Here is a 72,089-nt window from a genome sequence, read left to right on the forward strand (position 1 = left end):
ATGAATTATGAAGAAAAAAAAAAGACTTTTAAAACACCCGGAAAAAATACTTCAGATGCAACAAAACTATTCCGGCAACATTTAAGTGCCAAAGGTCAGTCTGCATGCCGACTTAAAAAACTTAAGTCAACATGATTTGGACAGGTGTCTTTGGATTTTTTTATTCGTTTGTTTTAGTTAACCATATTACAAAACAATTACAGCCTTTTGTGTTCGGTATACACGAGACTATACGGGTCCGGTGTATTTTTCACAAAGGTCAAACAATTTTTTACAATGGACGGTGCATTTTTATTAAGGTCCAACCATTCTGTACAATGCAAGGTGTATTTTTTTCGCAAAGGTCAAAACATTTAGTAAAAGTGGGCGGTGTGTTTCTCAAAATGGACAGTGTATTTTGTACAATAGGCGGTGCATTTTGTACAATGGAGAGTGTATTTTGTACAATAGGCAGTGTATTTTGTACAATAGACGGTGTCTTTTGAACGATTGGTAGTGTATTTTAAACAATAGGCAGTGTATTTTGTACGATTGGTAGTGTATTTTGTACGATTGGCAGTGTATTTTGTACAATTTGCAGTGTATTTTGTACGATTGGTAGTGTATTTTGTAAAAAAGGCAGTGTATTTTGTACAATATACAGTGTATTTTGTACAATAGGCAGTGTATTTTGTACAATAGGCAGTGTATTTTGTACAATAGGTAGTGTAAGTGTACTTTGTACAATAGGCAGTGTATTTTGTACAATGGAGAGTGTATTTTGTACAACAGGCAGTGTATTTTGTACAATAGACGGTGTATTTTGAACGATTAGAAGTGTATTTTAAACAATAGCCAGCGATTTTGTAAGATGGGTAGTGTATTTTGTACAATATGCAGTGTATTTTGTACGATTGGTAGTGTATTTTGTACAATAGGCAGTGTATTTTGTACAATATACAGTGTATTTTGTACAATAGGCAGTGTATTTTGTACAATAGGCAGTTTGTTTTGTACAATAGGTAGTGTAAGTGTACTTTGTACAAAAGGCAGTGTATTTTGTACAATAGGCAGTATATTTTGTACAATATACGGTGTATTTTGTACAATATGCAGTGTATTTTGTACAATATGCAGTGTATTTTGTACGACTGGTAGTGTATTTTGTACGATTGGTAGTGTATTTTGTACGATTGGTAGTGTATTTTGTACAATAGGCAGTGTATTTTGTACAATAGGCAGTGTATTTTGTACAATAAGCAGTGTATTTTGTACAAAAGGCAGTGTATTTTTTACAATAGGCAGTGTATTTTGTACGATTGGTTATGTGTTTTGTACGATTGGCAGTGTATTTTGTACAATATGCAGTGTATTTTGTACGATTGGTAGTGTATTTTGTACAATAGGCAGTCTATTTTGTACAATATACAGTGTATTTTGTACAATAGGCAGTGTATTTTGTACGATAGGCAGTGTGTTTTGTACAATAGGCAGTGTATTTTGTACAATAGGCAGTGTATTTTGTACAATAGTCAGTGTATTTTGTACAATAGGCAGTTTATTTTGTACAATAAGCATTGTATTTTGTACAATAGGCAGTGTATTTTTTACAATAGGCAGTGTATTTTGTACGATTGGTTGTGTATTTTGTACGATTTGTAGTGTATTTTGTACGATTGGCAGTGTATTTTGTACAATAGGTTGTGTAAGTTTATTTTGTACAATAGGCAGTGTATTTTATACAATAGGCAGTGTATTTTGTACGATTGGTAGTGAATTTTGTACGATTGGTAGTGTATTTTGTACAATAGGCAGTGTATTTTGTACTATTGGTAGTGTATTTTGTACAATAGGCTGTGTATTTTGTACAATATACAGTGTATTTTGTACAATAGGCAGTGTATTAGGTACAATAGGCAGTGTATTTTGTACAATAGGCAGCATATTTTGTACAATATACAGTGTATTTTGTACAATAGGCAGTGTATTTTGTACAATAGGCAGTGTATTTTGTACAATAGGCAGTGTATTTTGTACAATAGGCAGTGTATTTTGTACAATAGGTAGTGTAAGTGTACTTTGTACAATAGGCAGTGTATTTTGTACAATGGAGAGTGTATGTTGTCCAATAGGCAGTGTATTTTGTACAATAGGCAGTGTATTTTGTACAATAGGCAGTGTATTTTGTACGATTGGTAGTGTATTTTGTACAATAGGCAGTGTATTTTGTATAATATGCAGTGTATTTTGTACAATAAGCAGTGTATTAGGTACAATAGGCAGTGTATTTTGTACAATAGGCAGTATATTTTGTACAATATGCAGTGTATTTTGTGCAATATGCAGTGTATTTTCTACGATTGGTAGTGTATTTTGTACGATTGGCAGTGTATTTTGTACAATAGGCAGTGTATTTTGTACAATAGGCAGTTTATTTTGTACAATAAGCATTGTATTTTGTACAATAGGCAGTGTATTTTTTACAATAGGCAGTGTATTTTGTACGATTGGTTGTGTATTTTGTACGATTTGTAGTGTATTTTGTACGATTGGCAGTGTATTTTGTACAATAGGTTGTGTAAGTTTATTTTGTACAATAGGCAGTGTATTTTATACAATAGGCAGTGTATTTTGTACGATTGGTAGTGAATTTTGTACGATTGGTAGTGTATTTTGTACAATAGGCAGTGTATTTTGTACTATTGGTAGTGTATTTTGTACAATAGGCTGTGTATTTTGTACAATATACAGTGTATTTTGTACAATAGGCAGTGTATTAGGTACAATAGGCAGTGTATTTTGTACAATAGGCAGCATATTTTGTACAATATACAGTGTATTTTGTACAATATGCAGTGTATTTTGTACAATAAGCAGTGTATTTTGTACAATATACAGTGTATTTTGTACAATAGGCAGTGTATTTTGTACGATTGGTAGTGTATTTTGTACGATAGGCAGTGTGTTTTGTACAATAGGCAGTGTATTTTGTACAATAGGCAGTGTATTTTGTACAATAGTCAGTGTATTTTGTACAATAGGCAGTTTATTTTGTACAATAAGCATTGTATTTTGTACAATAGGCAGTGTATTTTTTACAATAGGCAGTGTATTTTGTACGATTGGTTGTGTATTTTGTACGATTTGTAGTGTATTTTGTACGATTGGCAGTGTATTTTGTACAATAGGTTGTGTAAGTTTATTTTGTACAATAGGCAGTGTATTTTATACAATAGGCAGTGTATTTTGTACGATTGGTAGTGAATTTTGTACGATTGGTAGTGTATTTTGTACAATAGGCAGTGTATTTTGTACTATTGGTAGTGTATTTTGTACAATAGGCTGTGTATTTTGTACAATATACAGTGTATTTTGTACAATAGGCAGTGTATTAGGTACAATAGGCAGTGTATTTTGTACAATAGGCAGCATATTTTGTACAATATACAGTGTATTTTGTACAATATGCAGTGTATTTTGTACAATAGGCAGTGTATTTTGTACAATAGGCAGTGTATTTTGTACAATAGGCAGTGTATTTTGTACAATAGGTAGTGTAAGTGTACTTTGTACAATAGGCAGTGTATTTTGTACAATGGAGAGTGTATGTTGTCCAATAGGCAGTGTATTTTGTACAATAGGCAGTGTATTTTGTACAATAGGCAGTGTATTTTGTACGATTGGTAGTGTATTTTGTACAATAGGCAGTGTATTTTGTATAATATGCAGTGTATTTTGTACAATAAGCAGTGTATTAGGTACAATAGGCAGTGTATTTTGTACAATAGGCAGTATATTTTGTACAATATGCAGTGTATTTTGTGCAATATGCAGTGTATTTTCTACGATTGGTAGTGTATTTTGTACGATTGGCAGTGTATTTTGTACAATAGGCAGTGTATTTTGTACAATAGGCAGTTTATTTTGTACAATAAGCATTGTATTTTGTACAATAGGCAGTGTATTTTTTACAATAGGCAGTGTATTTTGTACGATTGGTTGTGTATTTTGTACGATTTGTAGTGTATTTTGTACGATTGGCAGTGTATTTTGTACAATAGGTTGTGTAAGTTTATTTTGTACAATAGGCAGTGTATTTTATACAATAGGCAGTGTATTTTGTACGATTGGTAGTGAATTTTGTACGATTGGTAGTGTATTTTGTACAATAGGCAGTGTATTTTGTACTATTGGTAGTGTATTTTGTACAATAGGCTGTGTATTTTGTACAATATACAGTGTATTTTGTACAATAGGCAGTGTATTAGGTACAATAGGCAGTGTATTTTGTACAATAGGCAGCATATTTTGTACAATATACAGTGTATTTTGTACAATATGCAGTGTATTTTGTACAATAAGCAGTGTATTTTGTACAATATACAGTGTATTTTGTACGATAGGCAGTGTATTTTGTACGATTGGTAGTGTATTTTGTACAATAGGCTGTGTATTTTGTACAATATACAGTGTATTTTGTACAATAGGCAATGTATTTTGTACAATATACAATGTATTTTGTACAATAGGCAGTGTATTTTGTACAATCGGCGGTGTATTTTGTACAATATGCAGTGTATTTTGTACAATCGGCGGTGTATTTTGTTCAATAGGCAGTGTATTTTGTACAATAGGCAGTGTATTTAGTACAATAGGCAGTGTATTTAGTACAATAGGCAGTGTATTTAGTACAATAGGCAGTGTATTTTGTATAATAGGTAGAGTAAGTTTATTTTGTACAATAGGCAGTGTATTTTGTACTATAGCCAGTGTATTTTGTACAATAGGCAGTGTATTTTGTACAATAGGCAGTGTATTTTGTACAATAAGCAGTGTATTTTGTACAATAGGCAGTGTATTTTGAACGATTGGTAGTTTATTTTGTACGATTGGCAGTGTATTTTGTACAATAGGCTGTGTATTTTGTACAATATACAGTGTATTTTGTACAATAGGCAGTGTATTTTGTACAATAGGCAGTTTATTTTGTACAATAGGCAGTGTAAGTGTACTTTGTACAAAAGGCAGTGTATTTTGTACAATAGGCAGTATATTTTGTACAATAGACAGTGTATTTTGTACAATATACAGTGTATTTTGTATAATAGGCAATGTATTTTGTACAATATACAATGTATTTTGTACAATAGGCAGTGTATTTTGTACAATCGGCGGTGTATTTTGTACAATATGCAGTGTATTTTGTACAATCGGCGGTGTATTTTGTTCAATAGGCAGTGTATTTTGTACAATAGGCAGTGTATTTAGTACAATAGGCAGTGTATTTAGTACAATAGGCAGTGTATTTTGTATAATAGGTAGAGTAAGTTTATTTTGTACAATAGGCAGTGTATTTTGTACTATAGGCAGTGTATTTTGTACAATAGGCAGTGTATTTTGTATAATAGGCAGTGTATTTTGTACAATAAGCAGTGTATTTTGTACAATAGGCAGTGTATTTTGAACGATTGGTAGTTTATTTTGTACGATTGGCAGTGTATTTTGTACAATAGGCTGTGTATTTTGTACAATATACAGTGTATTTTGTACAATAGGCAGTGTATTTTGTACAATAGGCAGTTTATTTTGTACAATAGGCAGTGTAAGTGTACTTTGTACAAAAGGCAGTGTATTTTGTACAATAGGCAGTATATTTTGTACAATAGATAGTGTATTTTGTACAATATACAGTGTATTTTGTATAATAGGCAATGTATTTTGTACAATATACAGTGTATTTTGTACAATAGGCAATGTATTTTGTACAATATGTAGTGTAAGTGTATTTTGTACAATAGGTAGTGTATTTTGTACAATAGGCAGTGCATTTTGTACAATGGACGGAGTATTTTGTACAATAGGCAGTGTATTTTGTACAATAGGCAGTGTATTTTGTACAAGAGGCAGTGTATTTTGTACGATTGGTAGCGTATTTTGTACAATAGGCAGTGTATTTTGTACTATTGGCAGTGTATTTTGTACGATTGGCAGTGTATTTTGTACAATAGGCAGTGTATTTTGTACAGTAGGCAGTGTATTTTGTACAATATGCAGTGTATTTTGTACGATTGGTAGTGTATTTTCTACTATTGGCAGTGTATTTTGTACAATAGGCAGTGTATTTTGTACAATAGGCAGTGTATTTTGTACGATTGGCAGTGTATTTTGTACGTTTGGTAGTGTATTTTTACAATTGACGATTGCTGTATGCAACTGACGATGTGTCAATTATAATAGCCGGTGCATTTTATACGAAATGCTGTAAAAAAATTAAAAGATATGCCAGGATACAAAATTTGTTTGTTTTACCCCCCAAAATATATAATAATAATAAAAAAAAACTGAAGTATTTTCGAAAATTTAACTCATATTAATTATATGCCGGATTTATAACTTAAAAAGAAAACAAAAAAATATCTCATGCTTTCTGTGCGCGTGATCATTTTTCATTTGAACGTCCTGAAATAAATTAATGAATTGCTGAGAGAGTAGTAATATATACTGTCAAAATCATTAATTACTTTGTCCTTTAGACAATAAACGTGTAGGCTTGTGACGAGGAAACACGTTCTGCTCTTAACTTCTTAACTGTGACACGGAGATACACCTAGTTTAACTAGGGTTCTACGGATTTATATCTCCTGATCGTATCTTAGAATAAAAAAAATACTAGAAAAAGTCACCATTATGACAAGATAGCCTTGAAGTTTCCGCTAAATAAATGGTTTTGAATTGTTGTTATATCTTTAAATGGCGACAAAAATTGAATCGCGGTAATTCTACTTAAAAAATAAAAACAAAAACCTAAAAAAGGATAAAAAAAAAAACAAGAAAAAAAACAACAAACAAACAAAAAAACAAACAAACAAACTTGCAAAATTCTTTTAAGTTGTTGCATATTCTAAACATGTGTCCTTAACGAACCGGAAATTAAAAGGAAATTTGGAATAAAACAGCTTCTTTTTATCTCATAAATACCACAGGATCATTTACAAATGACAAAATCTACATCTTAAATAATGGCTCAAGTTGTAAAGAGTAAGTGTTTTGTCAAATGTGGACCTTTCTTCGTCAACAGTTTAACCCGCATAATTACAACAACATTTTTAGAATTTACACGATCTTAATGGGTGGGTAATTAGTAAGCAAGCCATTTTCATTGTTTGTTGCCAGATTATAAGTTATAAGTATGACAATGCAGCTTTATGATGTTTAAGAAAAGTATTGTGACATGTTTCTATGGTTTCGTACTGGGAAAGTAATTGTTTTTGGCGGAATAGCGGTCAGTTATGTTCCGTCGTTTATAACGTACATGACTGACCTCAGTATGAGACAGTTATATGGAAACTCCTGATCCCGTCTATTGGGTTTATTTACAGGAAACAACAGTAACGTATTAAATAGCTTACACTCGACTTGGTCAGCACGTTTTATTTGTACTAAGAATCCTTGCTTTCTTAGGCCAAGCTGATATTTAATGTTGTTTTTTTTTTTTTTTTAATATTCGTTCCAACAAATTCAGGTTTATTAACCCAAACGAATTGTGTTTATCATTCGTTTTGATTGGTTACAATCATGGAAGGTTCTGTTAACGATACATTTTATTAATCGTTCTCCAAGTGTCCCAATAATTAGATATCGCACATGTATTTGAAAAAAAATATCCAAATTTATGCAGCAATATATGACTCAGGACGCCATAGAAATGTAATCTCATTTACATAATTTAAAGAGGATCTGGGCTGAAGCAATTTTTTATTTTTTTTTTTTTTCAAAATAATTGAACAGTTTACAAAAAGAATGTCTATATCCATAACTAAATTCCGTATTACCGTTAGTTTTGAAAATAGCAATTACAAAAGTGTTTATGGAAATCCGTCTCCGAGCGAACTCGGCCGGTTGACAAATTAAAATGCAAATCAAGCCTCCATATTTGATTCCTGAATCCCATAATACAGTGCGAAATCGTGTTCCGATGTAAACAGCATGACCGAACGAAAGCGTGTTCGAAAGAAAGCAAAACAAATTATGGAACACCGAGCATTCGATGATATCTGGATAAAGCAGAAGCCCTCTACTGTTCGCCTAATGTTTGTCGTCTCGCTTTCGATATTCAACGTCATTCTGCCAAATGAAATTTTGTAGACCACCCAATTTTCTGGCATGTAGCTTCCCAGACAAGTTGAACACTAGGTTCATTGAATTCAGATAGTCGGGATGGACATGTGGAATCAGTCTTACAATTGAAATGAAATACGGAAATATCGCTTATAAAACGTACACAATTCTACCGCTAGTCTTTATAATGTTTCTCACCTATCGACTATAAAATCATTGTGCGGACAGATCCGGCATGTTTCATTAACATTATTCAGATTTCGAAATATAAATAGGACATCAGTAACTACTGAGCCATTTTCCTGTATTATAATCAGGGACTTAATGATCCCTTATCTCTGCGTATGTTAGACACGCCCATTACCGACTACACAGATATTACGGGTAATATCATTTAAACAGACTGTGAGATATACAACACGACTTTATGGATTATGTCAAAGAAAATTCCCGCAACAATATTACAGCATTTAGTAAACTTCTAACGACTACTTACTACATGAAGCCTGAGTGGGGTTCCGGAAGGGTCATCACGGATATTGAATGAAACAAAGCTCGAGAACGTTAATGGTTTCAACGCTATGTTTATTGCACTATATTGTCATAACACTGTGGTTTCCTTGTTCTGAGTAACAGACAAAAATTTTTATTTTCTATGAAATCCCTTTGGTGCCTCTCAAGTGACCGTTGACGGTCACACAAATTATTGCTGTGAGATAACGGTAGTTTCGTATCATTTAACAGGAAGTCCATCCTTGTGATGGGAATGTTGTCCGTTTTATTATTATGATTTAATTGATACTAGTAGGTGTAATAATGACCCTATTTACGATACCACTAGACACTTCTACCTTTGAACTCAGAGGATATTACTAATTAATGACCAAACCTTATCGGCAAACAATGAAATAACCTCATCTATTATAGTATACAGACTGACCGACGTGCTTGTCTGAAATTCGGAATGCGCCTTCTGGGGAAACAGAACTCTTCACTCAAAGAGGTGCGTAATGAGCCGTGACGTCAGCTGTCTTAAGAAATTATTATTTCAAAACGATTTGTTGGCAAACATGTCTCTTTTAGCAGAGATGGATTGTGATTGGTTATTGTAAAACTTTCTATTTATTCCCGTGAGAAACTAACGAACGATATTTTATCTCGCCCATACATGTACTGATTCCATCCGTTCGTTGATCATATTTTTAAAGTTATTATGAAATCCATTATGGTAGGACGGCGAAAAATAATATATAAGGTTATTTAAGCATTAGCGCATTATGAAATGATTGTCTGCAAAGCTCTGGCAGCTATATAGACCATATAATCCATAAAAAGACAGTTTAATGCTTATATTTACGTTTTCTATATTAGTTTCTTTTCGATTTCAACTTTAATTTTCATTATAATTTGAAATCTGACTTTTACCGACGTTTCCATTGTCAGAGGTCAACAAATTGAACAGCCTATTGTGATTCACGTGCTGATTGGCAAAAAAAATAAAAAAAATAGTGCATGGAAATAATTTAAAAAAAATACTGAAAACATCATCAGATATTTTAATAACAATATCAATAATATTGGTAGTCAGTATTTCAGAATATACGGATGAATTATTCAGTTTGTTAACAATTTCGGAATTTTTTTTTTTTAATTTACCATCCGGAACAATTATGCGGATGGAAATTTCACCCGTCACCACGCGCACGCAACGGCTGACAGCATTGACAGAGTTTAGCTATGAAAGTTAAATGTGCAGTGGGAGAAAGTGGAATTCGCCAAAAAAACAGATGTAAACATGTTCTTTGATTGCATGGAAACCTGATTACAGTTTATAGTAGCTACAACAGCACCGGTGTCAGGGATACGACCAATGAGAGAAGTGACAGTGGCCGAGGGAGTTAGACGAGCTTCAGCGACAACGTTGCTTGTGACGGGTATGGCTGTTTCTAGAACGAATATTCATGCCCTGTCTACACTGCTCTCCGGCAGGGTATGAAGTCCCTCCCATTGCCGATAGTGTAGCAAGCCTCGATGTGATTCACATCGGGCAGTATTAGCAGTGGTAAATTTTTTCTCGGATAAAAAAACCCATGTAAATTGATGATTCTGGTATCTATTATGAATATTCAAGCAACAAACCTGCACATTACTTCAAATGTTTGACAATAAATAGTAAAATCCAAAACGAGCAAGACACACGGAGATATCAGTTCAAACATACCGCCATCTTTGATACAAGTGTAAAGGTCAATTTCCTTATAAGGAAATCAAAATAAATTGATGCTAATGAGGTTTCCCGCGAGATTTCAACAGAAAAACAGATTCGGAGTAATATATCTCGGTAAGGAAGGTCAATTCATTCTGAAATTATTTAATTACGCAAAGTAAGATTCGCTTTCTTCACAAGAGTTACAAAAGAGTGGTTAAATATCTCTGATTATGTATTTATTTATCGTAGTAGCTTCATCCATATATGGATCACGGGTTCCATATTTGGGTTAGAATCCTCGCGAGAGTTCTTCGAGAAGTATCATGGCGGACACGGAGACAACTCCGAGCAGTATGATATCAGAATATGCGAACTAAAGATTTCTAGATTAGACGGTAGGCTAATACACTGCAAAATTGAATTAGAAATGTTAAATTATACGAACTATTACTCCAAAGTTAAACGATATCCGCTATTTGTAGTATTTTCGAGGTTCACGGTTTTGCTACATTACGAGCAATGGGAGGGAATCGTAGCTCTGACGACGACCATCTGTCAAAAATTGTCCGTCCGTCGTCCAGAGCTACGTTATCGCAGCTAGGCTGTTTCAAGTTTAGGATGCGTTAGACACGATAATGCACCACTTGATGCTTTCTTTTGTGAAGAAGAAACTGTTCTATTGTACGACCGGAGAGAAGCCTCGATCTTATGATTTGATATAAACATGATGTGTCGGGTTTCAAATTTTTTTGTCATTCAAACACTGGATGGCGGTGGCGCGCAAACAATGTGGTGTGTAATGATTTTCCACTCTGGCCCCGGAACAAATATCTGTCAACATATGTGTTTATTAAATCTTGTTTTATTTCCATTTTCGTGATTGTTAACGATTCTTACCTTTATTTTCGTTTTACATTTTAAGATTTGTTTTCTGGTCTCGTACTCTATCCGATAGCATGATGAGCAATGATAAGATGCCATTTGTTTACATTGGTTGCAAGTACATTTTGTAGTTCCGGGGGATCCCGTCCGTACATCCGGTCGCGTATGAATAACACCCGAATGCACGATTTGGGTGTCAGTTATGCATAGAATGGTGTCACGCTTTGGGTGTCAGTTATACTCTCATAGACTGCAAATTTGTTTAGTTTGTTTATATCCTGGCTTTGCCATCCAAATGTAAATATATAAACTTAGTTCAGAACTAATGCCTCTTAAAAATCAGGAAACCAAAGGTGAATATCTGGTAATAATAATAATAATAAAACTTTCCTCTCTACAATACAGAAGCGTTAAAACTAGATAAGAAAATGATGTTAATGTTTTCTGTAATATTTCTGCTGGTTAGGAACTATGAACTGTCTGGTCCTGTTATAACAAACATCCTAGTGGCATGTAGCAAGAGGATCGCAATTACATGTTTGAACGTAACTGTTATATATCACAGGGGTTAGGGGCTTGGGTAAGGTCCCTGTGGTTGGAATAGTAAAGACTGTATGTAAAGACTGTATGTAAAGACTGTATGTAAAGACTGTATGTAAAGACTGTATGTAAAGACGATATGAGTTTTCGGATACTGAAATTTGTTATTCAGGTAAAATTCAGGACACTTCCAGCATCTAAGTAGGGTTTTTTTTATTATCTTTTTTAATCGCTAATTTTACCTTATTATGACACTTTTAACAAATTTAAAATACTTTACATAGGTTTTGTTTTACTACTTCATACGTTATAAAAGTTCATAAATATCATACGATTAAAATTTTTTTTCAAATTGAATCTGGGATCAACGTACTTTCGCAGAAAGCTGTATGATTCAATCCATCATTCTTTCGTGGTGCATTAAAGAAATATCCTTATGAATATGAATGAAATCAATTTGAATAATTCATTGTATTTGAGCAATTACAGCTCAATGAAGAGAACAAATATCTACTTATTATCTATAATTATCAATAAGTCCTATGTAAGTATATCCTTCTGTGGCATCGTTATATCTATATTAGGTAGCAGGCCACAGTAGGATAACTCCTATTTTATGATATGCATAAAAATGAAAATACAATGTAAATATATAAATAAATGTTACTATAATTGGTACAAATGTATATGCATTATAAAGTAGTATAAACTGGGGTCACATTTGGTAGTAAAATAAAAAACACAAACAAATACAAAAACAAAAACATGGGTGCGAGATTATAAATTTCCGGATTTTCCGAAAGTATGTTTACACTGGAAATTTAGTTTTGCTTACAAAAAAAGGGGAGGGGATGGTAGCATGGTAGCAGCCGATGTATAGGATAGCAGAAAAATCTTAATGATGAACATATGTCAAAACAAGATTGATTCTGTTTTTGGGATAGAGATATTTATTTTTGAATATAATTATTTTGGGAATCGTGTCATTTTGGGTCAAAAATCATGATATTTTGCTATTTTTAAGGTTTTGTTAAGTGGTTACCATTGTTTTTACAAGTCTGACGATTACAGAAAAAAACCCTATCCTCCACAGCTGTATCACGATGACAAATGTTGTATAGATTAGAAATATATATAATCTAGTATAGGTGATAATGTAGGGTTAACTGGCTATGTTAACATATCTAAAACAAGGCCTTAATTTACAGAATTAGACATTTTACACAGCCACCAAAGATAGACCACGTTACAGTGATGAGATCAACACGAATTTTAAGGATAGAGTGTTCGTATGGGATGTTGTTATAATGTACATTTCTGATTTATATTGTAAAACATTTGATTTATATCCGAACTATTCTTATTTATATTATATCATCTAATTTATATTATATCATCTTATTTATATTATATCATCTTATTTATATTATATCTCCTAATTTATATTATATCATCTTATTTATATTATATTATATTATATTATCTTATTTATATTATATTATCTTATTTATATTATATCTCCTTATTTATATTATATCATCTAATTTATATTATATCATCTAATTTATATTATATCATCTAATTTATATTATATCATCTAATTTATATTATATCATCTTATTTATATTATATTATCTTATTTATATTCGGAATATGATATGTGCAAAAATTGTTTTTTGGAATTCAAAATAATATGTTTCGCATTTGAAAAATCGTGATATACATTAAAACGTGTGGTGTATATAGTTGAAAACATAAAATAATGTCACTACATGTATTCATATGTGTATATAGATCTTCTATCGACTACAGACTTATACATTTCTGTCATCGGAAAATGCAGAAAACGTATTTGAAGAGAATACACAAAATCGGACGAACAGTTGCCACGACGACTGACATCAAAGCCTGCCTCATATTAAATTGTGTGGGTTTTTTTAAAGATAAATATATATAATATCAAATCATAGAAACAGAAGTACAAAAAATAAGATCAGATCTCTTATCTTTCAACTAATGCAATGGAGGAACCAGATACACGTGAAAGGTGAGTGGGGTATGAGATATTAGTGGGGTATGAGAGATTAGTGGGGTATGAGAAATAAGTGGGGTATGAGAGATAAGTGGGGTATGAGATATTAGTGGGGTATGAGAGATAAGTGGGGTATGAGAGATTAGTGGGGTATGAGAGATAAGTGGGGTATCGGAGATAAGTTGGGTATGAGAGATTAGTGGGGTATGAGAGATAAGTGGGGTATCGGAGATAAGTTGGGTATGAGAGATTAGTGGGGTATGAGATATTAGTGGGGTATCGGAGATAAGTGGGGTATGAGAGATTAGTGGAATATGAGAGACTAGTGGGGTATGAGAGATAAGTTGGGTATGAGAGATTAGTGGGGTATGAGAGATAAGTGGGGTATCGGAGATAAGTTGGGTATGAGAGATTAGTGGGGTATGAGAGATAAGTGGGGTATCGGAGATAAGTTGGGTATGAGAGATTAGTGGGGTATGAGAGATAAGTGGGGTATGAGAGATTAGTGGGGTATCAAAGATAAGTGGGGTATGAGAGATAAGTGGGGTATGAGAGATTAGTGGGGTATGAGAGAATAGTGGGGTATGAGAGATTAGTGGGGTATGAGAGATAAGTGGGGTATGAGAGATAAGTGGGGTATGAGAGATAAGTGGGGTATCAGAGGTAAGTGGGGTATGAGACATTAGTGGGGTATCGGAGATAAGTGGGGTATGAGAGATTAGTGGGGTATGAGAGATAAGTGGAGTATGAGACATTAGTGGGGTATCGGAGATAAGTGGGGTATGAGAGATTAGTGGGGTATCAGAGATAAGTGGGGTATGAGACATTAGTGGGGTATCAGAGATTAGTGGGGTATGAGAGATAAGTGGGGTATCGGAGATAAGTGGGGTATGAGAGATTAGTGGGGTATGAGAGATAAGTGGGGTATGAGACATTAGTGGGGTATCGGAGATAAGTGGGGTATGAGAGATTAGTGGGGTATCAGAGATAAGTGGGGTATGAGACATTAGTGGGGTATCAGAGATAAGTGGGGTATCAGAGATTAGTGGGGTATGAGAGATAAGTGGGGTATCGGAGATAAGTGGAGTATGAGAGATTAGTGGGGTATGAGAGATTAGTGGGGTATGAGAGATTAGTGGGGTATCAGAGATAAGTGGGGTATCAGAGATAAGTGGGGTATGAGAGATAAGTGGGGTATCAGAGGTAAGTGGGGTATGAGACATTAGTGGGGTATGAGATATTAGTGGGGTATGAGAGATTAGTGGGGTATGAGAGATTAGTGGGGTATGAGAGATTAGTGGGGTATGATAGATTAGTGGGGTATGAGATATTAGTGGGGTATGAGAGATAAGTGGGGTATCGGAGATAAGTGGGGTATGAGAGATAAGTGGGGTATCGGAGATAAGTGGGGTATGAGAGATTAGTGGGGTATGAGATATTAGTGGGGTATGAGAGATTAGTGGGGTATGAGAGACTAGTGGGGTATGAGAGATTAGTGGGGTATGACAGATAAGTGGGGAATTAGAGATAAGTTTTGTATGAGAGATAAGTTGGGTATGAGAGATAAGTGGGATATGAGAGATGAGTGGGGTATGAGAGATTAGTGGGGTATGAGAGATTAGTGGGGTATGAGAGATTAGTGGGGTATGAGAGATTAGTGGGGTATGAGAGATTAGTGGGGTATGAGAGATTAGTGGGGTATGAGAGATTAGTGGGGTATGAGAGAGAAATGGGGTATGAGAGATGTACAGCAAGCAAAATATGTGATACATCATTTTATCATTGTATCATAATTTTGCAACAATTAATATATAGAGTTCTCAGCTTTGTTTTTAAATAAGAGTATCATTTATTTTCCTCTTCGCATTAGCATGCTTCGGTACAATAAAGTAATTTTCCTGGTGTTGATATTTAGCCCGCTGTACCCCGTGGATGGGGAATTAAGGGTACTGTCGATGTAAATTGGATCAGTATGTAGAGACAGTTAAATAAATACTTTGATGACAATAAAGTGAATCTTTAGTTTAACATTACCTAACGGTCTGTCTTTTCTCACGCTTCAATGGGGTTCATAAAAAGTCGGAATGACCACCAAGGCAGTTAGGTGACCATGAATTCGGACAAATTGACCACGTCAGTGACACAATAGTTGGAATTTTTATGATTCTGCCTAAAGTCAAATTCACTTGAACCTTACAGGTAGGAGATAACAAGCTAGGTACCATCTAATTAGCGGTGTCTTTCATGTCTACCTGTAACGGTAATGTTCGAAGGGAGACAACCCGTAGGCTTAAACGATAACCACGCACAATGGGTATTATATAGAATCGAGATTTAACACGTGTTAAATTAGTAGATTGTTGATAAATTAAACAAATATTTTCTCTTTTGATAACTACCAGTTAAAGTGTTATAGTTCCAGGCAGATTGAGATTACTGGTAGCAATAATAACACTGTAATAGGCGTATCCATTGGGATCTTTTATATCCATCCTTATTGCGGTCATCTAGTTTGACCAATTAAACTGACCATCAAAATAAACGTGTATTAACGTTTAAACTACAAAAGAAAGCCTACATAGTGTGACCCTTGAACTCACTCCGGCTGTTAAGTTGTAAACAATTATGACCGAGCCGGTTAGACCATTTGATTTAGTTTCGGGCATTTATTAGCCATTTGCTGAGAATACAATACACAAATTACTTAATTATGAGACTCTTTAAATTGAAGTACGGTAAATGTCGTAAAATCTTTAGAATTCTACCCCAGAGGTGAATGGAGCCACGGTGTAATACGAACACGTTCTATACAGGCTGGAAGTAATTGCTTTTGACAGTTACGTCATATGCTTGCGTAATTTCTAAACAGTATTTTAGTTGTTTACGTACGAAAGTATTTGTATCATGATAAATAGTATGTTTATATTCAGTATAAATAAACATTTTAAACAAACGTGTTTATTCTTGAATATTTCTAAAACTTCTACAGTTTTATTTTTATTTCATTCTCTATATACATACATAGAGATCAACATTACAATACATATATACACGAAATAATTGTGTTAAAAGTTGATGAACTCGACACATTTATAAACCTTTTTTATGCAGGAAAACAGTGGAAATATAAATCGGATATATTTACACAATTTTAAAATCATGCAAATCGCTGCACTTGAAACGGAGATATCTTTTTTGATAAATCCGTATCCTTTAAGCACATGTTGTCGTTTTGATCGTCGTCATCGACATTGCCGTCGTCGTCATCGTCGTCGTTGAATACAATGACAAATCAATGCAGCAATAATTACAGATCTAACGAACGTCATTTTATCTGTCACTCAGACTATATTTAAGAACAATTCACATTAAGATAGCAAGTCTGTTACTTTCCTGTGTGTAAAACTTCAATTTTCACATTCATATAAAAAGCTTAGAATCTTATCAGTAAATATATAGATATAATGGATTGCTTGGTTGTGTAGTCTGCCTATCTATACAATGCCAGACCTTTTTATGATAACCAGTTTAAACATTGCTCATCACTGCGACTGGATAGCGTTCCCTAATACGAAAGACCGCTGAATCAATTCGTCTCCTCGTGAAATGGTATTTCTGTCGTTCACATGGTCTTTTTAACGTAGAAAAAATAATAATTAAAAAATATGGTCTAACCATATCAAACCAGCTAATGCAAGAAGAAGCTTTTCTGCTCCATTAGTGATGCTGTTCGAATGTATTGTTTTCTTTGTGTGTTAATTTTGATATTGTCAATATTGTGGATAATGTATAGACGCACATTCAATAAAGAGCTCGAAATTAAAAACAGTATTGCATTGTTACTGGAAACAGACCATTTTGGCAACATTTGTTACAATTTCTCGATTGCAAGTGGTTAATTAATGGCTAATTAACTGGCTACACACGGAAAGGTGTCATATAAAACATGGAGTTGGTGTACCGTTATAAAATTTAGCTCCAGTACAGCTCTGTTCTGACGTAGGTCAAATTCTTCATATTATGAAAATGATCATTCACACGTTTACAGCTTAGTACTATTTATTAGGATGACAATGGACAGGTGATCCCGGCCAAGGTGTTTATCATTGTATCCCTAGTTGGCTTTGAAGTCCGCTAACGTATAGGACAAGAGCTTGACCGCCTAGCTGGTTTACGACCGATAGCTTCCCTCGTAAATATCACCGAACATCATCTTCACACGTCTTCCTACCGCCATAATATTGTCTTCATATGTCGGCAGTCTTCGTACCTTTAATATGTCGACAGTCATCGTAACTTCTCAGACTTCTTACCTCGCCATTCTTCCTGTATATCGACAGTCTTCATGTATCTCAATCATCATAACTCGAGAGTCTTCATAGATTGGCAGTTTAATATGTCGACAGTCATCGTAACTCGGCAGTCTTCGTACCTCGACATTCTTCGTGTATATCGACAGTCTTCATGTACATGTATCTCAGTCATCGTAAAACGGGAGTCTTCATATCTCGGCAGTCTCCGTAGCTCGGAAGTCTTCGTAGATTGGCAGTCTTCATATCTCGGAAGTCTTCGTAACTCGGGAGTCTTTATATATTGGCAGTCTTCATATCTCGGAAGAACTCGTAACTCGGGAGTCTTTATAGATTGGCAGTCTTTATATCTCGGCAGTCTCCGTAACTCGGGAGTCTTCATAGATTGACAGTCTTCATTTCTCGATAGTCTTCGTAACTCGGGAGTCTTCATAGATTGACAGTCTTCATATCTCGGCAGTCTCCGTAACTCGGGAGTCTTTATAGATTGACAGTCTTCATATCTCGGAAGTCTTCGTAACTCGGGAGTCTTCATAGATTGACAGTCTTCATATCTCGGCAGTCTCCGTAACTCGGGAGTCTTCATAGATTGACAGTCTTCATATCTCGATAGTCTTCGTAACTCGCAGTCTTCTACCTCGGCAGGCTTCATGTATCTCGGCAGTCATCGTAGCTCGAGAGTCTTCATAAATTGGTAGTCTTCATATTTCGACAGTCTTCATACCTCGGGAGTTTTCATAGATTGGCAGTCTTCATGACTCGGTATATAATAACGCGTTAGTTTCGCGTAATAACGCGAACATTTTTTTTTCTTCTACGAAAATGGTTCCAACCGGATTTCGTAGAATATGGAACAAGGGATAGAAAGAAGACATTTATACGTATTTGTCAAATGATAATGAGACTACATCATATGCACGCATCTCTTTCGCCTTTAAGGACTCGTTAGTGTTGTCTTTAACATAGGGGTCAAAGCGTGACCATCTAGGGGAGATATTATGTCTGTTTTGTCTGTAATATAGGGACCAAAACGTGGCCACCCGGAGGAGATACTATGTCCGTGTTGTCTGTAATATAGGGGCAAAGCATGGCCATCCGGAGGAATTCATATTTTGTATTTTCATAATGTTAATTTACATTAAATATTTCTATTATATTGACGATTTTTGTCTGGTTTTCTATTATCTTTAACGCACTATTTTTTCACGGATCAACATGGTAATGCTGTTAACATGCTCACAACCGAGAATGATGGGGAAAACTTGAATTCCGTTAATTCAAGTGATTTTTTAATCGCAAATGGTAAATATAAGCATCGAATGGTTTTCAGTTGGCAGTAAAGGCTGATAATGGCAACTGGACAAAGATAAATTCAACATGAAGCGCTAGCGATCTTCATTAAATTTACCTTTGTCGAGTTGGCATTATCAGCCCATAACTGATAACTGAGAGCAGTTCTATGCTTAACTGAATGCGTAGTGATGTGATTACAGGGTTAATTAGCAGGACTTACTTTGATACGTAACATATTATAGAACACATGCATATTTTAGTGATATGTTCATAGAACCTAACAAGAAATCAATCAATTATCCTTTGTACGCAATACTAGGAAATAAAGAGAAATAACTTTATGAACCGATTTTCCAGTCGGATTATCCGCTTCTAGTTTTACTTTTGCACAAGTGAGGATATGTATTTTCACATCCCGTTCAAAAATGACAACATCAATATCTTAATTATTTTCCAACAGTGGATTTTTATTCAATAGCACGTTGAATACATAATAAGTCTAAAGGTGATATTAGACAAGGTGATTATATATACATCTACAAATTGTCCCGTTCTGCGAGCTATCCTTGAACTGGCATATCACCTTGGCCAGATTGACCCTCTACATAATATCAAATACGTTTCTGTCGCTGGAGACTATTTGACACATCAATAGGATTTTTGCCGAGCATATGTTCTACAGTCAGCCAGTATTGCTGTTCTTTGTTTGAAATCTACCGCTTTTGATACAGTAAATTATTATAATTGGAGGAGAAAAGAATCTAAATGTTCAGAAAAGTCCTCGTAAGTGTTATAAATCATGTAGAGGCACCTCTGCATCCCTTCTGGGCAGATATATGACCTTAGACCTGTTGGTCAGGCAAAGGTGTCTGTAATGACCATCTGTGTCCAGTCGAATCAGGCGGGCAAGTCTGATACCTGAAAAGATAAAAGACGAAAACCATGATGACTTCAACTACAGCAAAATCTAATGAAACATTTGGTTCCATTTGTTGTATTTTCATATATCATGCATTTTGATACATAAATCTAGGTACGTATGTTGTTCCACTCATAATTATCTTGTTCTGTTATCACTCGTAACAAATGAAATTGTCGCTAGGTTGAGAAAAAAACCGAGAAATAGAGGGATAATGGAAACGAAATGATTGAAGGATCATAAAGAGCTCCAATGCGAGATTACCTTTCTTGTTTGAGAGATTATCCTAACCCTGACATTTCTCAAATGATGCCGGCGAAATCAAGGTATCTTTCTTCCATCACTTTAGACGTGAAGTGATGTAACGCTGTTATATTGTCCGCTACAGATATGTACACTGTACAAACTGACGGTAACAAGTCAATACCAACCTCGAGTTTCTGAAATGTGTCTTCCATAATTACCGACTCGACATATAATGTCCTTTGGTTTGGTATCTCTTGTTTATTTACTCTTCTGCAGGATGCAAAGGTGTGTTGAACGAGGTTTATATTTCTAAGGAGGTAACTGTGTTATCATATCGCCTAGACTATAGTTATAGAGTTAGTAATGAGTTATAACGTTAAAATAATGTAATACTAGTATCTGATATTACAAACAAGCAATTAACATTGCAATGTTATTGTCTAAAAAGGGGTGTGATCGATTTGTTTATTGTTCACAGGCAGTATATATACCTTATACCATATACCTACACATGTTTAGATAACTAATTGGTATGTCTAATTGGCCAACAGTTTGTGTCAGAAACATGATATAATATCAACATTAGAAAAGGTCAAGCAGACAATAAGAACGAACCTATTTGTCGGTATACCCGGAACAAAGATATAACAGGGCGCGTGAACCACTCCTACATGGTGATTCGGCCATCTGTAAGGTGTCTTTGAATCTAGTGGTCAGTCTGGCTATATCCACTGGTCAGCAGTCAGGACGAGTGGGATCGTAATGTGATAATTGGAGTCGGAGACGTTAGACAATTGGTAAGAGGATGTGATGAGATATTAAATACTCGCCAAAGGCTGGTTAACGTCGTCGTCACTTACAGCTCGTTAGGGGTACCATCTGGAGGACGTCCTGTAAATATATACAGTTTACTGTGGATTCAGAGCGGTTGATGTGAGGTTCAAAAATATGTTATATACATGGATGCTTTATAGTCTTGTATCTCTCTTTCTGTCTCGGATTTTGTCTTTACCCGTTTTTATTCTGAAAAAATGCAAGCATGCATGGTAGCTATGCCACACTATTAACACTTCATAATTATTTGGCCATTAAATAAAACAAACGGAATTTTTCCTGAAGTTTCCGCTAGCTCTTAGGGCCGTAAATCCACTTTATTGACTTCGGAACACAAGCTGTGAACTTTGGGTCCAAAATTTCAAAACTATATCATATAGAAGTTATTAATTCTTTATGACAATGACATGTCATTAAACGAAACAAAATTAATTAAAGTGTGGCCACTGCGAAAGTTGAGATGACATAAAAGAAGTAAATTGCTATTATTTCTGGAAGTGGTAATATATACAATGTATCAGACACCAAATGAAAATTTAGACATTTTGGTATGGTCTTTTTAACTACAAGTTATAAATGATTTTAGAACAAAAGGCTTTTGTGCTCTAATCCTTCAAATCCACATGGTCAAGCGTTTGGAGCCATTGTGTGATATCCGGAGTCGGGATGCCCCCAGTTTTGTAAAATGATGGACATTTATAGTTTCACTTAAACGTTAATGGACAACGTGTCGCCCCTTAGAACCATTTGTACGGAGTTTAAGAGGAGCTCGTTCACACCAACACATCACAACCTGTCTACGATCACTGAAACAAAACAGCAAACCTTACTTCGTCATTTAATTTAATTTCTTCAAGGAAAAGTAAGAAAACGCTAAATGTAATATGAAATTATGATAACTTGATAAGACACATTTCGTGTTTTTTTTATGAACGTATTATAAGAAAAGTGGGCGTTTTCATGTTGAGCGCTCATATATCATAATGTGCACACATTTATTAGATTCTACAATATATAGGATTTCATTTAGAATCGTAATATCATTTGACACGTTTTTGTCAAATAAGATTTAAATACAGTCTATTATATAAAGATACTGTTTGAAAACGTATAAACCGTTTTGACTTTAGGTATTTAGTTTGAGAAGGGCATATGACGGACATCCAGGACCTATTTATTATTTAAGGAGTTAAGTACTGAACATGATAATGTGGCCTTGATTTCCTTGGGGACGGACAACCATGTGAAAAGGCTCCTCACCTTGCGGAGTAATGATGTATTATTACGCGGCGTAGATCACGAAAACGGACAATTTGTATCGAGTGGTTTATATTACATAGTGCTAATTGATGTCTAGTGTGTGTGGTCATTTAGACTGGTCAGTTTACGGGCAAATGACTGGTGCATAATATAAACATAAAATCTAATGATTTATTTAAACACTTAGATGACTAAACGAATTTGCGCACCTGTCATTATCCAATTTGGGCAAATTATCATCAATGTGGCAAAAATTGGCAAATGATTGAACAGGCCGTGTTACATAGGTAATTCTACTTAGCTACCAACCGTGTGTCTGCCAGTCCACTTAGCGGGTATGGGGTCGTAAACTGTTTACAACAACAGCTAGAGGATGGTATATATTTACTCATGTGATTATAAATTGTGACATTAAGACACACACACCTATAATGAATAATTTGATGAACTCACGTATTTTTAAATCGTCTCTGTTTCATCAACATTCCTTGATTTAATGATCAACTTTCCAAATGAAAGCATTATTATAGATTTAAGGGAGATCTAAGTTAAGGAACTTTATTTTGATTCTGTAATGCTTTCCTTTATACCATTTTAAGTTAAGAAATATTGATTGATGAAGCTGAGGTACATATATGCGTTCAATTACAAATATGATTCGAGTTTCATGTATAAATTGGTTTCTTTCGGGCTTTTTTTTATAAATAGATGTATTGCAAAATTTCTGTCAGACAAATTATTATGTAACGAAGGAGTTCTTCTAATTCCTCTGTTCATTTACTTTTTTTATGTCGATTTCCTTGTATTTAAAATCTCCAACCGGTGGAAATAAAGTATGATGATGATGATGAATCCTGTCCATACAATTATAATTGCTGTTCTATAATTTCTCAAAAATAGAAAAATATAGATATACCGTACCTTGTAGGAGTATGTAACTTTGTGATAAATTCTTTGTAGCTTAACCGACACCAATGAGGTCTGAAATATTCGTCATGTTAGATCAGATTTTGTTTCAATCATTTAAATGAATTCCTATTAGCAGAATTACCTGTTTAGGCTTTATATCTTATACAAAAACCCACCACTATGTAAAATCCTTTTATTTATCGCTCGGATCATGATAGCATAGCAACGCTTCTCTCGGGGGAATCCCCGCCATCTTTCTCCGACAAAATCTTCCTTACCTTGCATAACTTATTAATACTTCAAATTACCCTTCAAACGCAGAAGAGTTCCCCGAGGGAAATTAACAGCAGATAATCACAAATGATTGTAGAAATAAACAGGTCTTCAGACCAGACTTGATAGGTCGACTGGGTATTGTATAACGATTTCTTGATTACGGTGTGAAATCTTCGGCAGACACCATTGCCAACCTCGGAACAGAATTAACTCTGTTATGACAGAAAAGAGATCTTGGTAGTTTATCTATGATAAGGTTTTATCAAAAGCAGAAAAAAGAATACAGATAAATCTCAACAAAATTAAGCTTTATTTTTAATTAAGGGTTAACTGTAATATTTTTTTACGTTATTGAGCAATAACACAAAAAACTGGGGTGTACTCTGAATAAACCGCGAAGTGGTTGATGAAAAGAGTAAAAAAAATATTACAGTTAACCCTTATAATTTAATTAACAACGATAAGAAACATTTTCATTAAGTTTAACATGTTTATTTTGCTCCAGATATTTAAAAACACATCGATAAATACAAAATCCCATGAACAACGATTACTCCGCTGACGTCACAGTCAACCGAATTTTATGTTATGAGATGATAACATAATTTTTTGAGCCAATGAAAATGCTTGTTACAAGCAAAATTAAATTATTTCAAAGTAATGCTTGGAGAATGACAGTACCAAAGATAAAAGCATGGCACATTAACTATAATAAGGTATAAGGTTGTGGTTCTATGGTCAAATGATACGCAGTGATAATGTTAAATAAAGTATAACAAAGGACCGGAATATATATAGACTAGAATTATCATGAATAAGGACTTGTATAATTATGTTTAGAGTCAGGTGAACGTGTTTAGTCCCACTCCTCATACAGTTACATTTTATCCATTGTTTGGACCCATGTTGATTTCCTGACCTCCACTTTGGTATTCTACACCTTTGGCACCCAGCATCACCGAATTGTTCAGACATAACCGCAATTGTCTTTTTATATTGATGTCAATCAACTTTATTGCATTATTTCATCCGAACAAAAGGATCGACAGCAACTAATTAAATGACAAATCATATTTTTATAATTCGTCGGCTAGTTTGTTTTTGGCACGATTCACAATTGGATTCTTCTGCTGTACAACCCTTATCGACAAATAACGGATAAAAACATCAAAGAAAATAAAGCATGAATATTTCTGAACGAACATTTTTAAAGACAAACCATATACAAGAAACATCGACGGACATTATCTGGGGAAAAGATTGGGTAGGGAGGTATTTACAAACATAGCTTGCTTCTTATGAAGAAGGTACCTCGATAGTTCTTATGATTCTGAGTTTTCTTCAACTAAAATAGACGCTCGGTAGCGGATAATAGTCAAACTTTCTTGCTGTGTCGAAACACGAAATTGGGCGCACCTGGAATGGAACATATCAAATCGAAAGAGGAGATAGGAATCAGATCTGTCGAGATTATCATTAAAACATGTAGCTAAACCTTCGTGTGAATTCGTCAATTACTTTTGTCATGGGATTTTCGCATTCCCGCCGTCGAGTTTTCGCATTCTCGCATTTTCGCTCCCTCGCCGTCGCGTTTTCGCATTGTAGCATTTTCGACCTTATGTCGAGAGAGCGAGAATGCGAGATTTGATATGTTGTCCTAAAGAACCACCATGCACATATAAGGCAGAGTACCACTATTGTTATTTATGATTGATGTGTGTTATCGATACACTTGTCAGGTCTGAACAGTGTATGTTCGCCACTCCGGGTGCCCTCACATTTCGCGTTTTCACATAGTAACGAATTCTGACAAATATCATCAATCTACGCTTTAATTTGTATAGGAGAGGTAGTCAGAATGATTCGTACTTATGGTCTATGTAGACGGGCAGCTTTAATGAATATCGATATTTAATATGCTACAGTTAATTACACGTTCTGTAAGAGAGTAACTTCACACAATCAAATGAAATACTGAAGGTATTACAATAACAAAACACTGTAAGTAAAACTATAGGTACGTGTATTGACTGACTAATCAGATAAGCATTTGGTTAGTTTTACCTTAAAATCTAAAAATTAGGGGACACCCGGGTTCGAACCAGGGACCTCTCGATCTGCAGTCGAATGCTCTACCACTGAGCTATATCCCCTGCCTATCTTTATAGGTAAATTCATGTTTCAAATCTTTATCTCAATTCGAAGTTTGCCATCTGTTGCCATAAATCGATTTCACAGCTGTGATACATGGTGGACAATCGAGCAACGTATATCCGCAATGGTTTGAAAGACATATAGACCGGCCTCAGTTTCCAGAATATCAAAATTGTCAATAAAATTATTGAGCTTTATATGATATGGTTTTCTTGAATGCCTCATTTTTAAGTTTCAAACAAGGGGTTGATAAGTGTAATATTATTTACTCAAACGTAGGAGCTGCATGAAACAAATCACTCCTAAGGTTGCCGAACGCCAAAAGTAATGACAACTTTAATATTATATTTTGTCAAAAGACTGATGCATAAATTATTCTGATACCCCATGGCATTCCCCTTTTTTGAATGATATATTTGTTTTTGCAAGGAATGGCATTGCGACGCTTTTTTGTTTGTTGTTTTTCTTTCAAGTCATAACGAAAGTCACGATATCTAGGTTAGCCACCATGTGACAGGATATGTCCTGATTAATAACGCATCACGCATGCCCAATAATTAATTTTTCATTTAAGTTTTTGCTGATTATAAAATATTACACGGGTTTCGTTCTTGTTAAAGAGGTATTAATAACTAATTGTGAAATATTAATAATATGACAATGGAGATGTTACTTAGAACAAAAACAAAACAAACAAAAAAACAAAAACAAAAAACAAAAAATGCTAAAGTCTCAAAATATATTCATCGTTTGTATTGTATGTCAAAAGCTATGATATAACCGCAGTCTTCTATAAATACATTTTAAACTATGTCTCTTATTGTATATCTATTGTGATGGTCAAGGATTGTACAAAACAGACACAAGATAATCACCCTTCAAACCAAATTCAGAACTACATACAGTCGAGGCAATTATCGTTCTTCCAGGACTCGTCAATAATGCTAAGGACTAACGTGTTGGTACCTAGAATGTGAGGGGGAAAATTTAAAGTGATTCGACATGAATATCAAAATCTAAAAAGGAAATTGTCAGGAAACAAGGGCATGCTATCTCTGAATATGTTTTATGTCATGTCTGCTTCCTTCATTGGTATAAGGTAAACACTTATTTTGTATGATATTATAGACTTGCCACCACTGAATGGTTAAACATCAATGTTTGTTGTTAGTCTATGTTAGATTAAAGTTTAATATAATATCCTGTAGATTATCATCCCAATGTATATAAGAAAATTCTGAAAGAAATCATATCCGGTAATTTCCTTTCATCTTCGATACTTACTAGTATATATGAGGGTATCGTCCAGGAACGAAACTTACTGTCTCCTTGTTAACGAATTTGGTATTAACATTGATCACATGCTCCGACGATTGTTACGACGTTTTAACATCGTTACTTGCCATTGTATAGTGCATAAGATCGCTACCCGTAACGTAACAAGCTAAGGTATATGACAGATGGTCTCTACACCAACGAAAATATAATGTACTGCATGTCTAACAAAGACTAATTATACATTATCTATTTAAGAAAAGAATAGATAGTTGTATATTTTATACAATACACACATTTACAAGCTTTACAATATTACCACCTTGCAACCCAAAAGATTGAGATTCTCATTTTATCCTTTAAAAATAATTTAATAAGATCCCAAAGAAAGTCTACCTTGCTCATTCTCCAATTAATCTTTTGTTATCACGGTAGTTTTTCACTTGCCGGTGTTGACAATATGAATTTCTAAACCATCATTTTATGCATTTTGGTGAGAAACAGTCTAGATGTATAATATATACGCTATCGGAGGGCACATAACAGTCCTCGCAGTCACGCCAACGATAAACGTTTGTTATACGCCAGGGCCGATTTACGGACAAATCTATTCAGATAAAACACAATAATTACAAGGTTTTAATAATGATTTATTGAATATTGTGGTTTAAGATATATTATATTTTTAACTATGGTCAATCTATCCATCTATATTGACTGATATGCTACCGACTTAAATGGGTTTTTTTCTATGTAATTGTTTCCTATGATAAACGTCCATGAGTCTAGCGGACATTGATTGCTTTCACTTTCAGTCATACTTCATGGACAAGACTGAACATGATCAGAAAATGAACAGACAGTAGTCCATCACACACATCAGCAATCAAACTATCATTGGCAAGATGTCCACAGCAGTAATGGTAATTTTTGATAGCTTGTTAACGCTTTAACATATACATATTAGACGCCATGTATCAGACACATTAATGTCATGTATATCAAAACTATGACACAATTTAGACGTTATGGAGATTACAGGATTATCGTGCGGTGTTAATGTCATATATATAATATACCAAAAACATGGCGTTTGACGTTATTTTTAAGATTTAATAATAAGTGTACAGAAAGAGTTTAAATCAGGACAACCTAGTCGGTGAGTAAGTTAAGATCATGATTCATTTTTAAACCTGGCTGTATTTTAACAACCATAACTACTTACTACCAAGGTAAAGGTGCATGATAACAATCACATACCTTTATCATTCAGTCTATATTAACTGTTATCAAGGTAATTAAAGATGTGACATGTAATTAACGGCGTGACAGGTATATTAATCAACTGTTGTTTATCATTATCGTTAAGTCATTAAAATGACCGAAACGGCGTCAAAGACCGATCGCTTATTTTTCCAGCCTATAAATTGTCTCTTGTTTTAATTAATTATAGATATGAAGTTGAATGTTCATACCTGTCTGACAAAGTTCAAAGTTCGGTTGTAAAAACGCTCCTTCGGTACACAAACACTCACATTATGTTACTGGTATCTATGTAATACCTAAGTTTTTAAGCGAAAGGGACATGTTCTTAAACTAAGTCAGGGATGATCTAATTTTGGTAGCCGGTCTATGTGAAAGTTTGGAGCCATGTTTGTTAAACTCTAAACAAGTTTTATAAAACATGAACCAAAACAAAAATACGGATATGAATCTATCTGGTAAGACTAGCGTTTGTCGTTAGTTTAAACTGTTTTATTTGTCAATTTCCATTTTACAATATCATATACAACATAGAAATGATACAAAAAGGAATCAGAAACCAGTAGAATATGATAAAAAGAAACTTATGATTTGATATTGCTGTCTGGTTCCAATGTGCCAAATTAGGGGAATATCTTGTTTGTGTTATTTTAAATATGTTTAATTGATTACACAAAAGGGTTGAGTAAAATGCTTTGTCTTTATAAACTCTCTCCTTGGCTTCCGGCATTCTTTGAATGTTTGAAGACACGGATTATAAGACTTACATGTATTACATTCCACGTGTTCTCATGACACTTACAGATTGTTGCTAGATATTTCCATGTACATGTATGTAGATAATAACATTATTTCAAATGATACATTTGTATATGTACTTAAGTATAAAAAAAATCAGCTGCAAGATTAACTACCAAACAAATCTTCACTAAGGTATTCTACCTGAACAGTGGTGGATGTTGGAATCTCCTCGAGCGTCACGGAAGATATCTGTTCGATGATATACATGGACAATTATCTAATAAACCATTTCAGGAAGAAGTGAAAAACTCGACAAATCACATTAATTTCAGGATCAACATACATAGTGTGGTCGTTAGCGAGAGCCGGGAAGAGCATTTATCATATTATACCGCGGATGTTGTATACACATCCAATTTATTTTACCCTTAATAATCCGCACTAAAAAACACAGTAATTAGTTTAATGGGTTTTATATCTTTCGTGTCTACCTTGAAATACTTCTGTGTTATATTTGTACTATTGTATGGTAAGATACATAATTATGTTAATGTATACTACGAGGTCATTCACCTTACTGTACTCATGTGTAAACTTTACAGATAACATTTTCACTCTATTTCTTTCTTTTTTTAGCTTTATTACATTCTTTCTTTTGTTCACTATTGATTATATCGGTCGAGAGTAAATTATTTATAAAAAACGACATCACTATACCCAAATAGATTTTACTTATTTGAGTTACTTTAAGATAGTTTATAGTCTTTGTTACCACAATTTAAAAAAAAGAAGGAAGTGAAATAACAGATTGTCATTCATTTCTCATGACTTCCACAGCATAATGTGAGTCGCCATGATTTGGTAAAAAAAAAGTAATATACATTTAATTTCATATTCAGTTGAATAGAATGAATAAGAATGAAACTGTTTTTCTTTTTCGGAAATGGTCGCCGTGAGGCAAACAGTGTATCGAGTGACGCGACGGAAAATAACGATTGTCACCGATTGGATAAACATATACAAGGCGCGTGTATTTCTCATACAGGACCATGTTGAAGAGTAATCGCATGTCCTAGTTCAAACTTATTTTACGAAATGTTTCACAGCGGCAATATTTTCTGATAAAATCAGAATGTTCAGTTCGAGAAGGGATGCGCAGGTGTTTTGACGTTATTTAAAATCTCGATATTCGTTGTAATCGATTATTCAGTAATAAAACTGGCACAAGGTGTGGTCGGTTCCTTGCGATTATTTTGAGGTTTTTGTATTTTTTTTCTTAATGGCCATAACACCATTGCATCATCACCATAACATTATCGCGTCATCACCATAACATCATCGCGTCATCACAATAACATCATCGCGTCATCACCATAACATCATCGCGTCATCATCATAGCAACATCGCGTCATCATCATAGCAACATCGCGTCGCGGCCATAACACCATCGCGTCGAGAAGAATGAAAAATAAAACTAAATCACTTTCGAAATTAATATTGATATAAAGACGATTTCACCTTACAATCGCCATATAACGTGGGTAGCTCGCACAAGATATATCCTGAAAAATCTTCTATTTCACCGTTTTTTCTGAATATATCACCGTTACGTTTACCACAGATGGTATCATTATAGCACATGTATACATTATAGCATAATCACAACTTTAGCTACACAATTTATCTTTGTGTTGTTATTTTGTTTTTTAAATCAAACATGTATTCACTTTCTGCCTTAGCTGCCACAGGTTGGGGGTACCAAACATACTTCAAAAATATTTGAACTTGGCAAACGTGACACATATTTGCAATGTTGGCAGTTTCTAATCACCACAACTTTCCGTTCAGTTGTTTAAAGTAGGTTGTTTTGTAATCTTCAGTATTTTCTGTACATTATTAAGCTTCATGTATTAGCCCTAAGTAAAAACATTGATAAGTAATAGAACTTAAAAACCTTACTTCCGTTATCTTAAATTCAATGCATTGTGCAGCACCATTTATACAATATTATACTCGCGGCATTATTATTTGGCTTAAAGAAGGGTTCGACATCTTAATCTTATTTTGATGTTGTTTGTATTCACATGTTCCACTCATGAAATCGCAAGAAATCATAAAATGTTAATCTTTTGGGAAAGGAAACATATTTAAATTCATTAAAATATCTTTTCTTTCTTCTTATATTAATAACATCCACTTGGTGTATTTGTATATGACTGCACGAATAAGCACAGGACAGATCGTGCCTGATTTGCAAGTGATGTCAAAGACACATCAAGACAGATGGACAGGCGACGGTCAAACGTTATGGTCATAATTGTTCCATAAAGGACATTAATGTCCAGACTTGACCGTCTGAAGTGACCACTGTCACTCCTAATGAAGAAAATTATTCAATTAATACCACTTTCCCAGGTAGTCAAAGCCGGTCCTTTCCTGGTCGTGTCCGGCAGCTGGTCACGTGTCACAAGTGATGTTTATAATCCCGAGGCCCACGAAGGATAGAATTGTACTGAACTGAATAGTTTTATTTTGCCGCGAATATTAAAATTCTTATTATAACTTTATTTATTTTATTTACTTGATCAAAATTATTTTTATTTTCATTCTGGTATCTACATAATGCAAATTATTTCCTAAATTTGAAATACGGTGACTTTATTGCGAATTTGGATACATGACTGCACCCTTAATAAATCCGAAACATATTCTGGTGTCTAGAGAAAATCCCATATTTGACCGTAGGTAATGATGTCTGAATCTCACAATGAATATAGCCACTTTTGAGATATAAAATACACTATCATGTATAACGCTTCATTTTATCACAACAAGTATAATGTAGAAAGAAATGACTTTCGGCAAACATATGTTTCAAATCTATCTAAGTTACATATATAAATATATGAACTGACTTTGTGACCCCAGAATATAACCTTCTACGATGTTTATTAGGGCAATCTGTTTTCGTATGTTCCCAAAAAACTAATTCAAACGACAGAATGACAAGACTACAAGTTACAATTTAGTAGATGACAAATGGAAGTGGTGCCCAAGCTTACGGAGTGTGATGATGGCTGTTCCTAGAAAATGACATATTTTATCTTCTAGTCAAGTATCCCATGACAGTGTGGTCCGAATCAAGTATTGTCAGTTTCAAAGCTCACAGTTTGTTTTATGTTCCGTTATTAACTTGCGTTTTCGTCATAACAGATATCTTATCTAATTTTCTGGTACTATTTTGGGGTTTCATTTGTACATCGACATTTCAGTATATATATAATAATACTATGACTTTATGATGTGTTTTTCTTAAATTCTACATTTGAGATATGTCGGCGAGATCAAATTATTTTTGCTGTTACACACAACTAATGAAGATCATTTCTTGATCTGCATCTTTTAACATTAAACCAAATGTAATTTAAAATATCCCATGTATTTCCGTATCTTACCGATACGGTATACATCCCTTATTAGTGAAAAATTGTTTCTGTGACTTTGAGATATGCACTTTGAAGTTGATATTTGCAAGTTAATTTCTATTCAAACTTACCAGTCACCGAAAGTGATGGTCAAGAAGGTCGCCTGGCCACCATCGAAGTTAATGGATGTTTTATGAAGGAGTGTTTTTATGCACCACACATCAGAAAAACTACTCCATCGTTTTCAGCTAGCATATGGTAATTTATGTTTGCCTATACAAAGACCGACATTCATCGACCGATTTGAATTTGTCAGCAGTTGACCGAATGCATTAGTGAGTGAGAAAAGACGCTTACTTTTAGAGGAGAATTCGGCCAGACTATTACTGACCATAACTGGACAATGATGATACTTCAAACGAAAGATGTAACGAATAGGTCAACAATATAAAATATTCAAAAAGTTATCAAAACAACCTGTTCTGTATTGAAATGTTCATTGACTTTTTGAATTTGACATTTGCAAGCCATGCCACATGAAGATGAAGGTGAACAGTAATTGACTGTTTTGGCTTAAAAGAAGAGATATACATTATTTGTAATAACAAAAGACATCCAATAATTACAAAAATGGCTTAATGAATATAAGATACCATCAAGTAGTCGCTACGTTTACGTTTTGTTTTGTTGTTGTTTTTTCGGTATTTCTTCTTCTTTTTTCTTTTTTTTTTGGGGGGGGGGGTTCTCTCTTTTTTTTCTCATAATGTTCATTTAGTTAAAGATATTTTGATGCTTGATAAGTACTAGTTTAATTTCCATAATTATATTAACTAGTTACATATATAATTTGATTACAACTATGTCATATATAAATATAAACATTTATGTATCAAATAAAGTATAATACAATAAAACGATATAGTTATATGATATATACAATATGCTTGCAATAATGGTTTAGATAAAGATTAGTTATATAATATTAAACATAATTGATAGATCAAAGAGATAAAAGTAGTATACAATATATATAAGATACAGCACGTGGTAACATAATTGATATCATAACAAAGGTAGACAAAGTGTTATATTTATATACCACCAGTATCTGAAATAGCTTTAGTGTTCTTATCAGATTTTCTTTAAAGTACATGTTTTACCAGGTAATCTTCGAAAAAATCTGAAGAAAAGACTTTGTAGATGTCATTGTATATAAAATAGAAACAGATCTTGTAATGAACACGAATCAACGTTTCAAGAAAATATCAGAGGCAGTAATTACGTTTCAAATGCAACATAATTTTAATGAAACAGGTGATGATAGTGAACTGTCTCCAGTTTGCATCTGCCATCCACACGATATAATTTATGAAAATATTAATACAATAATTATCCAACAAGTGTTTGATCCTCCTTTGGAATGTAGCTGTAGAATGGAGTGTGATATTTGCCTCTCTGTGTTTCGGAGGTAATGATGGGGCGTATTACTGGTTGTATTTGATGTGGCTGAGGCTCATCCGAGTATATCATTTTCATGACCTGAACAGCCCAGTGATAATACCATCTTAATGGGGGAGAAAACAGTTCGCACTGTTTAACCTCTACACATAGTACGATAAATCATGCAATTTGTTTTCTTTCAATTCCTCCTACTTATGAACATAGTTATCATTTTAAACTTATCAAATTTTCAAACCGTATGTTTTTTTCTCAGTAATTATCGACAGAAGCTAGCATTATTTCCCCTCATTTTCTAGATATAAACACGTTTATATACAATTAGGTAATTGTTAAAAAAAAGTATATGCTCCTAAATAGCATTACTCACGAACAAGAGATTTTGAAAACACATACATATATTTAGGATATAATTTCTGACTGAAATAAATTTCAGCATAGTGACTCATCGATAACTTCAGAATTTTGTAGTGTATTAAGTACAAGATTTCCCAATATCTAATACCCAGTTCACCATCCTTACAACTGATTTTTAGTTTTATTTATATTAACCAATTAGTTTATTTATTTATATAAACATGTATTTATTTATAAATAAATGTTTTTTAAATATTTTTTTCCAGTTCATAAATAGCACATTCATATGTAAATAAATACACTAGTGATAAGTGAACCTCTCCTTCTATTCTTAGCATCGTTTTGGTCCATATGGACTTTCCTAACTTCATTTCTGGACACAGCTATATGAAATACTATATCAGTTCCTAAATTCTAATTTTAACCACTTTTCACTACTGTTTCTTTTATGCAATTCATTCATTCTAACCTCCTTTGTATGAAATCACAAAAATAACCCATCATATCATCTAAACTATCATAATTAATTACATTTCAAATGAATAAACTTACTTATTTTATGTGACTCCCAGTCTCAATGCTTCTGTATAAATGATTAAGTTGCCATCCCCCAGCTATAATATCTAAAATATAATCACTGCCTTATAACGTCTATCTTCATGTCTGTCTAAATAATTCTGAACATTTAATCACTCTTCAAATATAATGTATACCTATCAATCTACCTTTAATTGACTACATAATCCCCTATTTGCGATATCTAAATAGTCAGGGCATTTCTCTAAAGTATCAACTACATGTGTCATGTTCACAAAATTAATATCTTAGTATTTTCCGCTGACAGTAGTTTGCTTATTTGAAATGACACTGTCTATATTTCTTAGAAATTGAAATAAAAATCATATCTATAATGTGTATATATTAATCCTTGTATTCAATTTTCTTTACAGTGTTAATCTCACTTAATCCCTGTGAACCATTAAGGATCCATGCCCCGGAGCTCGCTGTCAGGAACAGCACAGACACGGCCTGGAGATAATACATGTTATCATGACAACAGAACACCGCATTTGTTGTCTAAATCAATTCTCACCCTGGTGGATATCAATATGACAATTGTCAGTCATTCATCCTAAATCATACATCATCAATAATGACACGAGCTAGTGACGTCACAGCAGAGACGAATATTGGTGGGAACATTCCGAAACTTACCGAACATTGACGACTGTTAATGTGCGATAGTTTGATTGGTTACTAATAGATTTGAAGAGACAGTGAATTATGTGACACTGTACCGTACAAGGTTGTCATAATACGGAGCTATAAATTACCAGAGAAAATACATATGTTCTGTACAGCAATGTCACAACTCACCTGAAGGGATACATTACTATTTTTTGCGAGGAACACCCAAACACTAATTCGACATTGTGTGTCCACAGAGAAAACTTTTGTCGGTTAATTAATTACTGTTTATTTTAGTCAGTACAACACTTTGTGTGTGTAGATTTAATGTTATGGGAATAATGGTACCCAGATAGAAATAAGCATTTGAAATTAAAATAGTTTACGTGATGCCTATAATATGGCAAGTTATATTCATGTATCATCAAAATGGTCAAACTCACTATGCATTAAAACCTCATACACAAGAAATCATTTGGTATTGATATACGTGTTGAATATATCATATTTATATATATATACATATATATTTGTCAAGTAGTAATAACGACAGTACAGACAAGTAAATTGTCGAATTTTCGAGGCAATCTGCCCCAAAAGTCATGGTAGATCTACTACCAGTCCCTCAGTTATAATCTAGCATTTCAGCGAAATTCTTCTCCTATTGTTCTCAGGTTCTCAGGTTTTAATCAGCCATCCAAGAGAGAATGTAGCTTAGATTTCCTGAATATTCTGATACGTGACAAGTTTAAATCGACTGTGTCTGATAAAACATTTTGATGACTGTAAGCGTTCATATTTTAGTTGTAATCTTTTTTACGGTATTAGTTAAATGATTAATTCACTTATTACAGATTCTTTCGTTTTTTGTTTACCACAGGTATAATTGGTGAGCTAATTCATCACCGCGCTTATACGCTTTAGATTCAGTTATGCAACAAACTTTGGATGCACCAAAATAAATAGGTTTACAGCATGTTAATGTTGGTTTTAGAAGTATGAAGATTCAATTTTATAGCTGGAGGTTAAAGCCTGTAGATGGATTATGTTCTTTGTTTTAACCATACACTGACAAAAACAAATATTTGACCGATTATCAGTTTCTCTTTCATGATTTCCATCTCTTCAAAACAGAAAAATCTAGAACAATGGAGGTGAAAACAGCAGAACGTTTACCTAGCTACTTAGTTTTGTATCGCTGGTAAGGAATCTCTTAGAATATGCCCAATCCTTGGTTTTATGATAATTTTGAAAGGAAAATATTTATACTTAATATAAATGATTGCCAACCCTTTTAGAAACAAATGCAAATAACAATTTCTAAAAACTGATGTCTTTACTTCCAAAACGTACAAAGTCTATGCCATCGGCTGAGAAAGGAAAGATCTGTTATCCTACTTTATACATACCGATCATTCTAGCTGACTATTACTCTCCCGGACAAATGTAGAACGATGGATACAATATACAAATGCATTAAATATATCATTATCATAGTACAAAGGTATGGAAAACATTATAATTAGCTGAAATACACTTGCCCTTTTTTTAGCAAAAGTGATTCGAATAACGCTTGTAATTCGTTGTAATAGGGGAAATACAACCAAACTGCTTATTGCTGAGGTTCGTTAGATTATTTTGATGGTAAATAGACATTTCTATATCAATTCATTTACTATTTTAAGGTTTACAATATGTTTGAAGCGATTTCATTTAATTTAATTAACAACTTCACGAAAACTCTTTTAAACCGGAAGTTAACATTCGCTTGTGATATACCTTGTATTGAGACGTCTGTCGCTTGTATCCCTCAAGTGGCTGTTACGTCATTTACAACTGGACACGACAGATGGACATACATCACTGGTCAGAAGGGCTGGACCTCTGTTGTGTCAAATATTACCAGGTTATAGATTGTAATGGTATTTTTACCTGGATGACACCTGGAATCGTGACATAATTATATCGGTTAGCTTCGCATATTTATAAGTTAAAATTGTGGTTACGTTAAACATGAACAGAAAGCTCTAATAGAGAGTTGATATACTGATAATATGGCATAAACAATAACAATATGTTGGTACATTTAATAACATAATAATCAAAGTATTTCATTTATCAAAAATGTTAAGCTGACAATGCTTTGAGAAGTTGGTTGATATATACAATAACAATATATCTGTTTCGCCCGTCTGTCATATTCTCAGCGGACATTGGGACCGAACGACCTATTGGACATAATAGGATGTTTGTGCATGCAATGATACATATGCAATTAACACTTAATAGGTCTTAATGTGACCGTTGTCACATTTCATTGACAAATTATGTGCAACATCCAAATGCATATTGTTTCCTATTATGTGAAGACTTTGGGTGAGATTTAACGGTCCCTGAAAACAAATCTCCTTAGAATTACTTTACAAATTAAAATAGTTAATACTTTGTATATTGATTTCAGTTAAAAGATAAGTTAAAAAACCTTCCTATCACAGGAAACAATTCGTTGTAACACCAGGAGATAACTAGACTTTCACATTCAATAGAATTTTACATATTAGGGTGAATCTACATTTTTCAACAAACTTTGCGCATTTCATATTAAAATAACACATTCGAATAAATTCTTATGCATTAAAAAGCTAACACATTCGCACACAACTTTTACATTAATATAAGACTTGCACATTCGAACAACCTTATACATTCAGACAAAACATATACATTCCATTAAAATGTTCAAATTCCGGTATACATTTATTTTACCGATAGAAAACGCATTCATGTAGAACAATTACATTCTTATGGGAAAAAAAGAAAAGAAAATATTATGTAAAACAAATATCTTTTTGTGTAATCAATCCAAACGTCCTCAACGTGATTAAATTGTTCACATTATAGGGGTGATACATTCTCAACTAATATTTTACTCTTAAAACTATTCATTTTACAAAAAATTCGAAACAAGTTCTGCAAACTAATAATAACCACTCTTGTTGGCCCGGATGGAAGTGCGCGAGGAGGCTTCCTGAGAAAACCCACGTGGTCGGGCAAATGACCTCATACCTTTTCACGGCCGATCGGGGAATCGAACTCCGGTCGCCTAGGTGAAAGACAAGTGTGTTATCATTGTGACACCCGACCGTCCAACATAGCCAGAGAGCTCGGACGTACAATCTGTACTTATGTTTACTGACCGTTGAAACTTAAATGAGAGCACAAAAGACACACAATATATTAGCATATATTTAAAAATAGATTGTGAGTTTTGATATAGTCGAGCCAAAATAAATAAACTGTACCATACAGTTATTATTTCAACCTAGGCCTCGTCAGTGATGCTGTGTGTCTAAAGCCTCGATATATTTCAAAGAAAATGTCAAAACAGAGATTATCTAAATAGTAAAACACAGAGTTAACTAAATAGCACCACAATCTTTTAAGTGTTTTACAGGAGCAGGTCCATAAGGTCGCATTGATAAATTTGCTTCTGTCATCGCATTAACTTACTTTTAAATTACATGATGACAACTCTTTTTTTTAAACGAACTGTGCTCTTGTTTCCCAAAAAACAAACAAGCAATGTGGTTTAGGACGTGTAAACTGGAGCTTCCCGAAGGCCATCATCGCAATGACACTCCTAACCCTGGAGTAGCAACCGATTAACACAAATGAAATATTGTTTCAATTAGTGTACAACGTGCCTTTGTGTTTTTTTCCCTTTTATCTCGAAATCTATTACAAGCCGCTTTTGTTATGGGTGGTGGTTTTTGAGATGATTGATTCTCATCGTTTAATAAAGAAGGCGATTTCTGGGAATAGAAAAATAACTTTAAACAAATTATGCTTTTTTTCATCTCTTGTAGTAAAACAAGTTGTTCTAGTTGACAGAAATATTCAGTAATGTTTACATCATAAAGTTATATGTGCAGAAGGCATTTTATGCGCGCCAGTTTGTCCGATCGCTGATCTGTTCAGATTTTATAGTGCGCAAAATGTATACGCTAAACAGCGTGGTATGTTGGCGGTATACATTATAGTGTAAACATATTAATTATTACATTGTTTACAATTTATATTAAAGACATAATTAATTATGTTTACGTTACGTATATACAGAATAGGGAGATATCACTTTTATAATGTTTATCATAATACTGTTACATGAATAATTACAAAGCGTTTACTATTTGTTTAATCAGAAAACATTTTTAAAAAAAATGTTTATGATCAGCTTACTTACAAAATATTTATTATTTGTTTAATCACAAAATGTTTATGAAGAGTTTAATCGCAGAACATTTATTATTTGTTTAATCACAGAACATTTATTATTTGTTAAATCATGTACCATCTATTGTCAGTTTAATCACAGAACATTTATTATTTGTTAAATCATATACCATCTATTGTCAGTTTAATCAAAGAACATTTATTATTTGTTAAATCATATACCATCTATTGTCAGTTTAATCAAAGAACATTTATTATTTGTTAAATCATATACCATCTATTGTCAGTTTATTCACAGAACATTTATTATCATCTAATCACAAAATATGTGTTATGTATTTAATCACAAAATATCTATTATCAGTAAAATCACAGAACATTATCGTTTGTTTAGAGTGTGTATTGTCCTAGATATTTGAAAAATGAAAATGAATATACATGTATTTGGGATTTATAATAAGTACGAGAAACGCAAAAGATCAAAGCCGTGTAACTTATTTTCATTATTAGATGTATTTTACATGTTAACTTTTGTATTATGAAATATCATATACAAGTGTAAACAATAAATGTGTTATCTTGCTGAATTGAACATATATACACTAAATTGTTTGTCAACCATATGTGACAAAATAGTCCTTAATAAACATTAAGTGTTAATTGCCGAACATGCATCAACTCCTACACAAGTCAGGCATTGTCTTCTGTGAATGTGACTGACCTATGGCACCGTGGGATCACGTGGTAAGTAGGTACAGGAGATGGAGGATAATAGCTGTTAAACGAACATATATGATTATTACGTAGGCACGGGTCAAGATGAACCCATAAAAGTCATCTTATCATCATTTATGTAGAAATGGTTAAATTGTGCATCTAATGCCGAAATTCGTCATATAACCAAAGAAGAATAAACCGGTTTGTAGTTTTATCATAAGAAAACCTAAATATTAGTATCTTCGAAGGCAAAGATAAGATTTAATATGAGTATACTATGAATAAAGCTTTAAATGCTTTCGTAGTCAATAGAGAATTGCCTTGTGTTCTACAAATAAAAAAGGACATAATAATCTATAACAATGTTATATGCGACATAGAGATGGTGTTAATTAATTTTGACTTGGTGATGTATACACTGGTCGAGCCCACCAAATATATGTGTTCAGTACAGTCCCTGCAGGGCTGTCGGCCATAATGTTGTTATGAAAAATTACAAGTTATGCGACCATCGTTAAGATGTACGTCTTTATCTACGAAATAGAACGATTATAATGATAAATGCTGATGTACATTGGGAAGTATATTTTTTGATAATCTAAACAAAAACTCCAGTGCTCAATATCTAATAATCTCATTAATGATATCAACAAGCAACCATGGCGACGACATATCTATTATAAGAGACACAGGTTTCATTCAATATGATGATAGGATTATACAAATGACATACAAGATATTTAGCATCTTTCAAAAAACAAATGTGAGTGAGATATATTTAAGCTAAAATTAAACTGTATCATCAAGCTGTTTCGTTCTTCGAGGACTAGAACTCGTCATAGGAGGCGGCGAAAAACTCTCTAAATATAAAGTGCAATCCTGTGTACATGTAGTTCCTATATCCTTCATGTGTTGTCAGTCTTGAATCAATGTGTCGTTGATAGGACGTTAAACAATAAAAACCCATACTTAATCAAAACTGTTTATGCGTCAAATACGTACACGTACTTTAAGAATTACTTTTATATTTGGACAAGTTTCTATTTTGAACCATTTGAAAAACATTTATTTTCATTCAATAAAAAAAAACTGAGGCAAAAAACATTTTAATATATATATATATTTATAAGAAAAAAATACATACTGAGGTTCATTTCAAATGTGAGCCATCTGTGCAATTTTACAATATTACAGATATATCAACAAACATAAAGACTGCTTTACATGTAAACATGTTATCAGAACAACTCGGCACACGCGAACCCAGCAGCAACAATATATATAAAGTAGAATTATTAGATAATGGATTGTTTAAAAAAAAATACACAGTGTTTAAAACAACTTCTTAACCACCCATTAAATGTTTACGTAATTCTGTACTATGCGAGGATACTACTCAGATAGCATGAAGGGCAAGGAGCCTAAATCAGGCGCAGAAACATACATTTGTTTGTACACACTTCAGACTGTATAACAAGACGAAATGGTGGAGATTTACATCGTGAATGTCAATATCTGTAACGTTGGCTCATAAAGTCGTCTTTGTTGCAACATTTGCCCCAAAGTTGTGTGTCCTTTGGCCCCAATCCTCTCCTCTTCATCACCTATAACTGCTTCGTTATACCATCACATTCACTAACGCCGGAAGGGACAAGCCAGTGAAAATTATTAGTCTGGTCTCCGATAGCAATGTTCCTAGAATGTCACCCTTCAGGGTACAGATCTAATTAATAATCGCTACCTTGTCGTATAGCTACTGACACGAGCGAATTATGCTACAAATGACATTTTTATTTTGGAGAACTAATCCCTTTTTATTTCATATTATTCTGTGCCAAATTTGGTAAATTATAAATCAAATGCTGAGCAAGAAGACGCGTGTCTCATCAACCCTGTCAACCCGTGTTAGGTACGGTGTAGTGAGCTAGACATTGAAATGAATAAAGAAGGCAGATGATGTGTAAGCATACGAAATCATTATGGACCGTAATATGCCATACATACCTAACACAAACATAACGTTTTACAGTAATGCTCCTGTACTGCTGCCAAGACTTGTTAGGTTACTGGACAATGTATCATTACAGAGATATGTAATGGGGCAGTAATATATGAGCAGGTTCTGAAGCAAATGAGCCGTGATTATTATGTATGTCTGAACGAGAATCCTGGTTAAAAGCATACACAGGATTACAACTGACTGCAATTGCAGATATTTTTACCATAGATACGACACCGAGCTGCTGTTGTCATGAAAAACAAACAAAAAATATTTATTTATTCGGCTATATGGTGTTAAATTGTAGTAGTAAGTGTGGTGAAATTATAGAATAGGTATATTTATGTTTGTCTATATCTAGCGATAGAGTAAAAAACTTGCAAGCTGAACATTTTAAGATTTCATTATACCATGACTATCCAGAGTTCGTTAGTATTTCTCAAACATTGTCTCACTCTCGGTATATACTATAATACTGTATGATAATATACTTACTAAGCTTGCCCCCGTCTCTAGAATATTGAAATTACGTATATCCCTGACTCCAGCTGTATGGTGCATTCCAACTCATTGTGACTGAGCTGTATCAAACTCTTAATTTGTTTAGAAGACGGTAATATAGCATTTTGTACAATATATTCAAACTAGGGAGAGATCAGCTTGTGTAAGGACCTAGTTGGGTCATTCTTTACAAAATAAAAAACAAAAACATAGGGACATTTAGCCAGTTAATACACCTTCATGTGTTGATAATTTGTTTAATATATAAATGTTAAGTTATATACGTCAGACATGCAAACCATGCCAATTTATGTTCCAACAAAACATTACGTACATTAGACATTAATTCCGATGTTAAACAACATCTTTACCTACAGAAGATGCCTATATGCATGACTTTAATTACGATATCAAATTAAATCATGAAAGCGCAGGTTGTCTATGGTAATGTTTTCATGAATTAACTCGAGATAAAACATTTACATAATCACGATATTTGCTAATTATGGTTTGAACTGTCATGCCTGCGAATGCACCTATGCTCGTTACATTTAATCATATTCGTCTATAATAACGAATAAATATGATAATTTATGTTGTATTTTAGATTAAGTGTCATTACTGTCAGCCTATTATTTCATATTTAAGACATGTGCTAATTAAATAACGCTAATGACTACATCACCTTATTTCCGCGTTTTCTGTGATTTTTTTGCTTTTCAACATTTATGAGTGCACTGTTACTGGTGTTACGTAACTAATGAATATTTTAAACACTAATTCATCTTTGTTATGGTTAAGCGATGAAGTTTTGACATATATTAATATCATCATATCATTCATTCGTTAATGTAGCGGCGTGCGGGTAAACAGCCATAAACATGTTATTATTTGGCCCGTTATAATACACGTCATTTTGGAAGATGGAATCTAATAACTTTCAAAGAATATAACATGTCATAATATACAATCTTGATTATCCTTTAACATGTATATACTTAGTTGTTATGCTTGTTCATTTTCCCAATTTGAAAACGTAGTAACAATATAGTCCTGGATATGGTGCTACTTTGTATAGATTAATACTTATGATCCAAATACGCAAGGACAGCTTTATCATTTATTATTGATTGGTTAATATTGTAAAAAATATGCTGATATTTTAATGTAAAAAATCTGAATAGTCGGTTAAGATGTTAAGGAACAATTCGTGTCATTAAGACGGATCAGTACTACCAACATTACGTTAAAATACAATAACGTAGGCTAAAATGGTATGTCTTAACAGGTACATGTAAAAAGCATGATGTACATTGTATCAGTATTCACACTGCTGATCGAAATCCTATTTACATTGTAATTTCATCGACCATGAATCATATATAATTCTGTGTAATTATGTTTACCGAAACAAACTGATAAAACCAAACTTAACATCATATACTGTAAAAACAAACTCAATCTCATATACTGTAAAACCAAACTTAACATCATATACTGTAAAAACAAACTCAATCTCATATACTGTAAAACCAAACTCAACCTCATATACTGTAAAACCAAACTTAACCTCATATACTGTAAAACCAAACTTAACCTCATATACTGTAAAACCAAACTTAACCTCATATACTGTAAAACCAAACTTAATTGCATTTACTGTAAAACCAAACTTAACCTCATATACTGTAAAACCAAACTTAACCTCATATACTGTAAAACCAAACTTAACCTCATATACTGTTAAACCAAACTTAACCTCAAATACTGTAAAAACAAACTTAACCTCATACACTGTAAAACCAATGTCAACCTCATATACTGTAAAACCAAACTCAATTGCATTTACTGTAAAACCAAACTTAACCTCATATACTGTAAAACCAAACTTAACCTCATATACTGTTAAACCAAACTCAACCTCATATACTGTAAAACCAAACTTAACATCATATACTGTAAAACCAAACTTAATCTCATATACTGTAAAACCAAACTTAACCTCATATACTGTAAAACTAAGCTTAGCCTCATATACTGTAAAACCAAACTCAATCTCATATACTGTAAAACCAAACTTAATCTCATATACTGTAAAACCAAACTTAACCTCATATACTGTAAAAACAAACTCAATCTCATATACTGTAAAACCAAACTTAACATCATATACTGTAAAACCAAACTTAACCTCATATACTGTAAAAACAAACTTAACCTCATATACTGTAAAAACAAACTCAATCTCATATACTGTAAAACCAAACTTAACATCATATACTGTAAAAACAAACTCAATCTCATATACTGTAAAACCAAACTCAACCTCATATACTGTAAAACCAAACTTAACCTCATATACTGTAAAACCAAACTTAACCTCATATACTGTAAAACCAAACTCAATCTCATATACTGTAAAACCAAACTTAATCTCATATACTGTAAAACCAAACTCAACCTCATATACTGTAAAACCAAACTTAACCTCATATACTGTAAAACCAAACTTAACCTCATATACTGTTAAACCAAACTTAATTTCATTTACTGTAAAACCAAACTTAACCTCATATACTGTAAAACCAAACTTAACCTCATATATTGTAAAACCAAACTTAACCTCATATACTGTAAAACTAAGCTTAGCCTCATATACTGTAAAACCAAACTCAATCTCATATACTGTAAAACCAAACTCAACCTCATATACTGTAAAACCAAACTCAATCTCAAATACTGTAAAACCAAACTCAATCTCAAATACTGTAAAACCAAACTCAATCTCATTTACTGTAAAACCAAACTTAACCTCATATACTGTAAAACCAAACTTAACCTCATATACTGTAAAACCAAACTCAACCTCATATACTGTAAAACCAAACTTAACCTCATATACTGTAAAACCAAACTTAACCTCATATACTGTAAAACCAAACTTAATCTCATATACTGTAAAACCAAACTTAATCTCATATACTGTAAAACCAAACTCAATCTCATATACTGTAAAACCAAACTCAATCTCATATACTGTAAAACCAAACTCAATCTCATATACTGTAAAACCAAACTCAATCTCGTATACTGTAAAACCAAACTTAATTGCATTTACTGTAAAACCAAACTTAACCTCATATACTGTAAAACCAAACTTAACCTCATATACTGTAAAACCAAACTCAATCTCATATACTGTAAAACCAAACTTAATCTCATATACTGTAAAACCAAACTCAACCTCATATACTGTAAAACCAAACTTAACCTCATATACTGTAAAACCAAACTTAACCTCATATACTGTTAAACCAAACTCAACCTCATATACTGTAAAACCAAACTTAACCTCATATACTGTAAAACCAAACTCAATCTCATATACTGTAAAACCAAACTTAACCTCATACACTGTAAAACCAAACTTAACCTCATATACTGTAAAACCAAACTTAACCTCATATACTATAAATACTCTGTTAAGCGTGTTCAAATTTGAAGCATTGTTCTGTAATATGATTGTGCTAATTGCACGTTCTATAGACTATTTCTATGGTAAATAAGTTGGCAAATTTATAAATCTCAATAATCTGTTAAAATACGTTTGAAGTATTATACATAAATTTATATGTGCGCGAAAATATGTTTTATGTCTACATACGCGCGAGAAAGAAGGCGTACATATGGATGTGTTTGTGAAGCTGCTACGGAGTGCTATCAAACAGCACATAATAATTGTAGGTAATTCACTTTGTTAATCACTTCACACCTTCAAGCTAATCCCTGGTGTTACCTTTCATGTTTATATGCGAATTAATTTATTTTCATTTCCAGGAAATGTTTTTTATAACAAATCGTTTGTCGGGTTTGCCCTGGGTTACATTAAATGAGGGGTTTAACGCCGGGTCAGAAGTTAGAGAATTTCTACTGGTGGTGTCAGAAGTGTGAGAATTCCCTACTGACGTATTTTTATATGTTAAAGATCAGAACCTTTAGGAATATATTAGTGTGTTGCATGCTTACCGGTATTAGCGAGTATATTTGTGGTAGCCATTCGTTCTACGTATTACTACGGCTATACTGAATATATCACGTGTTAATCCTAACCTTCTTCATTGACAGCTCTCCGAAGGTATTATTTCATCCATCCACTAATAGTTTGCTATTAATAGAACACAGAATAGCAGATGTACCTTTTTATAATGAAAAGTATACAATATTTACTTTGAATTAAAATATTACCTCAATTAATGTAAGCAACCTACACAACATTGTTTACATTAAAGCTTTTGCAATTGCTTACAGTTTAAGGTATGTAGCAAGCGTAATCTTCTTATATAGTTATTGATTTTCATATGTTTGTTATTTATTTATTTATTCATTTATTTATTATAATATTAAGTTGCTCTATTTCTTAAAAAATCAATTTGTATATGACGGCTCAGAAAAACGATCAATGAAGTGTTTCAAAAATAGCCACGCACATCAATTGATATTTATCATTTATGTTTGTTCTTTTGACTCCCTTTATTCGGTTAATATATATCACTTGATACCCTTTCATCTGAAACTCTAATGGAGAAAACACCAATATCAATCTTACGGGTCCCATTTCATTTTAGGTTTACCCATAAAAGGAAATAACTTTAATTTCCTCAGATCAACACCTTGATGTATTGACCATATTTGCCACAGTGCTAATCAGGTCTCCAGGCCATTTTTCACTCGACCCAAGAAACATCAAGCTAATTTATCATCTAGTAACTGTGTCCAGTGTTTTCAGGAACATCATCACTGACCACAGGTCAATTTATTTACTGAATACTTCAGTAGTTCGCTTCAAGTCCTAATATTAACCTTGGCATTCCAGCGCGTGACCTATTGCCATTATACCCTCCCCCCATACAAACGCAGAGCACGTGATTGGAAGCGCCTCGTTTGATCACTGAAAGTCTCATAAACAAATGGATGAAAGCGAATTTATACGACACAATCCATATGATTGAATCTTGTATTGGGGTACCTAATCGTTTAGGGGGATTCCATTGGCAGGCCACTTTCAATTGAGTATTATAAGATATCTTTTGGAAGGTTTTGGCATCTAACATATTTTGCCGAATCTGTTAAGTATCGATGATTAAAATAGATCTTATTCAAATATGATATTTGACGAAATACCCGTGTAATGACTGAATAGAAAATAATCTGCAGTTAAGCTCAAAACTTGAAACCTTAAGAAATTCGAAGATTCTTATGTGTCCCTAAAAAGGGTTAAAGTAAGATAAAACAATTACTGGTATATGATACAACCGACTCATTCCAGAACTGTCATATTGGGTGCAAGATTAAATTCTTTAAGAGATCTTGAGTGAATATTCTGTTTTTATTATGTATTCATTCATTTTGCTATTTATTTAATCATTAATATTATTATTGCTGCTGTTGTTTAGTTTTATTTGTTTTTCATAATTATATGAATTTGCTATTCCTAAAATCCAATGTCCGACGTAAATGTACAATAACTGTTTCACCTATTAGTGGTATGCGTAACCAATGAAATGTATTCACGGCTGTAACTGTACTATCATGCTCCCCATTGGAGCCTCCCTTGTACGTGTTGTTAATTTTATTTCTGCTTGTTTGCATCAAAACAATTTCCTAAATAAGAAGTTAAAATAGTCTAGTTTGTTTTAATCATGTGCTATTATCGTTCTGACTGTAAGTACCAGGAGGTACCGGGCGACACCAAAGGCTATTATGGGCCATTAGCTGGTCAGTATGAAATGTCCATAGGAAAAAAGTACTGGCCAATTTCAATGGTCAAACCAAAGAGTGGTCAATTCAGCTATGGGACAATGGCGATTATTTCATTTTGTTATCTTAATCTCTTGGCCACTCATTGAAAATCATCTCCTCATCTCGCCAATAACAATGGCAAGTCCGTTTTATCTTGACCGCTGGCCAACACTTTTACTACAACCATATCAAATTTAAATTTAGAGCAAGTTGCAACACATAGAAAGAGGTATGATAACGAGGACAATGTAATGGAGAAGAACACTTATATAAAACGGGCTTTTCTAAACGATGTTCACTCTGGTGGTTCATGGTACTACAATGTACATTGGCTATTTAATGCACATATTAATTGTGTAAGCCCATTACCCACCCACCTTGATGGAAGTCATTGTTGTCAAACCATCCAAGTATTTTAGGCTACTCTTTAGGAGGAATATAACTTTTTAGATAGATATAAGATACTGCATGAAAATAGTTTTAAAATCAATTTTACTTGATGTTTTGACAATTTGTTTAAGCCTAGAATATATATCATTTCTTTTATTCTTTGATTCTTTATAAAATGTATCTATTTGCTTTTAGCTCAAAAGAAGCATCCCTAATGGAATTCGGTATATACATCTAGACCTTACTTATTATATTACTGTTATCAATTGATATTACACAAAAACAATCATCGTACGATCACAACTACTACTACTACTGTTCCTATATAGTGTTAATCGTTAGTTACTTTCTGGATCAGATTTCAGTGAAAACTCTACACAGTTTTGAAAATATTTGGTATAGCATTTTTGCTATTCCTTTGATATTTAAAATTTTTAAATGTAAAAGGAATGCCATCTGTAAAATCCTAATTTTCAATAGCTTTCCAATGTAAATGTAATAAATGGCGCAAGGGAGTAGTTCTATATTAAACATGCTACATGTATTATAACAAAATTAGTATATGCAAATTAGTATATTTTTGCCTCCAAAATGTGTCTTAACTTTAATTATAGAAATCAACATGTCATGTCTGCTATAATATTAAATAACAAATGCCATTTCTCAAAACACCTGACACGACCCTTTTTAAAGTACATTTAATTTCTTTCATGCTTTGTTAGAGCTTTAGGTTATCTTTTGCTGGAAGCAAAACGCTAATTTTGCTCCAAATGCTAATTAAATATTTTTTGCAATCTATGGCATTCAACGTTGAATAAAATCTGTGGAGTCCCGACATGTATTTTCTTGGAAATCTACCTTGATTTATTGGCTTGATTACATCTAATTGTAATTTAGAAGCTTAATTAAGATCACCAATAAAGAAATGTCTAACTTCATAAGTTGTACTAGTAATATTTGAAAGTACTGAAAGGTTACAGGCAATGTTGTGCTTTTAATGAATATGTGACATTATCATTGGTTTTAGGTAAAGTGCAGGTTTTCTTTTACTTCTTTCACAAAACAGCCTGTCGGACAATTCGAACAGATAGCAGTGTGTCGGGCGATCAGAAGGGAAAGCTCCTCTAAGCTGTGTCGCCACGCACGTGTTGAAGCCCCCGATGCACTCGACACATATTTGTAGTGATTTATGGTCCGATAGACATCAACGTCTTCATTGTCGTAATCATGTCGTGCTGCGACCAATTTGCGACAAAAATGGCGTTCTTTTTCTTAAATTAGTTTCAATGACATTTTACAGATTATGAACTTTGAGGTTTTGTGTTTGAGCCCATCAAGGGGTTTGCAAAAGAATGAGAAGTGTTCCTTTTAGCCATTTATCAACCTCAAAATTCGATCGTAGTACAGGAGTAATTTGAATTTTATTGCTTGATTCGCACTGATCTTGATAGGCCCGATAAACTTTCTCAATTTCAATTTTCGTCTCGGGTTTCCTTCTCGACCTAAACTATCTGTTAATGTATCAACATTAAATCCCTTGTTTGGCTCCATGTGAGAAGCGGCATAGATTTTGTAATAAGATTCGATCATCGATAATGATTACTGAATCAAATAAACAATACAAGCTAAATGAGGCTATCATATGTCATAAGATATCGTCACACCCCATATGGAATAGCTGGTTACACCCTAAAGTAGATGGCTTGTCACATCTTCCAGCAGCCTAAACCAGAGAGTTAGTCATACCATATACTTGTCGCACATTATAACAATTTTTGTCACAACCTACATCATCTTGTCACACTCTATACCAGACAATTTGTCACATTCCACACAAGACGACTTTGTTATACTATACCAAACAGTGTGTCACATAATATACCAGACAGTTTGTCACTTTATATACCAGACAGTTTGTCACATAATATACCAGACAGTTTGTCACATTATGAACCAGACAGTTTGTCACATTATATACCAGACAGTTTGTCACATAATATACCAGACAGTTTGTCACATTATATACAAGACAGTTTGTCACATTATAAACCAGACAGTTTGTCACATTATATACCAGACAGTTTGTCACATTATATACCAGACAGTTTGTCACATTATATACCTGACAGTGTGTCACATTATATACCAGACAGTGTGTCACATTCTATACAAGACAGTTTGTCACATTATATACCAGACAGTGTGTCACATTATATACCAGACAGTGTGTCACATTATATACCAGACAGTTTGTCACATTATATACCAGACAGTGTGTCACATTCTATACAAGACAGTGTGTCACATTATATACCAGACAGTGTGTCACATTCTATACAAGACAGTGTGTCACATTATATACCAGACAGTGTGTCACATTATATACCAGACAGTGTGTCACATTCTATACAAGACAGTGTGTCACATTATACAGGACAGTGTGTCACATTCTATACAAGACAGTGTGTCACATTCTATACAAGACAGTGTGTCACATTCTATACAAGACAGTGTGTCACATTCTATACCAGACCGTTTGTCACATTATATACCAGAAAGTTTGTCACATTATATACCAGACAGTTTGTCACATTATATACCAGAAAATGTGTCACATTATATACCAGACAGTTTGTCAAATAATATACCAGACAGTTTGTCACACTTTAACCCAGACAGCGTGTCATATTATATACCAAACAGTTTGTCACATTATATACCAGACAGTTTGTCACATTATATACCAGACAGTTTATCACATTATATACCAGACAGTTTGTCACATAATATACCAGAAAATGTGTCACATTATATACCAGACAGTTTGTCAAATAATATACCAGACAGTTTGTCACACTTTAACCCAGACAGTGTGTCATATTATATACCAGACAGTTTGTCACATTATATACCAGACAGACTGTCACATTATATATCAGAAAGTTTGTCACATTATATACCAGAAAATTTTCACATTATATACCAGACAGTTTGTCACATTATATACCAGACAGTTGGTCACCTTAAAAACTAGACAGTTTGTCACATTATATACCAGACAGTTTGTCACATAATATACCAGAAAATGTGTCACATTATAAACCAGACAGTTTGTCACATATTATACCAGACAGTTTGTCACACTTTAACCCAGACAGTGTGTCATATTATATACCAAACAGTTTGTCACATTATATACCAGACAGTTTGTCACATTATATACCAGACAGTCTGTCACATTATATATCAGAAAGTTTGTCACATTATATACCAGAAAGTTTGTCACATTATAAACTAGACAGTTTGTCACATTATATACCATACAGTTTGTCACATTATATACCATACAGTTTGTCACATTATATACCAGAAAATGTGTCACATTATATACCAGAAAGTTTGTCACATTATATACCAGAAAACGTGTCACATTATATACCAGAAAGTTTGTCGCATTATAAACCAGACAGTTTGAATGTACAACTGGATACGCCTGACAAGACGGAAGAACGTACGGAGATCAACAAACGGACACATTCGATCATTTAAGAAAATGCACATGCTTTGTTCTTTATAAAAATCGCGTTTATTTTTTGTTGTTCTTTGGTTTAGTTTTTCGTCTTTTTCATTTCATTTAAAAGCACATGTAACACTTCATAATATATAAATCCCTCTTATCACCATATATCCTAAAATGACGCGAAAAAGAATTATATGAATGTTTACGATTTGTGTCATAAGTGGAAAATATGCAGGAAATGGGTTGTTTCACATTTTAAAACAACAGCTTTTAAAACCCAACTTTGGCAGACGAAGAAAAAATGAATGAAAATTATTCGATAAGGATCCAAATCCTTGTTGACCATCAAGAAATGTACCCACTTTACCTTAACCCCGACATGACAGGGGTCACAATGTCTCTATAAGATCTCATGTAGTTCCGTGCGCCGCGTTATCTTGTATTTCATTGTCAATGACCCGTGTTTTTTAAGGGTTAATGTATTCTCTTTTACAATTGTGTAACTTCCAAAGAGAAGCTGATATTTCGATGATGGCTTTTTTGACTAATGACATTTTACATGATATAAGTTAAATGCCTTTTCAACATGTTGCTTACACATTTGAACAAAAAAAGCGATTTCCAATTTTTCGATACATTAAATAAGCGTTCATGCGGTTTTTAACAAATGTGTGAGATATACTATTTTAACCCTGAAGGTGAATCATTCACAGCATATATTTTATCTATAATTAACAGCAGTTTGATAATGTAAGTCTGTTCAATGTATATAACTTATAAAAACTTCAAGTTCAAATGTGAAACTCTTTGAAACACGAGAGCTGGGTTTATACTGATAGACTATGATAGATGAGTTGGGCGCATGAAACAATTAAAGGAAACAAAAGAACGGAAAGACATTGACTTTTAGCAGTATTAATACACCGTCTTAACATTTCCATTACAATGATAGCAATAATGTGTTTAATGACATGTAAGATAACACCAACTGATAGCCGTAACAGATGCATTCTACATGACAGAAATATGTCAAGCACTGAGTGTAGTGTAGAAAGCCATTACACCTATTTATACGGGTACGCCGGGTGCAGACCAGGTATACCTTTCGCCAGATTATGTAGGTAAATGCATTTCTTTTATATGTGTTGCGTTGCAGATGGGCATTTTTTCTCGGAGGTCATTCGGGTACAATTGTGAGTCAGTTGTTAATGTATTTGATAGGTGTAAAATTCGCTAATAATGGGAAATGTCATTACCTTAATGAGTTAGGTTTTATAACGTTAAGGCAACACATGATGACAAGAGTTAAGACCTTGTAAAATAAACCGGATCGTTTAGACTGCCTACTTTCTAATGCTAACATTACACACCATTTTAATGGATATCCTTATATAAGCATATTTAATTTGTGTTGGCTATTTTAAGCTTAACTATTTTAAAGACTTATATTCATTTGGTAGGAACAAATATACTAGAATGCAAATTAAGAACCTGGAGCATTTTGTATCCACTAATAATGCCAATTATTTCAATAGATCTGATACGTTTGAAGTGAAATGTTGACGTTGAGAACAACTTCTCTTCTATATGTAATGTGTTGTCCATACATGTGCGTGCTGAGATCGACACCCAATTACGTAATCGTTTTAACAACTCCAGACCACCATGCTTGTATAGATAGTATTTCCATCTCAAGTCAATATATTTCCCGATTTTAGTATTACATATATCATTTAGTTGTTGTTGTTGTTGTTGCAGATATTGTGCTCTTTCACAACCTTAGTTTACCATTTGACATGTATGTTCGTCCTTAAAACGTATCTTGAAACTGTATACCTGCTTTATGTCCGTCCAAGCAAGCGTCTTCTAATATGTCAGCTTTGTCATTCGCATTTTAGTTAAGGTATTAACTAACACATCACCATTTTGTGAATGAAAATGATCTATTTAAAGACATTATTCTCACGGTGGTAATGGTGGACAACAGGTTCAACGAGCGCCTGACATTTATGAATGAAATAATTACAAGGGAATGAAGATGGTAGGACATTCTTTCAGTATCACAAAACTAAAATGATATATGTCGCTTAGCACGAACCCCAGTACTTCAACGTCACATTGTACCCCCTGACCGTGAAACATTAGTCTGTACTCCATTTTTGTTTACCTCTGTCAGTACCTATGTTAGCAGCTTGTCGATGTATTTTCCATACCTAGGAACACTATTGACATGATATCTAGAGAATATCTTAATATCTTTAAAAAAAAAAAAAAAAAACAATGTTTGATACTAACTTTTGTTGCCGATTATTGAAATAGACTCCTATCAAATATCCAATAAATAAAACTCTCATCCACTTGCCAATAAAGTGTTCACTTTAATCAATCAAGCTTTGGAGATTTATTTTATTTTATTTTTTTTTTTTCACATTGAAACCACCGTTTTGTGACTTCAGTCGACACGTGATTATAACCATGATATACCATAATGTGTATATTTAAAGGACAGTATGGCAGATCACTTTGAATCTTAATTATCTTTCGTAATCTAAATGCATACAGGCTTAACTTATTGTTATGTAAATGGTTTATTTTCTATTTGGAGATAATCATATCCCTACTTCCCCTACCTACGGTGTTCAAAGGACTTGTTCCAATTATCACAGTTTCCAAGACGACTGACATAAGATACATCACAAGGTATCGACAGATTCAGGTACCGGAAGATCACGAGGAAGTTTTATGGTCGACATTAGATCGTATTGGGAATTAATCTTGTGATATCTGAAGTCAGCAAAAGACGATTACCCTGCTGAAACACCTGGTATCATTTCAACTGGCTCAATGCAAAACTATATATTTTTGTTTTCGAACTTGTCCTTCGTTTCATCGATTTTGAGTAAGAATTACGGTCCCATTAATATGGTTGTATATTCTGAGGTTTTCAATGTTTTGTCCCATGTGATAATGTATTCTGTAAAACCATATTGAATTTTAATATTATGTATTGTTGTTAAATTGTTAATGCAATGTATATTTCTTGAACTTGATGCAACGGCGATTTTCGATTTTTGGATGGGTTCCTTTTTCACTGTTTTAGGGGAAAAAACAACATGCCGAAATAAATATGGAAAAATAAAACCAACAAAGAAAATCATAGTCTAATATGATTCTCGAAAATGCGTCCTTTTTGCTTCAAACTTTTGGTAAAACCGCGAACATTGGAAGTTTTATAGTATAACTTTTTAGATCATTTAGATGCAACTGAAATATTAGTCCTAAGCAATATCCATCATCAAAGGTATAGTCCTCGTGTTTAACAGTGACTAATATAGCCGGAATGCATGTTTAATTTACAGATACTTATTCGGTGATATTTTCACATCGGTTTCGAGCTTATATCTATTAATAGTTGCACAGAAAATATAAAACGACTTAACAGTTTATTATTGCTCGTGTTCATCCATCCGGCACCTGCTACTTCAATGCATCGTAGTGCATCGAAGGAAGTAGGCGCCAAGCGGAAAATGTCTTATCATCTGTCTCAATTACTGGGTGACCTCCACTTTCAGATAGTATCATATTTATGTTTTCAGAAATTTATATATTATTATCAACGTGCTTTCACTTACTCATATTAACCGAAGCATGTCATCACATCTTGTAAATTTGTGTTTTGATGTTATTCACGAGACAGTTATGGGATAGCATATTACTTAAATTTTATTATAACTAAAATATTTAAAATGTAATGAAATATATTTTGTAGTTTATGTTAATATATGCATGGTTTATACCTCATAGGTGTAAGAATTGTTCGTTAAGATTTAACAAAAGGGAATATGTTCTTTTAACAGTCTCAAGAGAAACGTCTGATAACCTAACATTTCGATAGAAATTTTCTTCTGTAGCTGAAAATATGTATATAAATTGTTATATATAATTATCAGGAAAACTTAACAAAGTGATATTTTACATCATCGTCTGGAATTTTATTTATTTATTTATTCGTTTATCTATATTTGTTTCAAATGGAGGCTTTTTTCTCTATATCAAAGGTATATCCTGACAATGAAAATAATTTTCACTTTTTAACGGTAAATTGTCTTTTATTGGACGTATTTTACATATTGTAACAAAAATGAAAAAGCATACAAAAATCGGACCCTTCCAAAATCAAACATGTATAGATATGATCAGTATTGCTTATATACATTAAAAAGTTATCTTGTCTCTATACATTTTGTACATGTACTATTTTAGGAATAATATTTTCATTAGCTTTATCTAATTTTACGTTTCATACGGTTCTCAGTCTCGTCAAATGGATCTAACTTGGTGTACTGTATAACATGAAACTTTCGTTTTGTATAAACTTTCGTTTTGTATAAACTTTCGTTTTGTATAACTTTCGTTGTGTATGAACTTTTTTCGTAGTTGCTATGGATTCACGAATAAATAAAATTAATATTGTATGTATAATCTTATATTATTGTCCCATGGACTTACCACAAAAAATGCATCCATGGAATAATATTAATATTAAAATTTCATTTTGACAAATACTAAATAAATAGGTGAACAGTTTATCATAATAAATATGGCAAATACATCCTTCATTTACCACATTTGAATCATGTTTCACAAACATGATAAAAGGCAGTTTATCAGTTGGTATTCGTTATTAGGTACACTCGTATCTGCCTTCGTCTCAATAAACACTTCCTTGGGGAAATATGTGTGTATTTTTGTATTTAGATATTAAGTATTTAACGTTTTCCTTATGTACATAGGTAATAAAGTAAAGATCACATCACTAATTGTTCCAGGCACGTGCACGAATTGTCAAACTGAAATATGCGCAATGCGATTTGTAGTGAACATTTTTTACACAGAATATGTGTTCTACAATGAGAAGGCAAATTTGCAAGTTTCCCATCAGATTACTGAACGACATTGATAAAAAATAAACATATAAAATACATAAAAGTTAACAGACGCTAACTATATAAACCTTATAACTCTTTGTTGACATTATGATCGACTTGTCACCTAATGCATCCTCAGAGCAAATGAACATGATGACGTCATAATGTTTAGGAATTGTCAACTTAATGCATGTACATTGGTTGTGTTAAATACTAGTTTGGTCATGTTTCTTTGTTCTTCTGATGTGAGCGATGCTTTTTGAAAGATAACACATTCCTCTTAAGAAAATTATAGGGACTGTTTTAGTATTGTGTTGAAATATTGAGTATGGTGTGCAAAACACTGATTGTGCATTTGTGTGTTGTCAGCTTTTATTTTTCCTAACTTTTGTTCTTATGTAATATGATTCTTTCTGTACAATCATTATTAACAAAAACGATTAAGTCAGTTGTCTGTCAATGCCTTTATAAAGCTAACTATGCAGTAGGTCGTTTTGTGGTTTAACATCATCAACATTAACACAACTTAAATTATCCGTGAAAATTGTGTGAATGCATCTACATCATGCATATGTCACCGTTGAGTCAGATATATACTATGAACAATTAGGTATTTTAACGTTTTACCTATGGAACTTGAAAGTGCTACGCAGAAGTACATTATCGGTTTGTGATTATTATCATTATCTTCCTCAGCTATCTGGTGAGAAACTGGTCCGTCCAACTCTCTCATAAGACGTCGGTCATAGTTCATCTGTAAATATCAAACCTATAATAGATATATAAGTATCATAACTACCCTATGTATAATACCTAAGTCATCAAAGATCATGATTAAATACAGATAATTAGCAAGGGAGAGGCATGAATAACTTGATAGACTTCCGTATCTGAAATTGTGTATTGATGAAGCCAATGTGAAAATACCTTATAAATGACTCAGCGTTCAACAAATAAATATAATAACTCATTTTGTGTTATCTTCACTTTTAAAATTGAGATAAATAAAGTTTTGTTTGTTTGTTTTCAATACACTAGTTGTAGACGACAAGGCTATCCGTATTTCACAGGTACTTACAGTCTGGTAAAACTCTTAAACTACAGCAAAGTACGGACAGGAAATACCTGCAAACGCAATCAATGGTTTAATTTAAAATGAAATTAGGAAGAGCAATATTACTGATCATGTAGGCAACCATATTGCTGCATGCATTTATATTTTACGGTCATTAGAAAACGTATTTTGATATTTCAATAATTTATAGAATCACACTAAGGATATTGCCTGAGAATACTAACCACAATATATCAAAACATTGAGATGGCATGTAGTTACGATTGATATCGAGTAGATCTATATTTTATTGTTTGATAACAAGTATTGAACTATTGTAAGAATGGTTTGTTGTTATATGAATTCAATTTGCATGGCAGGTAAGTGAAATGCACTGGATCCTCATTCATTGTGTGTACAAGGATTATACTTTGGGAAACACAAATTAAATATAATTATTTAAACATCAGTAGTACTTTATAATTTGCTCAGTTGTTTATGTTGTCAATACGTGTGATATAATTGTAATGATGACAGAGTGTGAGAAAGTGAAACTATGAATGGATCGGTTTCTACTTACCAAATAAAATCAATAATTTTTTTATCTATTACATTGAATATAAAATGTTTATGTTTACAACAACTGCCGCCAACATACAATCATTTGATTATAAAACAGACGTCGCTATTTTCACAGTCACTTAAAACATATACATTTTCAAAATTGATAAAATTGCTGTAATAAAATACACTGATAACAATGCATGATACCTCCGTTTAACCATTATCTAAATGACACGATTACAAATAATAAGCTCTGTTTCCAGTTCCCAGATTATCTTGGTAAATGCAAATTAGTCAATAGGCGATAATTCTGGTTCGATATTTTGTATTCATTGTCTGAGAAAGTAAACATATCAAAGAAGATGTGCCAATCCTCCTATATGTGAGTCATATTGTATTTCACATCAGCTGTTATCTGAACTTTCGATCCTTTTATTATCTATTACATTCACATGTGTCGTGCACGGATATTTGACATACATCTCCAAACCCTTTGTCCGTATACTAGTATATGTATGATACTTCCACCTAGACTGCGGTGGTTTTAAAATTGTCCAAAACGGACATTATTAAAATCTTACACAAAATAAAAGTTTTTTTTTCTGTTTAGATAATCTAATGAATCAGAGGAAGAAAAATATTGAGCGAATGTTCGTCTTGAGATGAGTTAATATTGATTTTTAAAAATCATTATCCATCTCGCTTTAATTTTGTTATTCAAATAAATGCACTCTCATATGAGAAAGTCAGTATATGAAGGAGTTCCTATTTAACAATGATTTTAATCAATATTTCATCCCAAATTACCTTATCAAATAAAGTTAGACATGTAGACGTGTCGACAAATAAACAGCAGCAGTGTCTGATAAATCACATAGATAATTTTGAAACATTTCAAATCATGACCTGACAATTTGGACTGTGGATTTTTATTGTGTAAATTTGTTGTTTTACACCGTCTTTTCATCTGTTTGTTTCTTCTAAATTTGCTGTACATTTTTTTTAGTATTTCTAAGCATAACAGAAATCATAACTCAAAGAAAACAATCAGTTGTAACTTTTGTTTTCTATTATCACGTTCATGTTATTATTTTTTTTTATTGTTAACACAAATTTATTAAGATTTCAATAAATTCAATGAACTGAAAACAATCTATATTCTAACCCGTAAAGGTGAGTACAATTCCAGACAGATAGGTTGCTCCGACTGTCAGACATTTGGCCTTGCTCTCAGTGGTAGAGGACAATGGAACAATTAGTCGAGTCTGGTGACCACCGGCGATTTTGAAATGTCTACTGACCACTGGCTATTGAAGGGACAATGTTCTGACTATTTCCGGCAATATTTGTCACAAAATATTATAAATGTCTGCCAATGAAGTATACACTATTCAGAGTCGGGGGTGACACTGACGATAATGTAGTGAAATTGACATCCATACCATAGCTCCGTTTGTTTATTTTATCAATATATAGATGTGAAAACGCCTGCCACACGTAATACTAAGTACATGTATGTGGAAATATTACAAAATGATGTTGAATAATGAGGTAAACTGTTGATACTCAGGATGTGTATGCATTACTATGATCAATGTTTCCGGGATGTTAAGATATATAAAGATAATATTTCTACATAATGGTTTATATCCTACTTAATGTTTAATCGTGTCATTAAAGGTTCAGATTTATAGAAAGTTACCAGTGTTTGGTATATACACACACATGCATTTTTAGATGTTTATTGGATATATCTATATTAAGATTTACACACTATGTCACAGTATTTCCTTCCTTGTCGCCTTTTCTAATATCTCTATAATAAAATTATGTAATAACGAATCTGATGAAAGTGATACTTTACAAGTGAATTTGAAGGCGCGCCAGGATTAACGTATGCATTTGAATTATTAAATAATTTAACAACAGTTATGTGAGTGAGAGTTTCCATGCAATCCTGTTTTTTGTTTGATTGTTTTGATTTGTTCTCTTATCTTATTTCATTTTTTCAGTCGTCATCGTTATTTGATGGACGATATCTCAAACGTCAATACAAACCAAACGTTGATTACACATGAATTATTTTAGCCGTCCATTTGGAGATTTGGGGGATCTGTTTGCTTGTCGATATTTTCAGTATATGGAGTTGGAAAGTGGTTTATTCTCTTGGTGTTCTTCCTTCTGTATTAATCTATTTACTTTGAGAATCTTATGTTGACATTGTTTCCTTTCATGTTTCAGTGGTTGATAACATCCTGGTGTTTGCCTAACGTTCGTCAATATGTCAATGTGGTGTTTTAAATGCTACACGTCAATACAGATTCAATTGGAATAGAAAAAAGCGGTTAGCCTTCAACACATAATGATTTTGATCATCAAATTCCGGTCGCCCTCTGTCTCCTCTGTGTTCCATGTGTTTATTTATCACGTCTACCTTATTTATAGTTTTCCCAGCTTAAGAGTAGTTGTTGCATATTTTGCCTTTATTTAATAACAATTGAAAATTTCATTGTGCATTGCCTCTATTGTTTATTTTCCCTTTTGTTTGTTGAAGCTCTTGGATATTCCCCCATGATGTTGACGAAATTGTATGATTTATATTTTGTATTTGGATGTCATTGAATATGTTCCCTAGCATTTTGACCTAATTCTGGCCCCTTGTGCTCATATTGTTGTATAATTTTTCCTTGACCTTCCTGTTTACGTTGCTTTCTATTTCCCTAGTATGTTGACGATATTGCCTTGAACTATCCGGTGGACGCCATTGTATAATTTTCTTGTTGACCTTTTCCATCCTTGCACTCAAATTTCTGTACGGCAGTCCTTGTGTGTTGACGCTGCTGTTTGTCTTCCAAGGGTGACCACGCCTTTGTATATTTCTTTCCTTTTATGTTGACGAAGTTGAACTACAGCTGTTTGTTGGAGATGCTGTATGCTTGCCTCTATTTTAATATTACGTAGTTATATATTGTTTTAGGTTTTGGTATCATGACTAATTCATAATTACCTTGCGATATCAAACAGCTTTGCTGTTTGCAAAGTTTTCTTCGTTCGAAATGTAGAGAAAAAGATGTTTTAAATTCTATTTACTTAAGAGATGAAAATAAATTACCGCCGTCCTGTTTAATCTCATTTACAAAATGCCTATCAACTGTGTAATTGACTTTTAATATGGGCAGTATTGCATTACCACTTTAAATTTAATCTTATCATTAAAGCAAAGACTGATTAATTCATTTTAATTAATATCTTGGAGCATACGTACTTTTCATTTTGATAGACCGATCATAATTAAAACATCTTATGATTTACATTGTAAACAATACTATAAAAGCTTAGAATTTAGCTTTTAATAAATTTCAGTAAAACCTTAGATCTTGCTAGGATTTGCATAAAATATTTTTAGATGTAAATTTAAATTTATGGGATCAAAACCCACTACAAATAAATACTTATATAACTGACAAATTTTAAAATACAGGTACTACCAGTATTTCAAGTTTCATTATCAGGGAGAAAGCAAAATCGGATGATTAACTTTGTTGCACTGTATATGAACTCGGGGTTGCTCAATATACAAAGACAGTGGAATCGTGCCAACATTGGTACTGTTCCCATACTCTGTGTGTAGATTTGTTATTTAGGTAGTATAAGATATAAGTAACAATTTCCCACAGTCATGGGGCGATAACTATAGTTTGTTCTTTTCTTGAAATATAATTAGAAATAGATATGGTGGTAATGAGTAAGTTTATAGCGATGTGCAGGATGACATTGTATAAGATAATTGTAGCGTAGCCACCCAATGGAGCCATCCAGAACGACTGATCTGACAAACATCGTATCAGTAGATGACAATTCACAGGTATTTAGATAGCATATGTGAACGTACGAGACCTCTACAACCAGTAACAAACCAAAATCATTTTACTCTTTATGTACTTATATCGGAACGGGAATGTTAAAAATATAATCTTATTGATTACAACGTTGTCTTTATTGCCTTTTCCCAGATATCTTAGCTGTACATGTAAAGGTCAATATGTCACATGCCTTGTAGGGGTGTGCGATGAATTGGACTGGGGGAATTACTATACAACTTATATATAACTATCACTTCAGTTAATAAGTGTTCTTGACTCCTCAAGATACTTTTATTTTTCGGTGGATAATGATATAATTTCCAAAACTGTTATTGTGCGCCAGACTACCAGGTATTGACCAGATGGACAGTGAAGTCAGAAACTCTGATACTGATAAGCGTTTGCCCCTCTGCTACATAGATACCAAGCACTTGTGTATATATTAAATTTTAACTGTGAAATAATGAAATAATATTATGACCAAAAGAACATAAATATAGGTACTAGTTATCACCGGATACGATTTGTAATCAATACATCATGTAGTGGAGAGAAATTGATCATGGGCATAAGTCAATCAAATTGTTTAGACAATAACATATGTTGAGGTGGTAATTGTAAAGTCAAAATGTTATCAACCACTCTGCTTTAGTTGGTGCTGGTTAATTGACAATGCATTCATTAATGACCGGAAGCCAATGAAGACAAACGTTGCCATAAAACATGGAAAAGAATGTTGAAATAATGATGTTTCCATAGGGATATGAATATCTCATGAGATTGAATATTTAATGTATGTATGCCAGCGGGATTAGTGTAGATAAAACTTATGTCTATAGGGTGGTGTAAATGCCGGGGGGAAATCGTTACATGGACGTTCCAATCCTGACGTTAAATGCCAGAAGTGACATTCACATACGAAATAGCACCGTTCTATAACAGTGGAAGTAACAAGGTTGACTATCTTGGCCTGCTGGAATAACGCCTCATACCAAGTGTGTTTTTCTCTTTTGTCAAACATAAAAGATACACGGGATGTTAGAATTAGCGAACGAGATATTACAAGGAAAGTGTTCCTTCTTCTCAACAATAAATAGATACGAGATATTTTGATTGGTGTGAGTTATCTTTGTCAACAATAAATTGGTGACATATTTAAATTAGCGTGTGTTTCCGTTATCAATAAGGAAATAAACGCAGTATTTGAATTAGTGTTTCCTTTGTCAATAATACATAGAAATATTTTAATTAGTGTGTGTTCTCTTTGTCTATTATGTATAGAACACTACATTTGAATTAGCGAGTGATATGTTTTGTCAATAATAAAATTGGCGAGATAATTGAAAATTCGTATGTTCTCTTTGTCAATGATAAAAGTCACGGTTATTTAGATTAGTGTGCATTCAATTTCCCAAACAATAGACATGAATAATTTTGAATTAGTGTATGTTAGCTGTCTCTGTAAAATAATATATAAGATATTAGCGTTTTCTTTGTAAATGATTATAAAACTATATACGAGATATTTGATTTTAGTAATAAACCTGACTTTGTAAAATATTATTCCAACATTATCAGGCAAAATCACAGAGCGATAAGTATAGCAAGAGCAATACAAATATCCACTATCAACAAAGGTCATGTCCACAGGTTTGATCGGGCAACCGTTCTCTCAAAAATTCCCCAGAAATACGTGACTTTACCGGACATAAAACGTCATGTGACATCCATGTAACTTTAATGACCTACAATGATACCACAAACATTTCATATACAGTTCTACGGTCCCATTCGATAGCGGCCAGATTTCCTTTAGAGGTCAAGCTCTACGCGTACGTTCAGGTCCTGCAAAGCTGTGAAGGTTTATGTCACGTTCGGGTCCTATATAGTGGTCAAGGTTTATGTCACGTTCGGGTCCTATAAAGCGGTCAAAGTTTATGTCACGTTCAGGTCATACATAGCGGTCAAGGTTTATGTAACGTTCAGGTCCTATAGAGCATTCAAGGTTTATGTCACGTTCGGGTCCTACATAGCGGTCAATGTTTATGTAACGTTCAGGTCCTATATAGCGGTCAAGGTTTATGTCACGTTCGGGTCCTATATAACGGTCAAGGTTTATGTAGCGTTCAGGTCCTATAAAGCGGTCAAAGTTTATGTAGCGTTCAGGTCCTATATAGCGGTCAAGGTTTATGTCACGTTCGGGTCCTACATAGCGGTCAAGGTTTATGTAACGTTCGGGTCCTACATAGCGGTCAATGTTTATGTAACGTTCGGGTCCTATAGAGCGGTCAATGTTTATGTCACGTTCGGGTCCTACATAGCGGTCAAGGTTTATGTAACGTTCAGGTCCTATAGAGCATTCAAGGTTTATGTCACGTTCGGGTCCTACATAGCGGTCAATGTTTATGTAACGTTCAGGTCCTATATAGCGGTCAAGGTTTATGTCACGTTCGGGTCCTATATAACGGTCAAGGTTTATGTAGCGTTCAGGTCCTATATAGCGGTCAAAGTTTATGTAGCGTTCAGGTCCTATATAGCGGTCAAGGTTTATGTCACGTTCGGGTCCTACATAGCGGTCAAGGTTTATGTAACGTTCGGGTCCTACATAGCGGTCAATGTTTATGTAACGTTCGGGTCCTATAGAGCGGTCAATGTTTATGTCACGTTCGGGTCCTACATAGCGGTCAAGGTTTATGTAACGTTCATGTCCTATATAGCGGTCAAGGTTTATGTCACGTTCGTGTCCTATATAGCGGTCAAGGTTTATGTCACGTTCGGGTCCTATAAAGCGGTCAAGGTTTATGTAACGTTCAGGTCCTATATAGCGGTCAAAGTTTATGTCACCTTCGGGTCCTACATTACGGTCAAGGTTTATGTAACGTTCAGGTCCTATAGAGCGGTCAATGTTTATGTCACGTTCGGGTCCTACATAGCGGTCAAGGTTTATGTAACGTTCATGTCCTATATAGCGGTCAAGGTTTATGTCACGTTCGTGTCCTATATAGCGGTCAAGGTTTATGTCACGTTCGGGTCCTATAAAGCGGTCAAGGTTTATGTAACGTTCAGGTCCTATATAGCGGTCAAAGTTTATGTCACCTTCGGGTCCTACATTACGGTCAAGGTTTATGTAACGTTCAGGTCCTATAGAGCGGTCAAGGTTTATGTCACGTTCGGGTCCTACATAGCGGTCAAGGTTTATGTAACGTTCAGGTCCTATAGAGCGGTCAAGATTTATGTCACGTTCGGGTCCTACAGATTGGTCAAGGTTATGTCACATTCAGGTCCTACATAGCGGTCAAGGTTTATGTCACGTTCGGGTCCTACATAGCGGTCAAGGTTTATGTCACATTCAGGTCCTACAGAACGGTCAAGGTTTATTTCACGTTCGGGTCCTACAGAATGGTCAAGGTTATGTCAAGTTCAGGTCCTACATAGCGGTCAAGTTTTACGGCACGTTCAGGTCCTACAGAGCGGTCAAGATCCATCACGGCCAGGTCCTACAGAGCGGTCAAGGTTCATGTTACTTTCAGGTCCTATATAGCGGTCAAGGTTTGTCACTTTCAGGTCCTTTATAGCGGTCAAGGTTTATGTCCTATTAAATTCACTCGTGTATGTACAATGTTGCTGGCCATATAACTTTAATATTATACATTTCGTTATATTTCCGTGACATCCTTAATGCAGCCCATTATTAATTATTGATACTGGGCTCTATGTGGAATTTTTGTGTTGCATCCCTTTCTGCGAGTCCAAAATAATTCGTTAATACAACTTTTATTTCCTTTTCCACCCAACCATCTACCTGAAAATCTGGTATCTAATCTTTCACATATCCAGCTTTATGTCACAGCTCGTGATATTTGTCAAGTTGATACCCAAGGTAGTCACATAACCATGATAATAATGATTAAAATTGGCAAAACCATCCAATGAATAGATAATAAAGAGTATTGCAATGTATCTGGGGATAAAACATTGGCTTGCACCCTAGATAAATTATTCGTCTATATTTAAGTTAGAGTACGGAGAGAAAGGTTGTTTTTATGGTACCAGTGTTGCATTGATTTTTTTAAAAATACGTGACGTTTATGTCGGGAAACGGACCTTTTTTGAATTATTTTTTTTTCACTCGGAGTCTAAAATTTCTGTTAAGCTATACAGACGCTAATCGAACAAGTACATTTTATATTTATCTTCAAAATACCAGCTTGAGAAATCCATACACGATTTGAAATCAGGCACTGTGACTTTCATAAATTAATTATCACATATTACCAGGTAAGTGTATTTGCAGGACTGTTAAAATTGGACCAAGACCATATTAGTGTCTCCATCGACAAAAGAAAGTGACAGAGAAATTGTAAGATTCAGTTTTGTTTTATTTTTCATTTTCATATTTTTCATATATATATATATATTCATATAACAAAACAATGGGATGGTACATAAATACGTCTGTATGAAGATCTGTACATATTTGTGTCTGATCTGCAATTGACAGAGCTTAGAAGCGCTGTGTCTAATACTATATACATGGATTTACTTTTACCCTGAATTCAGCGACTGTTTATAGACAATGTTTCGTCATGGGATGTATGACGTCATCATGTCAAAGTATACATCATAATGGAAAGTCGGGAAAATGACCACTACGTATACCAACATTTGCACTATTTTTCATCTTATCAAATTTCACTTATACTTTATATTAATGTATCTCTTCTGTTACAGTCATCTTTTTCACACGTTCCTTTCATTTATAATCATCATTTCCTAACAATCATCTCATTCGTTAACAATCACATCAACTTTCAATTACACATGTCACTATGATCGACCCATACACACAAAACGTTCACTTGCACATCACCGCGACGAACTCTCCATCTCTCGTTTGTGTAACAGGGGATGTGACGAGCTGAGGGAGGTAGACAATAGTCCTGGAGCTGGTGGAGGGTAAAGTCCCAGAGAAGGAGCCGGACAAGTACACGGTTTTCCGGAATTTGCACCACATATGCTTGGGGAATGTTCCATCCAGGGGAAATGCATTCTTGGAGGGAAATGAAGGCTTGGTGGCGACGTAGTAAAGGACGGACTTGTTTCCAAGCTCGGAACTGGTCTGTAGAGGGGACTTGACATAGAGGACAGAACATCAAGTCGGGGTTGGAGCGGGCTTGACACAGCCATTGGAGTGAAAGCCGAACTTGTTGATGGCTGAAGACCATGCGGGAGACCCATGCTTGGATACGGAAGTGCGGCTGGATGTTGGAGATTGTATGGGTACGTAGCGGCGGCTGCTGCAAGGTAAGCATACAGCTGAGGATCTGGGGGAATACCATATGGCCAGGTGAGTGCCATTCGTTGGCGCTTGTCCTTCATTCTTCGGTTTTGGAACCAAACCTGTAAATGGAGAAAACGTAAAAATTGAAGAATTGTCTTTTATCAAATATTAAAGAAAAAAATTACAAGTCTAATATTTTGTCAAATGAATTGGTGAATTATAACAATTAAACTGTTTCCTAAAGTATTTGAATAAAGTATTAATGAAGCGGTATGCAGTAGTTTATAGTAATTACCTTGATAGTTGATTCTGCGAGTCCGAGTGACGCTGCTAACTCGCACCTCTTTGGGCGGGAAACATAGTTCTCCTTCAGGAATTCTTTCTCCAGACGGTTAAGCTGGTCTTTGGTGAAAGCTGTGCGGTAGCGGCGGATTTCACGTTCTTGTGCAGTTTCTGGAATGACAGAATCGATTTGACAATTAAGTAGGAGTTATAACCTGATGCTATAAACATACTTTTTATATAGGGAGAAACCACAAAGGCTGCAGAAGACGAAACATCTGCACATTGACACCAATCATTTATTTTAATACTGTTGTGTAAATGAGAGAATACCGTATACAATTAAATACCATGAATGTCAGACAGCACATAATATTACAATACAAAACCTGTCAGTATGTTAGCACCAACATGGGATGGCGTGTCTCATTTATCGAACATGCTAATGAGTCTTCCTGACTACAGAGAATCACGGGTTAATAGCCGAAAATCCTATTGGTCATTTTATGTCCGTGCTCCTGCTCAACCCCAATGGTCAGTTATAAAATATTCATTAAGTATGTTAGGGACACGGGATGTCGTACTAGTCCCCTTATAAAACACGACTTTATTGACCAGTTCATATGGTAAGTGTCGTTTGAAAATGGAGATCTTAATAGAATTTTATCTACGAACATCGACAATTCAATTGCTATCGCCGAATTTAAGGGCAGGTGCTCGATGTCAACTTGTTTTAATTTAGAAAATCTTTAAATGTCCGTTTTTGTTAGAGGCTCCGCCTCCTTACAAAAGGTCAATTGGTACAGTGTTTTTGTCATTTTCTTTGAAGCTGGTTCAATTCTTGACGACCTTTAATACAACAAATCGGTTATGACTGTTTTGGAAAGCAGCTCTGGTATAACCATGGTCTGTATCTATTTGAGCACGCAGGCGTGAAAACGATATAACTATGATTATTCGACAAATTGAGCTGTTTGGTATGATCAGTGGCGTTCTTAACTTAAATTTAGTTCGCGAGATCATAGATTTCTCAAAATTTTAAGAATAAATTTCAGGCAGTCAGTCTTCCATGACTTTTATTGAAATCGGTAACAATTGATCCGATTTTTTTTAAAAGTTTCAATTACATATATCTATCATCAGATATATGTGGTTAGGGCACATATTTATTGTTTCCTGTCGTAAAAAGGTGTCGATCATTTCTCGCATAATTATTTGTATAATTTTTATTAGTACCAGCCTCAACCTATCAGCAATATTTGAATTGCAGCCAAACAAAAAAAAGCCATTTAAGGAAGCTGTCAGCTATGGGCATTTTTACCTCCAAGGTTTGAAGAGTTCTGATTAAAATCGTGATCTACTGCTTACGTAACTCAAGCGGCCAGGATAATTGAAATTATTTTCGGTCTCTTTGATCCTCTAATTACTTTATCATATCAAAATATTCCCAAATCAATTATTCCCAGACACTGTTTATATTGTGTCCCAATAAACCTTAAGCTTCACCTTGCAGAAACAGGTCGGACTATTTGCCCGGCGCGGAGTGACAAATTGATTTGAGAGTTTGTGATGGGGCAATTAACATTGCAAACAATTACAAAGGGCTGACGTTTACTAACAGTTACCGGCCAATATTTATTTTTACCTAAAGCACAAAGATATAATTTCTATAACCAATAAATCAGTACATCAAAACAAGAAGTTATTTATATTCAAATATAATAAATGTGTTTGTCTTGCCCATGATAGCAACTGAGTAAATCTGAATATATTACAAGTGGTGCAAAAATCGAAAATTAAGCATGTTATATAAAGAAATTGATTAGCAATATTAGTTTTTATGTTTCATTTGCATAGAATAATGTGTGGGATATCATTGGAGTTTTATTGTTGGTGATGAAGTAAGGGAGAAGAGATATGTCCGGAATAGAACACAGAAAAAAACACTTATTCTAACAATGATCGATTTTAATTCCAATTTGTCGGTAGGGCTAAATATTTTCTTTTTAATACAATTTCTGTAAATAGGGGCTTTATACTACAAAATTAGTTCAGAATAGCAAAGAAAAACAGGTTTTCTACTTAATTGAATCTAAATAAAAATGTTTACGTTGTATAGAAAGGCATTCTGATTTAGCCACGTTTCTAAGTATGATAATTCCTGAATTAGCCCCCTATTGGGAGCTAGTTTGACTTTCATTACAGATCTAAACACAAACATCACAAGTCCTGTTAATGCTATTCACGGTACCCTAAGACGTATACAAACCCCTGCGGTGAAAAAGAATGAGATCGATTCTGTTTAATGAAAAGAGAAATCAAACCAGTTTGCCTGGTCAGTGTGAGTAGCGGGTGAATGATAGTACCCCTAGTGTCGAAATGGACAGTAAAAACCAGCTCTGGACAAAGGGAAGAAACCAAACTGGCCAATTGACCGAAGGACGATAATTAAATGCGCGGTAAAATTAGACAAGTTTGTAAGATTAGGTGCGGCGGTGTCTTTGATGTTGAACAGGTAGGCGCTGCCTTTACGTTTGGTGAAGATACATGCTCCTACATTGAGCTGATGAGTTTACTGATACCGTTAACCGGTTTCCTATCAAATCTTTTAAAATGTACTTTTCTGTCAGATCAAAACTTGAATCCATTCAATTAGATGTATTAGTGTACAAAATTCGGTGATTACCCGTCGAATTTATAGCTGTATTTACCTGTTTGTGCTGACCAGATTTACCTGTACTTCAAACACGAGATTCTTAATAAAATCGCTACCTCTCAAGTCTATTTAGTTCTGAATACGATTTTTACTATCCACCCTTTCATAGCACATTTAACATATAGCATCTTAGCTGATCAGACTCAATGAAGTCGTTATGAGCGCGCAAAGATGAAAGTAACCATGTTTCTGAATGGGTGAGTTTAAAACGAAAGTTTTCCTAACTTCAAAAGAACCTATTAAACTTTGCAACGTTAAAATAAAATCGAAGCCTTTAAAACCGTGTTCATTACCGTATTTTTAGGAGTTTACTGAAAATATGTAATTTTCCACCTTACCGGATGTTTTCTGTCGAGTACAAAGGTATGACACATTTCATGTAAGTTGGTTAGATTTGCTGTGTTAAAGATTTATTCACGTTAATGTTTGTGAAATAACAGTATTCGCATTATGAAATGTTAATCTTGTATGGGTATTACTTCCAATGTTGGTTAAACATTGCAGTGTTTTCAAAGTCTCCAAACACCTTACATAATACCATGACAAATTCTGCATTAATTCTCACTGAAGATT

General features: G+C 33.8%; 2 protein-coding genes, 1 long non-coding RNA gene and 1 other non-coding gene across 4 annotated transcripts in view; all 4 read right to left on the bottom strand.

Annotated features, from left to right (window-relative positions):
• Positions 1–19,809: 19,809 nt before the first annotated feature.
• On the bottom strand, positions 19,810–43,210 carry LOC117321675. Its single transcript, XR_004531394.1, has 4 exons — positions 43,114–43,210; positions 37,449–37,612; positions 21,144–21,419; positions 19,810–20,281 (listed from the first exon to the last, which is right to left on the bottom strand). It is a non-coding gene; the product is annotated as an uncharacterized LOC117321675 (long non-coding RNA).
• Trnac-gca lies at positions 25,889–25,960 on the bottom strand. Its single transcript has one exon. It is a non-coding gene; the product is annotated as a tRNA-Cys (tRNA).
• A 21,978-nt stretch (positions 43,211–65,188) lies between the features above and the next one.
• LOC117342313 lies at positions 65,189–66,722 on the bottom strand. Its single transcript, XM_033904437.1, has 2 exons — positions 66,692–66,722; positions 65,189–66,486 (listed from the first exon to the last, which is right to left on the bottom strand). The coding sequence occupies exons 1-2, from the start codon at positions 66,720–66,722 to the stop codon at positions 65,189–65,191; spliced, it is 1,329 nt and encodes a 442-aa protein (XP_033760328.1).
• An 876-nt stretch (positions 66,723–67,598) lies between these two features.
• Positions 67,599–72,089, bottom strand: part of LOC117321676 (homeobox even-skipped homolog protein 1-like) — a 6,814-nt gene continuing 2,323 nt past the window's right edge. Inside the window, exons 2-3 of the mRNA XM_033876182.1 lie at positions 68,814–68,971; positions 67,599–68,637 (exon numbers count right to left, since the gene is read on the bottom strand). Of these exons, the coding sequence (XP_033732073.1) occupies positions 68,104–68,637; positions 68,814–68,971 (692 nt within the window). The 3' untranslated portion in view covers positions 67,599–68,103. The remainder of the gene's footprint in view (positions 68,638–68,813; positions 68,972–72,089) is intronic.

The sequence above is a fragment of the Pecten maximus genome, chromosome 2, assembly GCF_902652985.1.
Source record: "Pecten maximus chromosome 2, xPecMax1.1, whole genome shotgun sequence".
Taxonomy (NCBI): domain Eukaryota; kingdom Metazoa; phylum Mollusca; class Bivalvia; order Pectinida; family Pectinidae; genus Pecten; species Pecten maximus.

Coding starts and splice junctions, on each gene's coding strand:
- LOC117342313 (XM_033904437.1), bottom strand. CDS start 66,722: ATGGATCTTGACCGCTCTGTAGGACCTGAAC. Junction 66,487..66,691: donor CCGCTCTGTAGGACCTGAAC/GTGCCGTAAAAC, acceptor ACCAATCTGTAG/GACCCGAACGTGACATAAAT.